General features: G+C 36.1%; 1 protein-coding gene across 1 annotated transcript; it reads left to right on the top strand.

The window, feature by feature from the left end:
* The first annotated feature begins 2,153 nt into the window (after positions 1 to 2,153).
* On the top strand, positions 2,154 to 47,197 carry LOC125229850 (transcription factor collier). The gene is made up of 11 exons (XM_048134789.1): positions 2,154 to 2,180; positions 2,696 to 2,769; positions 4,993 to 5,061; positions 32,481 to 32,562; positions 37,025 to 37,169; positions 42,022 to 42,179; positions 42,557 to 42,683; positions 43,160 to 43,251; positions 43,592 to 43,766; positions 44,313 to 44,444; positions 46,070 to 47,197. Exons 1-11 carry the CDS (start codon positions 2,154 to 2,156, stop codon positions 46,171 to 46,173), a joined length of 1,185 nt encoding a protein of 394 aa, XP_047990746.1. The 3' UTR covers positions 46,174 to 47,197.
* Positions 47,198 to 51,342: the final 4,145 nt, after the last annotated feature.

The following is a 51,342-nucleotide window of genomic DNA, read 5'->3' as shown; positions in this document are numbered from 1 at the left end:
TACAGGGCTGTGGTCAACGGGTGACTGAGGAAAACCACCACGGTGACCACAAACGCTGTAAAGTGTTCGAAACGTCGAGATGAATTGCAAATTCATTATACGCGATTTAATCCGTTTCCATAGTTTTACTTTCATGTCTTTAAAGTAGCGACCTGATTTCGCAACAACGTCTCCAGGTTGCACCTTAAATGTAATAACAGTTCTATTTAAATTCCAACGCATTATGGTTCCAATCGTACCTCATCTGCCGCGCACCTGATGCCCCCTTAACTCCGGACCCCTAATGTTCTATGCTTCAACACTTTCTTGACCCTTGAACACCTATTATAAGACCTACTAGAGTACAAAATCTTACGAAATCCGTGCAATGAAAAAGACTAATACCCCGTCATTTCATATTCAATTAAATATTTTGTTGGAGGAAAAAATGATGTTTTGTATTTGGGGTGTTATATCATGGTAATGGTGGTGGTATTAGGGACGGATTACTAAACTGTAACTAGTCGACTTAGAGGCAGTCTTCTTTAGGGTACCCAAGTTGTAATTATTTTTATGCACGCACATTCGCGAATTGCTGTTTTGCCTTTATGGTGAACTGGTATAGAATTACTTTAGCATTAAGTCCGCCATTTGCACCTTTTTTATTGTGCAATAAAGCTCAAATAAATATAATATTTTGATGTGTCATTCCTTTATTTGTCTTGCTAAAAAATGAATGTGTCGTTTCATATCAAACTGACCTTCAGATTTAAGCTAAGAACATATTACGCGGACGTCCGCGGTCGCGGATAAGTGTGCCCAGTCTTAAAACATCCAGCGTGCCAGACGTCCGGACGTCCGTGCGCTCAAGGCCACGTCCACGGACCTACGTCCGGACGTGGCAGTTTGCACGGTTCAGTGTATATTCACGGTTAGACTCGCCGACTAATATGTTCCTAGCTTTAGTGATACTGTTTACGTCTACCCACATGTGAATCCATCGTCCCAAAAGCCTAATTTCAATGACACAAACAAAAGTTACGATAAAGAATAAAATAGCGCACACTAGCCCTGCAGGGCAGCTCAAATCCCTAAAAATAACATTGCACATTTGGTCCATATCGTGTAGGTCAGATTAGCCCCCTAACGCACTGATTATAGATATTAATGTGCCAGCGCAGTAGGAGTGCCTTCGACTACTGGTATGCTCGACTCAATTATGGGTGAAATTTCAAGTGCGACTGGTTGAAGAATTCTTGGATATTCAATAATTAGCCATATTTGACGTTTGTATGATAATCGAATTATTAAATGCATGGACACAAATATGGCAGTTTTGTTAATAATATGTGATTAATATAACTTTAAATTTGATCATACAGGAAAACTCTACATACCTGTTCAGTAAATGTTGATTAATCATATTAAAGCCAAAGAACCAGACTTTTCTTCGTCATTACTTTCTAGTCAGGAAAAAGACAATCATTATGTTTTTAGTAGGTGCATAATTATTTTTTCTACTCGTCGACTTCAATCTGTCAATTAGGATACCACAGACTAAACTATAAGTGCTAACTTTTCAGTGTTTGATACTCTAATATGGCAGTTCCGACTCAACTATAATATCTCATTATAGTTAACAACTGTAATAATTAAAAAAATAGAACTTCATACAATTAGGCAAATTTTTCTGCATCTGAAACACATTTTTTTTAATCTGTATCGCGTTATCGACCAATCAGAGACGGTTGGTTGCTAGGTAATTCGATGTTGATACAAGTGAACGACGCTATTAACATTAATTTTAACTTGAATGATGATATTTTTCGTCCATTGATGATGAAAATGATGACTCATAGAAAAAGTATTGTAGACAATAGTGATATAATTAAGCTTTTCACTCTCGTACCGTACTATTAGGCCACTCAGCAAGCTTCAAGGCCTAAACATGGTACTCGACTGAAAAGCTTTGTATTATATCACGATTGTATAAAATACTATCATAGGTATACATATAATGACAAGATTTGATCAAATATTGTTTATTTTGTACACATACTTATGAATAGTCAAATTTCAATAATGTTTTTTAGATAACATTTAGTAATTAGTAAAATAAATAGGTATTGTATTAAACTCGGGCATAAAGTAGCGGTGCATGTTAATCCGACTAGATGGCGCCCGCGATTATGCGGAAGGGGGTACATAAATTAGCAAAATAATAACTTGATGAAGATGAACAATCTTATCTTGCTGCTGATTTTTAATTAGATAACTCGGTCGAGCGTGAAGATAGACTATTTTATATGGATCGTATTTTAAAATAAAAAATTACACTATTGTTTAAGTTTTTGAAATATGTATTTTCCTATGACTGATCAAACCGGGCCCGCCCTTCACAAAATCTCCAAAAAGTTTTCTCGTCTAAAATATACCGAAGCTGTTATTAAACTGAGCAACACTATTTCATTTTAAACCTCGTGCCGGTGTCTAATTTGGTAATTTGTACTACCACAACTATATAATGATGCTTGTATGTTGTACAAAAGTCCTAAACAAATTTATTTAAAAAACAATTACAATATTGATTTACTAGAATATCAAGTTAACTTATTTTTAATATTGACAGAGTTGTAAGGCATTTTTACTTACCAATTTGATATGAATGTTTTCTACTTATCCAAATAAAAAAATATATATATTTTCTTTGTTACAGCCAATAGTTTACGAAGGCCAGGACAAAAACCCCGAGATGTGCAGAGTCCTTCTAACACACGAAGTTATGTGCAGGTAAGAACCTCCCCAAACCATTATTTCCGATTATCTATGTGTTCAAACATTTAGAAAAAAACTTATTCCTAGAACTGTCATAACGTTCATTTGTCATAAACTTTGTATTTTATGCGTGTCATCGTTCTTACTAACTGGCTATTGATACCACACAGCAAGCTTTTTACTATATCAATATCAACAATATATGAGACACTTATTTGGAATTTAAATCCAGACTTAATGGATTGTTTTGTTTGTTTGCATTTACTTACAATAAAAAGATCAGTGTAGTGACATAACAACAATAAAACTAAACAAATTTTAAAACCACTGTAAGAGATCTAACTTGTAAGTTCTAAATCCTAAACTTCACTAAAACAATGAAGTGAGAGTCCTTATTAACTTAACCGTTTTCCTTGCGGTTGTTTTTCCAGTCACAGGTTTTCATTTCAATTGCTTACATTACGTAAGCGAGTCGAACCATCGCGTACAGCTAGCGTACATATTTGAAATAGATATTAGCCGAAGTGACAATCGCTGACGCTTACGTGGCAATCGAAACGCAGTCTGGTCTTGCCACTATAGAAGAGTGATGAGAGAGGTAGCTACGATACGCTCACGAAACGTTAGCGATTGTGACATTGACTAAGTACCCAGTTACACTAGTTCTTCTGAGTATTACTCTAGTTAAGCATTAGGAACCGACCGGCATTGCGTCTCGCCGCCGAAACGACGTGTGCGTGGAATAGTACCGTAACGACACAAAGCTGCATCTGTGTGAGCAATTAAAATTTTATTCCACCTTAGACGCAATATCGCGCACTCTTTCTGCGAGATATGTGCGTCCCGTCCGCACGTCTTCAGGGGAGAGTCTCGAGGGGAGTCTGTCCTTTCAATGTCTTTGCCCTTCGCGTCAAGGAGGCCCGGTAGGGCGCAATGTACACAGTGCAAACATTGTGTGGAGTAGACTTCTGGATATTGGGTTTTTTGTATCCGCGTTATGTTTTGACTTGAAGTTTATTGATGCACATGTTTCAATAAATATTGACATGGTTTAACTGAATACTGAAAGTAATACGTCATGTTGAATATATAATTAGGTATAATAACTTTACAAAAAAGCACATCCGGTTAACTACTTTAGAAACCAACGAAAATTGCGTAAAGACTCCTTCTTTCTCTTTTCTTACTAAGTTAATTTTTCCTCTGGTATATAATCATTTACATACCTAAAAATTACATTTTATACACAAACCTTTAATATTCCAATGTACATTTTGGTTTAGGAATACATTTTACTATTTGTTCATTCTTAAAATAAGAAAAACTGAAGTTGGTAAAATAGTTTTAATCTCTTCAGAGAAGTTATACATATTATACCTATTTAACTTATAACTGCACGTTGTCGGGTTTGTCTTTAATAGTATTTTATGCAACTGGCGCCGGGCGGGGGCTGGCATCTTTTATGTAGGGTTTTAAAGATCTATGCACGACACTGATAACACTACGGCAGTAGAAAAAATAGTTTTCTACTATATTTTACTCTTCTTATCCAGCTACGATCACGAGAGCTTTCGGATCCCTAAAATCTCTATCAAACAGCATTTGCGAGATTTTTATTTAATTTAAAGGCCACGTAACCTTTTCACTCGCGACGCATTATACCGGGAGCACTATAAATGATACGGAACCCTTCGGCACAAATATTATTGATTTTCTTCCCTTCTCAGCAGAATTGCAAAGACGTGGAAAAGTCGACGGACATTAAAGTTCGCTATATCTTTGTAGGAAAAATGTTAGAGGTAGCTGATGATGTATGCGCTAGAAAAAAAAAACAAATGTCAATGAATTTTACTTTTCACAAGTTAATGACACATGTCAATATACCGGGTATAATCATTAAACTGACTAACATTTGTTCAGCGATTTTTAAAAATAACTTGTATTTTGATTTTTATCACCCCGAAAGTTTTACTTGCGAATTTTGCTAAGTCTAAAGCGTAACAGACAACGTCAATGAAAACAATATTTATTTTGTATAAAAACATATTTATTATGACTTCATAATTTTTACAAGTCGCTGAACAAATGTTAGTTAATTAGTATAAGTACGAGTAGCATAGCCTACACTTTAATTTTTTGCTTTTGTTACATGGGCCGGTATGAGTAGTGTTCAATCGAATTATCTAACATAAGTTGACTTTTGTTTCTGGTCATGTTCTAAAACCTATTTTGTTTCAGTCGGTGTTGTGACAAGAAGAGTTGTGGCAACAGGAACGAGACTCCTTCAGATCCAGTTATTATAGATAGGTAAGTGTTTAACAACTTTATACCGGAAATTGTTACAAACATTTCGTATCAAAAAGGAAAAATATAAAGAATAGACAATGTAGGGTGACTTCAGGTCGATGTAAAAATGACTTGCCGGTTGGCACTAGCCATTGCAAAGTCGATGCAAAATCTAACACTTTTTTAAAATTATTTTTTAAATACAGTAGACAATACATGCATAATGTCATGAGTTAACATCTCTAACCTCCTCAGTACCAGTGTACAATTTTTTTGTACATATTCAAAAATTTATTTAGAACTTTTATTGAGTAACAAAAGGATCCATATTCAAAAACAAAACAAATGCTTCCACGACTCAGGATTAGGAAGCTATAGGTTTAACAATATATATTAAATTTGGAGATGTTATGTATGAAAAATGGCACAAAAATAAGATTTCCGACACAGACCGCTAAATTCGAAATAAAACTGTTTACACGTAAGTAGGTATATAATTTTCCATCCTCTTTAAATTAAGGCAGGAAAGGTGTGAAATTAGAAATGTTAATCAATCTCAAAACTCAGGTAAATGCATTTCCCCGATTCTGTAACTTTGTGTTCAGTTCACTTCGGCTATTTTTGTTGCCTCGAAGTCTGCGGCAAAAGTTTGCCTTCATTACACCACTCAATCATGATTTGAGAACAATGAAATGTGGGTACGTAACTCATTTGCCACTTATTTGCGAATCTCTGGAAATTTGCGAGTGATGGGAAAAGTTGAGAAAAACTGTGAATACTTAGTTATTTGTAGGAACGAATAAACATTTGTTTTACAAGAGGGCAAACTTGTTATTTAAACGCACGTGCCAAAATTTATACCAGAGCAAACGAAAGATTTCAATATTGAACCGCGATTGTAGCGAGTATGCGACTTTATTGAACGTTTTGCAGGAATTCTTGGGTAAAAAAGACCTCTAAAATAGGTAACATACCTACAAGCTTTGCATAAAAAATCTTACTTTGAGATACATTATTGGACACCTCATAAAATTAGCTGTAATGTCAGATAAGTAGTAAACATAACGACGAAAACTGTGTATCAGATAAAATAAAAATGAGAAAAGCAAAAATTTTACAAGCAACAATACGTTCGCAAGCAGGCCATACTGCGGCTGGCTCCATATCAAAATAAAATTCAGAAAATACCACTAAAAATGCCCTTTAATTAGCTGCCAAAAATAAAAACAAAAGCCGACTAAACCACCCCACGCGCTCACGCTGTGTCATTCATAAATTTGAATTTCCAATGTTTAGATTAATGCCCACAAGCTACTCAGAGTACTCAGACTGACAAATATCGAAATTTCAATGGGATTGAACTATTGGTGGGTGCTGTCGACGTGCCTTTATTTTTGGTCCTTTTTCGGGAATTCAATAGAGATAGGCGTCTCCCGATCGTACGTCGCGTCGTTCGATACTCAAAATGTAGGGTTGCGAAAATGAATAGGTAAGTGTAGGAAAGTGATCGTAGAAAATGTTCTCAAAATACCTATGCAGATTTGTACCGTGCGCATTTATTATGTTTAGTTGATTTCTACTAAATATTATCAGATTTCAAAATTTTCAAAACACATAGTAGTTTAAAATATTATCTTATAAAATTGTTGTGACAGATATCTTTAAACACTGAAATATTACAGTGTAAACATAAATCAACATAATTAGTTAATGACTCGTATCAGTCAGCCTATAGCCCTATAGCCATTAGCCATTATATTTTTCATGTACTTAAATATTTTATTGGTATAAATGCTATATACATCGGTACAGCCCTACCGATCCGTTCGTCGGTTTTTGTAATTCGCTCCATTCAAATTTTCCTACCTTGGAAACAAAAAAATGAACGGCAGCCTTTGTGAGCGAACTTTCCTTTGCTTTTCGGCGAGGCATGAAGTTGATCGTGGAAATTTCCTAACAGCTAATAAACTTGATTCAACGTTTGATGTAAATTAAACTGCGGTTCAAACGTGTGAGATTACAATCGATTTTTTTCGTTGAATATGTATTGGCTGACGTTAGCACGGTTTTCACATTGTTTACGTGTGGGAGTTCTTCACTTCAATACCTACGCTAGTTTGCATTAATTGAATGACAATTGCGAGGTACTATCACGGTCAGAAGCCACTAATGTACCCCTGTATAATCCATCAGGCCGCGCCCTGTACACTCGTGTACTAATGTGATAATTGAAATTGTGCAATTGCGTGCGAAGCGCCGCGCCGAATTCATTACAGTCGTGTTTTTCGCAATTTGCTGCTATCATCCTCCTTTTTTATACGCCGCCCCGACGACATGATACTTTTTTGATGGTTTAATTATTTTATGCATGCGTCATAACCTTAATGGTTTTAGTAAATTAAATAGTAGCATACCGCTGCTATTACATGATAAAAACATGGTAATTTAACATAAGTTATAGCCCTTTAATTTAACATAGTATTATTTTATAACCCTTAGTTTGTACTTAGTACTGTTGATAAAATAATCACGTGTAAAACATCAATCAAAATTCAAAGACATCCCGGCATACACAACGGGTGTCCATCATGAATTCAAAATTTGGTTCACGCCGGACGCTCGAAACAGTTTAACAGAAGCGTTCGGGTATCGATAACACGGCATAATTGACGTAACGGTAAAAGCGGCCAACAATCCAGAACCCTTCGAATCAGCAGCAATTTGTTAAGTGGATTTTTGGCCGAGACACGCGCGCCTCGTTGCGCCTCTGTACACAATTTCATTATCTCTGCTCGCGCCCGCGGCCGACTACTATTAACTTATGCGATGCTGTATTTCAGCTGTGTAATTTTTTTCCAATTTGTATTTTTGCTAGGTGAAAATGTTACCGCTCCGAGTTTTTACCGGCAAGCTTTTTTTTATTGGTTTTGTGTTTTTGATAGTTTTCTTTTTCTGAATGTTAATCTAAAAAAACTACAAGTGCATTAATTAATTTGGGAAGTTCCTTGAGCTGACATTTAAACACACTGTGTATAATACAGATTTATTTTGTACTAGCTTTTGACCGCGGCTTCGCTCGCGTTAGAAAGAGACAAAAAGTAGCCTATGTCATTCCCCATCCCTTCAACTATCTCCACTTAAAAAATCATGACAATTTGTCGCTCCGTTTTGGCGTGAAGGACGGACAAACAAACAGACACACATACTTTCCCATTTATAATATGGATTATTATGGATGGTCCTGCAGTTTTCTCTTGATCTCCATCTATCTAAATAACTTTTACATCAATGTTCTACCAAATCGACTAGTTCATTTCGGTAATTTTAATGACAATTGCGTGTTCAAGGGGTTTGGATCACATTAAAAGATGGACTTTGAAAATCAATTCACAGCCACGCAACCGTCCCCCAGGCAATCACTTAAGAATTTTATGAAGCGTAATGATTAAGATGTTTCTGTTTGACTGTAAAACGAGGGGACTACCGGCCTAGCCGATGTGACAATCGTTGACGTTACATAGCTATCGAAACGCAGTCTGGCTCTGTCACGCCACTAAAGAAGAGCGATAGGGAGAGCTAGCTACCATTAGTAAGCGATCGTAACGTTGGCTAGTTACCCTGGTACTAAACCGAATTGTTGTGTTAAACATATTGTGACCGGAATAGCTATTAAAGGATTAAAAGTATTCCGTGTTTTATAGTCAGCCAATCACACCTAGATTGATGGGGTTGATGGGAACTTAGTCTATAAATCCTTTTTGTTTGTTTAATTTCATTACCAACATTTTTTTACCACTCTATGTTAAGAAATTATAACCATCTTAACCAATTAACGAAAACACTTCGTAGTGATCATAGTATAAAAAGAATATGCGTTTATATTTTTTAATTACATATGCATATCTACTTTTATTAAGTAAGTAAATACATTACTTATGTATCGAATAAATCCTGAAAAACTCGGACATAAAAATAAAAGTATTGACAAATTCTGAGGCCTTTGTTATTTTTGATGTGAAAATCAAATTGGTAACATTTCTAGAGGTCGCTAAAGGGGCAAACTTGGCACGACATATGGCTGACATCTATATTACAATGGGATCTTTACACCCTATTTCGGGAGCAACAAAATCAATTTCCAATTCGATATGACCCTCCTGTGCTTGGTATTTGATATACTTGAAATCGATCATTTTAGTTTCGTAGCTAAAAATGTTACTTTGAGTTGTTAATCCCTGTGATACCAAAAAGCTATGTTTCTTTTTGCATGTTTAGGTAAGGTTGCACCTATTATGCTGAAATTAGAGATTAACCTTCTTAGCTAAGGAATGGACTAACATTAGTCTTAGGATTGTTTAAAGATTGGCTCCAGTTTCAGACCTTCTTAGATAAAAACGATGAACCGTCTTTTCCTTAGCAATAACACCACTAAAGTTTACTCCAATCCTGTTTCCCGTTAACTACCAATTTGCATTGATTTAAAAATGAGATGTAGATACTGAAACTCTTTTAAATAAAACGCTTGCTATTTTGCTTCAGCTCGTTTCTTTGCCTGCAGTTTTCCGGTAATTTTCGGTCCCGCGAACGGCGCAGCCGAGAATCACGGCTATTATATTATCTCATTAGATACGCCCGCCGCCGCTGCGCCTTTTCGCCAAATAAATTCTTTTCTAAGGGGCCGATTTCTCCATTAGGTTATTTTTACATAGATACCGGGCGCGTTAAAATGTTTCCGATTTTATGATAGGGATGAAATCTCTCTCTCTTGATCTTGAAAATGTTGACTTTTGCAAATTTGTTGACACTTTACCCGTGTACCGTACATTTGCATTCTTTACTATTAGTTCTATTTGTTCGTCCGTCTTTCAAGATAAAACGGAGCGACGAATTGACGTGATTTTTTTGAGTGGAGATAGTTCAAGACATGGAGAGTGACATAAGCTACTTTTTGTCTCTTTCTAACGCGAGCGAAGCCGCGGACAAAAGCTAGTAATTTTATAAGCATAAGTTAGACACTTAAAACCTACGCTGAATGCTGAATCTCACAGCACAGAGGACATTTTAATTAACTTAATGGAATATTAAATTAATGGAATGTTTCAAAAACTATTTACTCACCTACAAAATCGCCACAATCATATTTTTACCATTAATTAAATTAACTAACTCTTACAATCAAAGAAACTAAATTCGATTTTCATATTGTAATAAATTTTCAGTGTTAACGCATAACAAGAACAATAAATTCGTATTACAAATAGTTTGCAGCAAGTTTGTTGGTGCGCGACCCGGTGCAGTTACACGGGAAAGTTTCGATAAGTTCATAGTCGCTTTATTAATAGCTTTCGGGTTTCTATTCGTAGAAAAGACTTTTATAATTTGCCTATTTCTCCTAAATTAAATAGTTTGTGGAATTTTCTTTACTGTATTATAATTTAAAAACAAATATTTGAATACGTTTTTTACGTAAGTATACATATTTTTAAAGTAAAGTAACTTAGGTGTAATGCAAAGACACTATCTCTAAATCGTAAAGACAAATCACAAATTTCCGTATAAAAAGCGGGACGCAAAGTAATTCGGCACACTTACAACGTAATGTAAACCAAAAAAAGAATACTGGTCCCAAAAGCTTACCCTGGGGAACGCCCGCGCGCTCGCCGGCCCGATACAGACGCGACGGCGGTGATTAGGCTTCTTATCCACGAGATAGCGACAGAAACTGTGTAAGACTTAACAACTATGACCGTTTTCTTATTCCCTCCAACCAAGCATTTTCTTGCCGCCGACTCGACTTATCTAATGCTCGACTTAAAATTCTTACATCTGTAACTTTTAGTATTTATAAATTTTGTTTTAAGAGCTGCATATTTTAGGGCACCAGAAAGCTGACCTTAGATCAATAAATCAAAGCGGCAGTAATGAGACGTCTCATTTCTGATTTATATCGGCGGAGGTACTCAGCCCTCTGATTTTTCTACTCGATAAGTTCGGGTGACGATCGTAAATTGAAATATGATAAAGTCGCAGTAATAAGCCTCGGTAATCGTATCGACCCTCGCTGCAAGAGACGCTCCATTGACGAAGCAAAATGTCATGCTAATATTTCTAATATATTTGATTGAAACCAGTAGATTTCTCTACAGTCCTCTAAAATAATGAAATTAGATATTTTCACAAAATGAATCATTTTTCACATATAGGTATTTAAAATTGGAAGAAGAAAACTTGAACCTATTTCTCCAAAAACAAAACTGAACGTAGGGGAGGCATTTGAATATTTCCACTTATAATATGGATACATGTTGTTTATTATAAAATTCGAATATTGGGATATTTTTGATATTTGAGGATTTTATTTGTAATCATTTTAGGGGTACTACTTTATGCAATTGGTACAATACGAGTACCTATTGTTTATTGATCATAACTACCGGGAAAACCAAATATTAAAATTAATCACATTTTTAGGACGGTTTGATTACAAAATCTTATATTCTTGTAAATTGAGGCTTTTGTATTTTTAAACAAATGTTATATTATATGGTACAGAGATTAGATAAGTATTTAGTGCGTGTAATATTTTAGTATGTATGTATGACTAAACTTAAATAGGTAGGTATATTCTTTCCCTGAGTGACCTTCTCCCCAAGTTCCTTTTATAGCATCACCATGTTCAGCTCTTCTATCTCAATTCCGACTTCATTCCCGATTCCAATACGTGATTCGTCGGTTCGCAAATTATTCGGTGAAAATTCACCATCTCGTTAGAATGTGCGATCGAGGCGGCGAGCCGAGCCAACCGCTTGATAAATTGTCTGGAATAATAATGATGAATTGCAACTAGCCCGATCCTGGTGTTGATTCGAATCTATGGAGCAATTCTACTGCCCCTTATAACGGACTTGAAAGAATGCGATCGCGCTCCGTGAAAGATTTCTGGATTTTTTGACTTCTTCAAGGAATGATGTATCTTTTTTTTTTTTTATACCACGTCGGTGGCAAACAGGTATACGGCCCGCCTGATGGAAAGCGGTCACCGTAACCTATCTACTTATAATTTTATTATTCTTGTAAGTAGTTCAGGGTAGAGTAAAATCATGATATTCTTATTGTTGTACTGCAACGAAACTAATATTTCACCACATTTTGATAAAGAATAAGTTTGTAATTATACGACGGTAAGTTGTCTTCACATTAGAACAAGTTCAAATGCCGTGTAGTACCATAACCAACGCAAGTGGTATATAAATAAACGGAAACACAAGCGGACCACGCTAATGCAATTTACAAAGCAGGCAATCACGAGAGCTAGCCACATTGTTGTACAGTCGCCGTCAAAGAGCAAAGGAAGGAGCTCTGTCCCTTAATAATTAATTGGCGTTTAAACGCGCTGACGTCTTGAGCTCCGCAGGGGCTGCATATGCTCTTGTAGGTGTGTTCCGGAACATCTGCTAAATTCCTATTACGCTGCTGTTTGGTCGGGGATCGCTTTGGCTTTGGTAATGGGTGCGCGCATTATGGAGCACTGCATATTATTTAGCGCTGCAATATTCAAAATAATTTTCGAGAATCTCCAAAAACAAACTTGAACTTAATCTTTGGCATTTTAGAAATATTTCTGAGGACCCTAGTAAAAGTGAGTCTTACTTAATGGACGAAATAGTAATTTAAATGCAAGTGCATTTATAAACCACAATTAGAGGGTCGTAAATTGAAGAAGATTGTAGACCATCAATCAAGCAAAAAGGCATGATTACATCCAAATCTAGATAACTAATTGAATGGGCCACTCGTATAAATTGAATTTAAGTGATGTTTTGCTTTTTGCGGTTGGATAATGATGATACCTTTGTCATTAAGTTAATGAATATGAGAATGAACTTCCATGTTTTTCAAATGGAAAAGTTTTTCTATATGAAATACACATAAAAGTGAGCCTGTTAAGTAAACGCTGCTACTCTTAACTAGTCGATATACACGATTTTAACAAAATATTTAAATTAAATATCAAAGCGGACCCCAGGCTCCCATGAGCCGTGGCAAAATGCCGGGATAACGCAAGGAGGACGATGATGATGATTTAAATTAAATATTTTTAAAGTATTTAGTTACATACATTAGACATCATACCTCTCGTTCCAGACTTCCTTGTCCTGAATTTGGAAATACGGTATTTGATGATGTAGAGCTAGACTCCAATTCTAGGCAGAAAAAGCTCAAAATGTAAAATATTTTAGTGAAGATCGAAGCACTATGAAACCTAAAATATGAAAACCCTATCAACGCGAACAAACTACCATATCCTATGAATTAGTACTTCTAAGTATTTTTGGAGTCACAGTAACAATTTGTTTGCCATCCGACCCGCTCACGCGAAGCTATCATAAAAGCAACAATTAACGTTAGTTTGTTTTACTAGGTGTGTTTGTCTTCAAAGATGGCACGCATGAATTCGGTTCTACTTTCACAAGTAACTACAAGAAATACTTTTTTTGTCAATTTCTTTTTTTTTTTTGAAATTTTATTACTTTTTAGGGTTTCGTATCTCAAAAACGAAAAACGGAACCCTTATACGATCACTCGTGCGTCTGTCTGTCCGTTGTCATAGCCAATTTTCTCCGAAACTACTGAACCGATTAACTTGAAATTTGGCACGCATATGTAAACCTGTGACCCAAAGACGGATATGTAATTTAAATTAAGAAAATTTTATTATAGGGGCCACTTTTGGGGGGTAAAAGTGAAAATTAAAAATCAAAGTTTCAAGAAATATATTGTGTTACAATCAAATGAAATAAGTTTTTATAAGTATTTCAAAAATATTTTTTTAATAATTTTTAGTAAGGTAATTTTCAAGTTATGTAAGAAAATAGGCAAAAAAAGACCTTCCCCCCCTTATCTCCGAAACTACTATGCGTAAAATTTTCAAAAGAATACACGAGATAGTTTTCTATCTATAGATTACAGGAAAACCTATAAGAAATCTACAGTAAAGCGTAAGTCGGATTTAAAAGAGAAAAACTCAAATTACGAATTTCACTCACTGCCACTGCAAGGAGTTACGAGTACCAAATCTCTTGAAATTTTATGAGCGCTTTAGAATATAACATATAAACTCATTTCTGTTTAGTTTTGTTCAAAATATTGATTATTCGCAAAAATGACTTAAGTTCCTACTAAAAATGAGGCGCTTAAGCCCTTCTTGTAGTGTACGGAACCCTTACAACGCGAGTAGAACTCGCACTTGGCCGGTTTTTATGGTTTCGATTCTAATAAGAGAAAAAATATTCCCAATTATTTTGACTGAGTTATGGTCAAACTTTATTATTTAATTATTTAATTTAATAATTATGAGAAATCTTAACTGAATAGAAAAAAAATGTTTTTTTTTTCTCCTACATATTAGGATGATTCTGAGTGTCAAATATGAATATCTCCAAAAATAAAAAGTGAAATCGACAACAAAATAAAAATCGACCGAAAAATTGTATCATTTACGATGACGCGCAGAAAATACAAACCAAACGTATTTTCGTGAGTGAAAGGATATATCAAGAACAATTTTCCGGAAACAATTTTTTATTATAAACTGGAGAGAATAGAAATTTCGTCATTACATCCAATTTAAGCTTTGCCAATATGGCGGTATTAGAGTTGAAATTTTCCACGAACAGAAGCAAAGAGGGCGGATGATAAAACCTCGTCACTAATTAAATGGGCTCGAGACGTCCTATCCTTAATAGATAGGTATGTCGCTAATTTGGAGTCATTTCGCCGAGGTCTACGCAATATCAGAATCCGCAATTGGAATTTAATTATTTTAGGGAATATTATTTTTAAGCCGAGAATTAGGTTAAATTAAAATGAAGTAATGAAATTGACGTTGAATATGAAATATTTAATTGACTTTTTGAATCCATACTAATATTATAAATGGGAAAGTGTGTTTGTCTGTTTGTTTGTCCGTCGTTCACGTTAATAGGGAGCGACCAATTGACGTGATTTATTAAGTGAAGATAGTTGAAGGGATGGAGAGTGACATAGGCTACTTTTTGTCTCTTTCTAACCCCTCACTTCCCTAAAATAGGAGATGGAAGTTTGTATGGAGCATTCCTTAATTTTCGAATTTAACGAGAGCGAAGCCGCGGGCAAAAGCTAGTATGACATATTTCTTCAGTAATAAAATTATCAAAATTAAGAATGAGACTGACACCAAAAATACTATGTTGACGTGTGTTTGCAACATTGTACAATAATTCATAATACCTATGATACTCTTCATCGAAAACGTGACGACAAATTACTTTGTATGGAGAAAAGGAACAGCGCCCCTAAACGATTACTTACATATTAGAACCAATAATAAGTACTATTTTTCTTGACGTTCTCGCAATCGTATATCGTATTAAACTCATGGTAGCGACACATGAGTTTAATGGAAAGTATACTTCTCAACTTTCTTTAGCAGAAACCCGTTTTGGCATACATGGAGGGGTTGCCTTTGATGGCAGTCTTCGATTGTCGCTTGCAAATTCAATTTTCACTTTAAAATGCCACCTCGCGTCACGTGGGGTGTACCGTATATCGTAGAGCAGTTACGTACAGACGGGAGGAGAAGTAGTAAATATAAGTTATATTTCATTCGAACTAGGGATGGATATGTCAAAATTACTGACATTAAAATTTTAATGTTCATTTGTGTTATGCATCACAAACACCAAATTTTAATTAATAATTTTTTTTCACAAATTGTTTAGTTTTAAGTATTTATTTTTGTTTTTTCATTTCTTAAACTTGAGTAGTTTCATGTGCTCTGCCTACCCCTTTATGTGATACAGGCTTGATTGTTTGTTTGTACGTATTTTCTGCTCATTCCTACTTTGTATCATCATCGTCAACATTAGTATCATTATTTTCTGCCCCAATTATGTTTAGAGTTTCAAGATTTTTGTTTTAAAAACCGTCGCCAAACCCAGACACAATAAACGAAAGTGTTTGATTACAAAATGTACCTACCACTTTCCCCTTCTAAGTTACGTGACACTCGTACAGTTCAACAATAAAATGTATCGATTTATTTCGATACCAATACGGGACTGCAAAAGAAATTCGGTTAATACCAACGGGGGTATCTTAAATTGCATTGAGCTCCTATTAACGCCTTGTCAGATCGGATTTCGATTTATATTATTGATAAATGGAATGTATTGGTTGTGCAGTGGAAAATGTAAAAGTATCTACCTACGTTATTGCATTTAGATAACGGCTAAGTGAGGGTGGGTTTTGTTTGAGATCTTTTGCTTATTTTTAAAAATGTACTGTTGACTCGTTTTGATGCGTGTTTCAAAAGATCTTGAAATTAATAACGGTTCTGATACTGTTGCCGATTTTTTTTCCGCAGTTTAAATCAAGGCATATTGTCATTATGTTTCAAATATGAAAATGACTTAAGACTACATTGCCTTTAAACTACATAATAGTGTTTTCTAAGTAAGAGTGGTACTTTATGATGCCTATGTCGAAAAAAAGGCCATATTTACTTTCTGCAAAATTTCGTACGTTAGACATGAAAAGAGGAAACTCTCCGGCCGTGTTTTAGTTTATCGGCTGTAATGTCGTATTTTTACTTTTCCGCACTTGTATATATTTAATATGGTACTATGAAGGCCTTTTAGAATATAAAAGTGTTCGAAGTAATTTTCCATCGTAGGTATCTACAGTTTTCCTGTACCGTAAAAACCTATAACGCACATACACCCGTCGACGTTTGTTCTCGTTTGGCTCACAATTCTCCCGTTGTCACGCCGGCTAATGAAAGAATTAGCTTTCATTACAACTGATTCGTTCCTTAAAGGGATTCCCGAATGAAGACGAAGTGCCTTAACCTTCCGATGGAGGATCAATGAGGGACGAGATCGCTTATCTGTGATTAGTTTTTTAGGGATTTGTAAAACGCTCTTTAATGTAAGTATGTTACACCTTTGCTATTGAAAGGTATTAAAAATGTCGCATGCATATGACAATAAAAAAGCAAGCACGTGAGGAGAATTTTCCTTATGAAGACTGACTGGCTACCGTCTGTCTGTACGTCTTATTATGTGGATTTTTCAACTAAGCCCTTTTGTCAAACCTTTCCGGGTACCGGCAATAAGAATCTAAAACCGTAGACGGACTTTCAACTTACTTAAATGCATGATTCATTAAATCGTCTCGAATCCCCCTAAAATCGTCGAGGTCCTCGCTTTGCTTAAATTAGTGCGGAATTCATTTTCTTTTTTTAATTCTTCTTCCAAATTCAAATAACCTTTTTTATTACACCGCATAAAAGGGTGGACCAGGACTCGGCCGCTCAAACGCTAATTCCTTCTCGTTCCACGGATACTGATTGGACGATATATTTAACAATGCCACGGACACGCTTCTCTTCGAGAAAATACATCTTACGTATTTTTTTCTCGCACTGGGATTCCTTTATTTTCTTATTTTCCATTTGTATCCGGTAACAAAGGTCGAAAAAACAAGCGAGCTCAATGCGTTAATGATACTAATAGCAATTAGTGGAAGGTCGTGTTTGGCTTGTAGGGGCCCGGTGTTTAGTTATTCGTCGTTTGGGGTACACAAGCATATTACAGGGCACCCAGCCCATGGAGGGTCTTAACGGGAGGTCGTTTGCTGCGCTGCCAGCCTTCCAAGATTAATGGCGTTACGACAAGACCGTTTGTAAAAGACAAACGTGACAAAAAACTGACTTGTAATTAAGCTGATCAATTTTTATAGAAAGTGCACACCTTTTCTAAGCGAATTTCTAATACTTAAAATGACTTTTGCATTGTTAATAAAACAAAAGAAACCATGTAAATGTTTGGTGCGGAAATCTTATCATTAGTAACTGTTGATTTGAGCTTATTAAATTGCTGATTTGATCTGTATAAAGTTGGCGTCAAGTTTTTTGGTAGTATGTACATAGAACATGTGAGTTTTATTTAATATAAAAGGGTGGGTGAGCGATGGAGCCTAGTCAAGAACAAGCCTTACATCGACACTTTGGACATCATAAAATATTTAGCACTCATATCTCGCGGCGCGGTCCGAATATTATCGACTCTCCCATAAAACAGGAAACACTAGCGCGAGAAAGATAGAAATACGAATTTTATAATGGTAAGAAGAGGATGCATTTATTGTACGATCTTTGGAAATTCGATGGAAACGTTTGCTTTCTTTTCCATCGGGTTTATCGCGGTCGTTATATTTTGATAGAGCAGTTTGGCTGGATCGCCGATATAACGTTTATGTTCTGGTTTTGGCGTGTTGCTCACGTTGGTTTTTGTTTCAACATTTCGTTACCGGTTATTGTGCCTATTTATTCCGGAAACAGGCTCCGTGTAGATTGTTTCGGTCGTAAAGCTTACGCATGTTCCTGTAAGGATATACGAACAGTACGATTCAAGTTTTTTCGCATTTCTCAACGAAAATATTTCTAAATTTATTTTCTACATATTAAAACTACAGAACAATTTGTGAAATAGTATATTTTAAACTGTAAAAATCAACTTGCATCGATTTCAGACAGGCAAACTACTTAACTAACTAAACTACGATTACGCTAACTAAATATGTACATTACTTTTATACTTAAGGATAAATTGATTCGATGCACAGTTGAAGATAAAAAAATCGTATATTTAATTATTAAATCACAAAGTCTATATAGTTTTATTAAACAGTGGCTTAGTTATGATACTTTCTACCAACTTTAAATGTCTTTATTGACTTAATCCGTACTGAAAATTGGGGTCAAATACAAGTTCTCTTTAAAAATAATATCTGGATCGCAAGGAGCTCAGTCACCTTGAAAGTTTTGTGATAAATATACCGCGGGGTTTCCAAACATGAAAGGACGTACAATCGCGTCCGCAACATTTACAATTTTTATAATTTGTCAATAGCAGACAGTATTTGAAAAATTGAAAAAAAAATATTTTAGTTGAACAATATTCTCACCCGATATCAATTTGTACTGAAATTACTCTACGTTAAATCAGTTGATTTGACATTGACATCGTACATTGTTTTAATGTACCTAACTATTGGTATAATAACGCAAAAATCTGACAATCAATATTAATGAATTCAAAAACCGATAATTAATCTAAGAGAATATCTCTTCATTAGGTATCAACACAAATATTTCAAGACTTAAAAAATCCATACAATAAATATCATAAACTAGGCAATTAAAAAGAAAACTAAAAATCTAGGTCTAAAGGCATGCCCTGAGGCTGAGGCGAGGGTTCCGTAGTCAACTAGGAACCCTTATAGTTTCGCCATGTCTGTCTGTCCGTCTGTCCGTCCGTCCGTCCGTCCATCCGTCCGTCCGTCCGCGGATAATCTCAGTAACCGTTAGCACTAGAAAACTGAAATTTGGTACCAATATGTATATCAATCACGCCGACAAAGTGCAAAAATAAAAAATGGAAAAAAAATGTTTTATTAGGGTACCCCCCCTACATGTAAAGTGGGGGCTGATATTTTTTTTCATTCCAACCCGAACGTGTGATATATTGTTAGATAGGTATTTAAAAATGAATAAGGGTTTAAAAAGTGCGTCCCCCCCTCTCTAACTTTTGAACCGTATGTTTAAAAACCGGCCAAGAGCGTGTCGGGCCACGCTCAGTGTAGGGTTCCGTAGTTTTCCGTATTTTTCTCAATAACTACTGAACCTATCAAGTTCAAAACAATTTTCCTAGAAAGTGTTTATAAAGTTCTACTTTTGTGATTTTTTTCATATTTTTTAAACATATGGTTCAAAAGTTAGAGGGGGGGGACGCACTTTTTTTTTCCTTTAGGAGCGATTATTTCCGAAAATATTAATATTATCAAAAAACAATCTGAGTAAACTCTTATTCATTTTTAAATACCTATCCAACAATATATCACACGTTGGGGTTGGAATGAAAAAAATATCAGCCCCCACTTTACATGTAGGGGGGTACCCTAATAAAACATTTTTTTTCATTTTTTATTTTTGCACTTTGTTGGCCTGATTGATATACATATTGGTACCAAATTTCAGCTTTCTAGTGCTAACGGTTACTGAGATTATCCGCGGACGGACGGACGGACGGACGGACGGACGGACGGACGGACGGACAGACAGACATGGCGAAACTAGTTGACAACGGAACCCTAAAAAAACATGAAAAAAATTACAAAAGTAGAACTTCATAAAGACTTTCTAGGAAAATTATTTTGAACTTGATAGGTTCAGTAGTTTTTGAGAAAAATACGGAAAACTACGGAACCCTACACTGAGCGTGGCCCGACACGCTCTTGGCCGGTTTTTTTATATGTTTGAAAGGATATTATCGTTTGTATATGTTAGCAGACTGTACGCCCGGTATAATAACTCCCAGCCGAGGGCCGGCGAGGTGATACAGTGCTGCGGCCGACATATTTCTTACTCCACACGCCAATATGTAATGACAAATGTCTTACTTTATGTAACGTTGCTAATACTGCAGGACAGTTAATATGTACCTACCTAATAGATGATTAGTAAGTATATATATTATTCAATTGATCATTGACTATTTTTTTATAAAAGCTATACGTGTGTGGCTATACGTCTACGATCCGACCCTTTATACACCGTGTTTCACTTAACACTAAAAACCTGAAAACTGTTTGTTCAGAATCGAGAGTAGAATCGATTGAGCTATATCTTGATGGGGGTAATATTTTTTGTTTTAATTTGTATTATTAGTTATTGTTTACGTGCCCATTCTAAAAATTTGTAATACAACATTGTGCATATCATATTGTTAGAGGTTGTATACCTTTTTCAGTATTTAAGGGTATTAATACTGGCTGGTTACTTGGACGATTATTTTTCCGCTACGAGATAAACGTTGTGCGTCAGTTTAATTTTAAATTGTAACTAATCCATGTTTCCATTATTACACTATGATGTTGAGTTCAACATGTATCCACTGAACACGCCTACCATATATAACCGGTGGACACTCTATTTAATAATGCGAACATTGTAAAACATGGATAAAATGGACCAGTTATATTTGCCCTCCAGTCGAGATTTGCCTCGCTGTACCTTACAAAATCTGATTTTTTTTCATCTTGTCTTGAAATTTACAACATACAACAACATACAATCACGCCTGCATCCCAAAAAGGGGTAGGTAGAGCACATGAAACCACTAAGCTTCAGGGCCACTCTTGGCAAATAAGGGGTTAAAAGAAAACGAAACTGTGGCATTGCAGTGACAGGTTGCCAGCCTCTCGCCTACACCACAATTTAACCCTGAAAAATTTGAAATTTAAGGAGTGAAAAATACCTACCTATGAATAATAATATAAGCCCTTTTCAAAATATCCTATAACACGACAACAACAACCTTCCATTGTACAAATAATCGATACACTTATATAATATAATCTCCATAGTGTACATCCCTGCGTATTTTCATACCCGCGAATTTCCCAATAATAAATTATACTCCTTGTCCGCTTACCTCGGGTTAACCGGCTTTTATAAACTACCCGGGTAATTTATAACTATTACCCGGGAAACGATCACGTGATATCACTTTATAGCATATTCGGCGCGTAAATATGAGGGTAGTCTGCAATATGTTGTGGGTACTTAGGTTGTGCAGGTTAGCCGTGGCTACTTTACGCGTGGACAGCTTTGAGTTATGTTAGATTCGAGGTAATAACTGCTGCTGGTCAATGTTATGTAGGCACATTACATAGGACAGTTTTACAATATGAAACATGATTGGTCTATCACATAGCCAGAAATTGACAACTTTTCACATGAAGAACAGATGTTTATAGCAAACAGTCTGAAGGAATGGCTCTAAGAAATGCCTAAATGTAGACCGTGAAGTACCTATGGGCATTTTCAGAATTTGGGTCCCCCCAATTAGCATAAGTTGTTACCAAAAATTAACTCGCTGTCAATTTTGTGACGACAATTAAGCATAAAATCTGTTTAAAAATTTACTTTTTTAACATTCTGAATGTAAATTATCGCTTAAAGTTTATGTAATGAACACAAACAATATTTTTATTGAAAGTTCATGCTTAATTATTGTTAAAACATTGACAGTGAGTTCATTTTTGTTAACGACTTACGCTAATTGGGGGGTCCCAAATTCTGAAAATGCCCCTATTCATGTTTAAGTCCCATCTTTATGTTACATGGGTAAACTCAGTCTCAAGTCAGGCCAGAAACATATCTATTCGATTAGAAGCACACGTCGATAGAAGTAAATGAAACCACTCTATCGGAACACAAACGCTTGAAAGCAAACTTCACCTACCTACAACTACGTACTTAATGTAATCGCGCAATATCCTTTGTTCACTTTCAGACTCATTAAAAAGGCGATGCAATTTAATGAGTTGATAGTGTGTGTTAACCCCTCGCTACGTTTGCAAATACTGAGGTGAATTCATTTGAAATTGAGCTCTGGTGGTATAGGGGTAGGGTGTAAGTTTTTCGGTTGGGTATTGGTATGTAGGGGTCGAAGATTAGTGGCACACGCCTACCCGGCGGAGCGCTGAGCGGCTGATGGTGCCCAAGAGTGTAGTTACAATTAGAACGGTGCCCACAATGAAGTGATGCCCGCGTTATGTGGCTTATGTAGCCCCTTGTCTTTGTATGTTGATTGCGCTGGAAAGAGGTCGGCTTGATAGTGATAGTGTGTCTTAAATGCAAATGTTGAGTTTTTATTTAACAGGTTCTACTGCGTTGTTGGGTAGCTGGTACAGGGGTAAATTGAAGGACGCGTTTTGTCTTAGAATGGCATACATATTTGTAGGTACTTAATGTAGTCTAACATACAGAATTACAGAAAGCGATTATTAAAATAAAGGCAGGTCGTATAAGAAGGTCGGTCAACTCATATTATTTAGGGGCAAACGTTTTTAGTTTCAACATTTTTTTCCTAATCTAAACACGATAAAAATATGCCTGTGCATAAATTTGTTGGAATATAAATTTTGGTACAGTCGACTACAAAGAGATATATCCACTTTTTCACCTTACTGCATTGTAATAAGGTGAAAAAATGGATGCATCTCTTTGTAGTCGACTGTATATACCTACGTAACTAAGTTATGGTTAAAAATTAGAAAATGGTTTTATACGTTTCTGGATTCCAGCTCGATAGCGCGTACGTAAGTTCCTTCAGTATAAGGAGCGTAAGCAAAAAAAAACTTAAATCTTCAGCCATAATCAGACAAGCTTACACAATTCCTAAGTACCAAGGACATTATTTTATCAGAATTGTGCGGCGGGGAAAGGCTTACGGCCCGCGAGCGATTGCTTGATGTTGGCTGTAGGTATATTGTCAATTGGAAACTACTCCGAACCGAGCAAGCGCTTTTAGATTTGAAAGAGTATCTGAAGTATACGGGGTACATTTCAGATCAATTTTTCCCTCAAATGTGGAGTATTTCTGGTGGTTTTGTGACAAGTTTTTTACGGTGCTCCCATACTGGCTGATAACGTCATGTGACAGGCCCAACGTAATGTTCGAACACCATTAATACTATCATGGGTTATAGATGTTATATAACATTTTATGACGAGCGTTTGCAGCGCGCGCTGAATGAAAATGTTATTAAATTTAATTGTGTAAATTTATACGACTATTCTAAGCTTCATAATAACACTGTATGTTCTTTCGTTAATTTCCAGGTATTTTTTATAATAACATTACCTTAAAACACTCAATCTACATAACAAAGTTTTCTAATCTTTAAGAATAGATCACTTTCGCCTATCACGGTCGATTTGAGCAATACTCAGGGTTCCCTAAAAATAACATAAAGCCTTTGATATCCTCGAGTGTACTGGCTATGAAAGGCGAGGTTTTATCGCGTTGCCATGGCGACGGCCTGCGTCGCGATACGACCTCCGAACGCGTCCAAAAACTACCATTGTGATTGTGAGTCATGTTTACTATGTATGTGTGCGTCGGCAGGGCCTTTATATTCATTCTATTGAACTGTTTTGCCGAATCTCTCAATAAAAAAATACGTATGTACATATTTTGTTAGAATTTCTAGTTTTAAAGTTACGGTGTTAATAACTACGTCGTTGAAATTACAAGTTTTACTAATTAATAGATGAAAATTGCGAATATGATTTGTTCAGTTATTCATATCCTTGCGCGATTTAAACCCGCTGAAATTTTACTATGAAATTTTACTAAATTTAAATTACTTCATGTATCTCTAAAAGTAACTATGGAAACTGTGATGTAAAATGCTTAAAAAATATGATTTATTATACTTTGATAAGTAATTTATTGCAACATGAAACTGACCAAAATATCCCCTTATATCAATAATACAAATTATAGAATTCGTTTTCTGTAAAATGCACCATAGAAAATATAAAGTATACTTGTCTATTTGCAGTGTCGATGAGACGGGGCAGTTAACCCTTGAATTTGGTACACACTGAAATATTAACGTTTGGCTATGGACGCACGCGGAAAAACAAAGTCGAAAACTGGGCCTGTTATAGGCCCGTCGCATGCGTTCAAAGACTAACACTGGACAGACTAGTGGAGTCTGTCCCAATTCGGATAGCGAAACGATTTTCAAACGAAATTAATAGGAAACCTAACAGTTCTTAAAATAAAATATTTTATACCATGCACGAAATAAAGCAACAGATAATTATAAGAAAAACATGGGCAGAAGTTATTATTAAATCCAATTTCTATTTAGGTAGTTTAGTCAGGTAGAAATATATCAAGTAACTGAATGGACCGTGACGTCACTCAATTCGATTTCATATTAATTCCATATTAGCAAGACGTTTAAATTCGTTTTGACAGTTCTTAAAAAGAAGCTGATTTTATTAGGAAGCAAGTAGCCCATTGAACATGAGTAATAAATAATTTACAAGACAAATGAAGGATTCTATACGTCGTTCTCCACAGACTTTCGAACGGCGAATTCGTACGTTCGAAGTTCAAAAATCGATCCCCTGTTTACAAATAAATCAGAGTCCAATCCGAAACAAAAACAATCGAACGTTGAAGTCCATTCTAGTATTCCACCTGTCTAGTCTTTGCGCGAGCTTGCCGTGTCGGTATTGAGTGGTGGCGCGGGAGGGCGTCCCCCGGGACCGCCTCCCCGGGGAGCTAGGGGAAAGGTTAAAAGGGAAAAGTTATAAGACCGTTGTCAGTGCGCGAATGTTCCATGCGGTTCCGAAATTTCAGGTGAAATTGATATTTTGCGGTGACTTTTTAGTCGCACACGTGCGTTTAACCGTTTAAAATTTTATTGTGAGATTAAAGAAATTTTCTTGTGGGATAAGATAGAAAGCGGCCTAGTGATTCCTTATATAAAACATATTTAGTTTTACCCTTCAAGAAAATACCATCAATATTTTCCCATGTTACCTTACTTATCTAGTTTTTTTAAGTACATAATTTTACTGAACATTTATTGATAATATTCGCTAGTTACTCAATTGACATTACTCTTAGTAATTGGAATTGGTAAATAAAATAGTGTTGTTATAGTAATTGTCAATAAAACGAGAACATGAGAATAAACCGAGTGCTAAGCAAAAATTTTATTGATCATAACGCTCGAAAGACACAAATCATAATAAAACGATAAAGGCCACACCAAAATACCGTAAGTCAAGTTTTTGCTCGCTCAAGGAATGTCCGATGCAAATCATGCAAATAAACATAGAATGTCGCTACGGAGGTGGCGCCCCTCCCCCCGGTGTCGAAAGAGGGCAACCTCCTCGCCACTATACCGCCTTAGTGGATTTTTTCCAACGAGTAGTGCGACGTGGTAAGATGTTGATGCGGAGAGGAACATTATCTTGAATGTCGGGCGTTTTAAGATTTGACCACGGATATCTGCGAGAGATGTTTGGGCAGTTGTTCTTTTTGTTTATTATTTTATTAAATTGTAGCCTTTTAAACGAATGCCCTAAAAAAGGATGTATTTGTAGAAATATGTTCGTTGGTTCAAATACAGTTAATGAGTATCATAGGTATGTACTTTATAGTTCTTACCGAGGAAATGAGGACCTAAGAAGTGAGTAAAAAGGTTCGTACAAGTGCATAAGTATAATTTTAATTTATAAAGAGTGAGCCATACAATAGTACATACGATACAAGTGCGTAAAAAGGAAGTTCGAAACGAGTGGCGATAAATTAAAACACGACCGAAGGGAGTGTTTTAAATCGACACGAGTTACGAATTTCCTTTTCGCACGTGTATCGTACGACGTTTTTCAGTACAGATGAGCCTCCGAAGTTTCGACCTGGCATATAATGAACCACTTCTCGCACTAGTGCGTAAAAAAACACCATCTGTACTGAAAAATAATTATTAACAAAAATAATATATTATAAGCATTATACACACGCATTGTACACATATCATTTCAAAATTTCCTTTGACCAATATTCAAATAAAAAAATGCTGTAAGTAAAGTACATATCTGGTTTATGTTATTGAATAAATGCGTCATACTTGCTCGCTCTGTTTTGTATTTCATAGCATTCACACAACAGGCACTTGATAACGCAGAGGGATGAAAAGTGGGGGTAGGTTTTACGAGGAGAATGGAGTTCCCTGTTCTTGATGCGATAGGTAAATATTCGCGTACTTTTATTGGGGATGGTTTGATTCGCTCGTCGCTCTGGGGTAGGCTTTAGTTTATACCGAAACCAAAGACATACATAACTCCGTATAGACAGATAAAGTCTATGAAAAAAACGTACCTCAGTACCATACAGAAAAGGTATGGTGGCCTAGATGGCATTACACCTTTAGGGTACGCTCAGCTAGATGGCGCTAATATTTGACATTTTAACACATATTAAGCTAAGAATATGGGCCAAATTGTCAAAACTGAGGTTCAAAAGTTCTAAGCCTGTGTCAAGAGATGGCAGTCTATGCACTGTGATTACACATTTTACTTCGACAGTAACTCTCTATAATACTCGATCCTCTTTGACGGAAACTGAAAGTGAACAAGTTAGGTGTGAATATTTTTTGAACTATGTACAACAGTTTACTGGAATAGGAAGCTTTTATGGATTCATTATAGACTTGTGAGTAAAAAAGAGTAAAAAAGTTTCAGCGGCGAAAAAACACTTGACTTCTTTACATAAATATTATAGCGTATTTTCACTTTCATAGCATAGAATTAAAACTAGCTTACAATTCAAAGTGTAGTTATGTTGTATTTTTAGATAAGCAGAAAAAAAACAACTAAAAAATAGCAATTAGTTCAATTTGACTACGTATGTATCGCTCTTTAGCGATAAGACCGCCTGTTGTCTACCATAGTTAATTAAAGTTATGTGATGTAATCTTGTTATATTGGTGAACAATAAAGAATATTTGTATTGTATTGTATTGTATGTACATCCTTTTCTCAACTACGATATTTCCTTCGTACATAAAACCGGAAATGAATCCTAAAATAGTATCGCTAATTTTAAATCACAACATTATGACGTCACCGGCGCTCGTAGACATTAGAGGGTGTACAGACAATCGTAAATTGCGAGCGGAGTCGAATAAATTAACGCCTGTCACGTTGCTCGTGTGAATGCGCCTCTAGATAAAGAAGAACATATGAATTGGTTTATTACTTTACGTAAACAGATGTTGTGTCCTAATTAGGCGTCATCCATATATTACGTCACAGTGTAAGGGGGGGGGGGGTCATACTAAATGTGACAATCCCAGTTAAAGGGATACAAAAAAGCGTGACATAGGAGGGGGGAGGGGTCCAAAAACCTGAAATTTGGTGTGACGTAATATGTGGATGATCCCTTAGGTTTATGTGACAGGGAGTTTATGTCAGATACTTAGACTTTATAAGAAGCTTTTCATATTGTGTGGTTGCTTGATAAACATGATAAAAAAAGTTTGTCATCGATTTCTTCTAGTAAGTGAAGTTATCTTATTACAGACAAAGACATATGTAACTCCGTATAGACGGATAAAGTCTAAGGAAAAACGTACCTCAAAGCCCTAGAGAAAAAGGTACGGTGGCCTAGATGGTGTTACACCTTTGGGGAACGCTCGGCTAGAATACTTGACAAACACATATCAAGCTTACAATATGGGCCAAATTGTCAAAACTGATGTTCAAAAGTTTTAAGCTTGTGTCGAGAGATAGCAGTCTATGCACTGTGATTACACATTTTACTTTGACAGTAACTCTCTATAATACTCGATCCTCTCTGGTACAGATTAGTGTCTATGTTTTGGTCCACAGTGGAAATATATTTTAAAAATAATTTAATACTAACTGTAGGTATGCTTCCTTTATGGATGAAATTTGAAAATGTAAAAAAAAATCTCAACGCAAACTACTTACTCTGTGGGTACGTGCTCGATTTTCCATGAGGTCTCGCAATAAATATTTAGACATGTCCTTTGCCCAATATTTCAGTATCCCCTTACCATGCTTAGAGCCTTCTTATTAAAATCAAGGCTGCCATAGATATCACTTAGATCCCTCGCCTTTTCTCTTAAACTATTATTACTATCGCGTCTCAAACATTCTCCTAAAGAAATCCAGTATAAACTGGTCTCTGTTTATATTATACTTGTTGTTTGTCTCGAGGTCACAGTATACTAGGTAATTCAAGCCCAAAGTTTGGTAGCTTTCGGTATAACGGGGTTTGGACTTAGTGGTCACCACGTACTGAGGGATGTGCTGTCGATGACCCTCTACGATATTAATGGTGGACTTAACTGGATTTTACCGGTCCCATTTCTATGGCACGGCTCTTTGTGAGTGCAAGGTGCATTGAGATTTTTCGTTGATTGATTGAATGTTTATGAAAGTAAGATAGACAGATAGATAGAATACTTTTTATTGTCACACCTCAGTAAAAGATACAGCGGAGACAAAACAATTGGGATGTTTTTTTCCAAAAGCTACGTGTTTCTTTAGTAGTTGTCTCTAAGTAGGTATTAGTTATTAATGCGATCTTTAGCATTTTTCTAACAATTTCATTCGTCGTTGGTAGGAGAGTGAGCGTGTATTTAATCAAAAATGTGTACTTACTACACGTGTAATAAATTATTATTTAGGTAAGTACATACTTTTGCATTTATGAATTAACATCATTACACAATTAACACAATTTAAAGATTCTTATAAATTACTCGAATTAACAGTCTCTTACTACGGCTATACCTACATTAAATTTTGTATGTATTATCTAATTTCTTACTGTCGTTGAACAACAAAACTACATAGCTTGTACATAAAATGTTTTAAACAAAACCTACATTGAGATATAAATTATGTACTTTGTTCTTCAATTCAAGATTGAATAAGTCTCCTAATAGTATTAAAAACGGGCCCACAAAGGCGGTGTTTAGTGAAAAACCGATATTTATACACACATTAAGTATACATATGCTTCCAATCTCATACATTTCACATAAAGATAAACGTAGCCAGTTCAAAAGCGCGTCTCAACTCCTTCATTCACTCCGCACATTCTAAATAAAATCTCCATTCATTCCGCCGGTGTCGGTTGACAGTACTGGAGACAAGTCAGAAATAAGAACTGTATATCTGTGAATTATATGTCTTAGATTACTGAGATGTCTTACAAAATGTTTTAATACCACCTGTAGCTAATTAGGTACGAGTATTAAATACGGTATATTTACAAATCAGAATAAACGATATGATTTATGTATATATGATAATCGTAGATAATCATGTTTTCTGTAATCAATACTTGGCTTATTCTTAAATGTTTAATTAAATTCCTGCTAGTTTAGATTGTATTAAAATACAAAATTGAATATCATAGGTACATAATGAATAATGACATTCTGTACATGAAGTGTCAAAACGAGTTCATATCACTATGTATCTATTAAAATATGAACAGTGTGTTTGTAACAAAATATTGGAACGTGATGTGATCTACGATTATCGTCTACGATCTACGATTATATAATAATTTGAGCAACGCTGCCTTTTGACTTCTCGTTCGATTAATATTTGTCAGGATATCTGCATATCCATACTAATATTATAAATGGGAAAGTGTGTGTGTCTGTTTGTTTGTCCGTCTTTCACGGTAAAACGGAGAGACGAATTGACGTGATTTCTTAGGTGGAGATAGTTGAAGGGATGTAGAGCTGCATAAGCTACTTTTGTATTTTTCTAACCCGAGCGAAGCCGCGGGCAAAAGCTAGCAAGGTACAGCGGGGCAAATCCCGACGGGGGGCAAATGTAACTGGTCCATTTTTTCCATGTTTTTCAATGTTTACATTATTAAATACAGTGTCCACCGGTTATATATGGTAGGCGTGTTCAGGGGATACATGTAGAACTCAACATAATAGTGTAATAGTGGAAAAAATGGATTAGTTACAATTGCCCCCCAGTCGAGATTTGCCCCGATGTATCTTACCTAATAAAGGTTACCTAACAAAGACCTGCTGGCGGCGTATTATGATTCCAATTTTATCACTTATCCACGTGGACAAAGCATCCGTGACGCTTTGGCAAGTATGTCAGCGTGAGAGTGACAGTTGTCTTATCGACGTCGACAAGTGATAAAATTGGTAGCATGATACGCCGGCAGCAGTCTTTAGTTTCGCCTTGTCATTGCAGTAGGTAAACTCTAACTCGCGATATTGTGACATAAGGTGTTTAACATAAATAATGCGAACAGATGTGCCGCCGCGGGCGGAGCAAATACTATACGGTTCATATCTGGTTGGTTTTTTGAGGAATACACAGAGCTGTTATAACCACCCTTTGTTTAAACAGAAATATGTAGAAAACATGTGACTTAAATTTAATGATCTGCTACAAGAAAACTAGTCAATCACATAACACAATTCTGACACGGCAGAATCTACGTCAGACTGAAGAAGCGGCACATAGCAGCGTATTACATGGTTATTTTAACATCTAGATCTGAATGCACGCAATAGCTTTAAGACTGGCCTTTGGTACGGGCAAATAAGTATGTGACTAAATAACTAAAATGTCCGATTTTTATGTTTGATTGAGAATGGAAGTTCACATAATAATGTTAAACTCGAAGGCGTTGCATCATCTCTATATGCATCCATATGTTGGCACAACAATATTCGGCAGCGGCGTTGCCCGCGGCCATGTAAAATATTTCCGCTGAAGCATTCATCGCGATCGCCTGCCTGATCGTACGCACGCACCAAACTTAACAACACTGCACCCCCTCCACCTTTACTCACTTACAAATAAAGAGTACTATCCAGCAAATCCAATGTAAAAATAATGTGGTAAAGTCCCGCTATTGTGTGTAATCCGATACGCCGATAGTTCCAATCGACTTTCGTATCGAAATTGTTTGATTTCGTTTCGAAGTTTTCACTGGCGGGAGTAAAACGGGTTGTTCTTTGATTGCATAATCTACCTCGTATAAAGTAAAAATGATTTAAAAAATCTTGTACCTATCCGATACTAAAATATCATATCGATGACAACAGCATAAAGCAATTTTCACTGTCGAAATCCTGAAACGATGTGTAAAAATAACCTAACCACAAAATTACAATTTTGAAAAAACCCCCGAACCCGACATAGTGGACCGATTTTCATGAAACATGGCTATTAAGAACACTACCGACTACTTTAGCTTTCAGACAAAAAAAACTAAATCTAAATCGGTTCATTCGTTCGGGAGCTACGATGCCACAGACAGACACACACACAGACAGACAGACAAACAGACAGACAGACAGACAGACAGACAGACAGACACGTCAAACTTATAACACCCCGTCGTTTTTGCATCGGGGGTTAAAAATATTTCTTGTCACAAACCGCAAATGTTCCACGGCTAACGAATGGACATGATTTTAAAATCATCTCAAAGCAACAAAGCATTTGAAGTGGCTATTAAGTTGACACCATTGGCGTTAATGGAGCAAAAACTGAACGGAAGGCGGTAAACAAATTTGTGAACAGCAGAAGCAAATTAATGCCTAATACGGCGCGGGGTAAAGTGGAAACATCTGCGCTATTAGGTGACATAGTTTTATCGTTTTCAACCTCCGGTGTTCGGAGAAACTGTTTCATAAAGTGCTCTGAAGAAAAAAAAATCCATGTTCATTTTTGCGAAAACTGTAGACAGTTCAATTTCTCATGATTTCTTTATAGATAAATGTCGTTGATTTTTTATTGCCAATTTACTTCGCAAATAACTTCAGACAATTCAGTTCAATTTTCAGTAAAACAGCATGCCAACTCGAAGCATTATTTTTACAAATCGTTAGTTACCACCAATGTGTCCTAATAACAATAAAAAGACGATTAGGCCATTAGAGTTAACTCCATTGAGTTTTTTATTTTGCAATTATTAATTGAACATTCTTTGTTTCAGATTTTTCCTGAAGTTCTTTTTAAAGTGCAATCAAAATTGTTTGAAGAATGCCGGCAACCCTAGAGATATGAGAAGATTTCAAGTAAGTTATCACTCAACACTACATTTTTTAATAAGTAATTCTGAAAGCAAAAGGTGTCACTTTAACGCTTGAAATAAGGACTCTTCACAAGTTATTTTTGTTATTTTTGTTATTTTTTTATTTTTTTTTCTTTCATAGTTCAAGTTATTTTTTTTCTTTCATAATATATTTTTGCACTGCCCATTCATAAGTTCTGAGGCAGGTAGCACAATACACGCAGATCGATTACAGTTTATGTCCAGAGGCTAAGGTCACGTTCTAAGTTTAGTGAAAGTTGTGAACTAGAATAGTAAATGCCTCGGAAGCCAACGTGGCAAGGCGACACGCATGTTTCAAGGTCTGGAGCAATAATTATTCACAGTAGACGGGTAAACGGTCGCTTGTTTACCAGCCGTCAGGAAAAATTGCCGCGTTCCTACACGACTGTCTGCGATGGTTCGTCGCAGTGTTGCCAGATCTACTGATTTAGCAGTAGATCTACCTGATTTTGAAAAAATCTACTGATCTACTGCTTTTTTTGTAATTTTTCAAGAAATCTACCTGCTTTTTCCCAAATCGATATTTTTCAGTATAACTATAAACAATTGGATTGGCTTCAAATTTTTACTATAGACAGTCCAACAATTTAGTCAAGACGCGAAATTAAAATTTTCTATGGGCCAACTTTCATCCCTTCATTTCTTAAAGTTGCTGCTTTTTTCTAGTGACAGAAATCGCTTGACAGACTTTATATCTGCGATGTTTCGTAATGTAGTGGTAGCTTGGTATTAGCAATAGCGATTTAGGCGGGTGCAAGAAGTTTGATGTTTGTATTATAACTGGTTTAATATGTGTTCATATCAAATAATAGTACATTACGTCAGATGTCGGGAAAGAAGGGCTTACATGCTGTGTAGGTATATCCAGCTGAGTAGGATAGTGATACGAAGCCTGTAAGCCCTTTTCACGGCGAGGCATGTAATTATAGTACTTTTCTCAAACTTGCATTGATATGAAAAAAAAAAATCTCGTGATAGTTTTGATAAAACTAGGCAAAAAGAAAACTCTTCTAATTCCGCGCCAAAGTTTTTTTTAACTCTGAGGTAACTTATTAAATGGTGACATTCAGGTACATTAGTACTATTAATGTTTTTTTTTCTGATTACTAAATGTCATGGTGTAGTGTCAGCATTTGACGTTTAGAAACAAATGGAGGGTGCTATGAAATATTATCTTCACTCAGCTCACCGGACACGTAGTAGTCCCGACAACATTTCATTGCAAGTTTGAGAAAAAGTTCTTATTTGTGCAACTGCCCCATCGATACTGAATAGGAATGGAATCAATTTAATGCATCCTACACCTTATAAAACAAAGTCCCCCTTCGCGTCTGTCTATGTGTGTTCGCGATAAACTCAAAAACTACTGAACGGATTTTATGTGGTTTTCACCTATGAATAAGTGATTCTTGGGGAAGATTTAAGCATATAATTTGTTGAGACTTTGTTTGAAATATAACGATATTTGCTAAACAAGTCGGACAAAATCCCACTGGCTGAGAGAGAGCCTTAATCGTAAACGCTGCCCAAACCGTTTGAGCTATATCATGAGCTGTATGGCGAAATAGTGTATCTCTCATAGGTTTACATAAAAGTACGCGAAAGCATATGTCTATCTTTTACGGATAACTTACTATGTATAACCATTTTTAATCCCCATGCGTATCTGGGGCGGGCCGCTAGTGTGGAATAAATTTATCTTCGTAAAAATTGTATGGGATAAGTTTTTTCTTGATGTGTGGCCGGATTCTGATTTTTTTTTCATACAAACATTTAATCATGGATAAGAAAGAAAAAAAAATTATCAAAAATGACCTTCGTATGTTTTATCCAAAACCTATCAACGCCAATCTGCATGAATTTGAAATCGCGAGAAGTCTAAAAGAGTTCCAGGACCGTGTTCGATCGTGTCACAGCATAATTTTTCTTTCATTCTTCTTCACTTAGTATCAATATTTGTAGTCTACTGCTTTTTTTCCTGATCTACTGGTTTTTTATTCATTTTTCTACTGTATACTTCAGATTCCGTCTGGCAACACTGGTTCGTCGTAAGTCATGAGCTTTCGCGAGTGTTGGTATGTTCGAAACTATTATCATTAGTTGTAGGTACCAATGTGCTATACAAATTAAATTTAGTTTTAAAGATGATGGCATAAATATTATGCTATTGGGGGATAGTATAATTGATTTAGAAGATTAGAGTATGCGTGCCTTGGTTCGTATTACAGGGTGCGTAGCCGAATGGTACAAAAGCTCACGAAACGCTCACGAAACGAAACATTCGTAGATATCTATCTCTATCGCTCGTGCATATTGGCGCGACAGAGCCAGACTACCTTTCGCGGCGTTTCGTTTTCGTTTCGCGTCTGAGATGTCGCGTCTGAAATGTCATTCGGCTACGGCACCTGGTTTGTCAAATTTGCGACGTAAGTACGAGTATCATCGTGAAGGTTCATTCCGTAAGTTAGGTTTTGCCGTTGTTTATTGGGTTTTTCTATGTTAAGTACTTATTATTTAATTTCGTTCCAAAGGTCGCCGTTAGCATAAATCTAGTTTACGTATATTTTTGATCCTTTTGATGATTATATGATCGCCATTCCTTCGCACTCTACGCACGTTGTCAATGTCTGTCCAATGCGTGTTCTATGTCACAGACAGACCCTGTCATGGTAGCCGTCCTGTCGCTACTGTCTCTGCCGCTCTTCACTTGTCACACGCAACAGCATCGCCCTTAACTGTACGAGTAGGAAGGGTTGCGTTCACGACTCTTGAATATTTGAAGCGGCTCCAATTTAGGGGAGGGATGAAATTAAATTTATTTATACGAGTTTATTTATTTACTTACAACCCGACCGTGCTCGCTTATTTTTTATAATTGGTTATTTGTTTTTTGCACGAGTGCTTGTTTATTACCCTTTCTAGAATCCTTTGTTACTAACTTTTAATTGAGTGCAGAGAGCGTAAAAGCAAATATATCGTAATATTTCATAGTTACCAACTTAAAGTTGCAGAAACTAATTAGTGACACCCCTAACGGGACATGTTGAAGGTGCATTTAGTTACTTATGAGTACAAATTTGCTTCAGTTCACTAAGACATATTTGTCTTACATGCCCTCTTTGGGAACTTTGTACAAATATAGAACTTCGTGATATACACACATAGTTGGTGGTTGTGTGATGGTTATGTGTATGTATGGGCTTTCTGTGTGTCATTGAATAATTCAGTGGTCGTACCCCAACATTTCAAGGGTAAGATTGTCTAACATGTATGTAGTGTGTGGAGAGGTATATTGGGTAAGAATAGAAATGCACTGCAGTCAAACGAAAACCTAATGTGTAAACGTTACAAATACGAGTAGGCATGGTGTAGGGCATGCGCTTGCTCTATCAAACAAATTTTTGTAACTTTTGTAAAATTCAAATGACGAAATTTAACGAGTTGGTAACACGACTAACTATTATCATTATTATTGTGTATATTGTCAACGGTTTCCAGTTATAATAATAAGGTAATTAGATATATGCACAAAACCTATGTATTTAAATTGTCATCAAAATTTTCATCGTGTATTTGGCTCATTCCGAAATTTCTAAATGTCAAAATTGTTCGGATTCTGAAAAGAGAATATTACGTTTTTAATAGTAATTTTGGGCCTCCTCTATCAGCTTAAATCTGGTTTAATGTGATTTTTTACATCTTCATCGGAAATCACCCAAGCACACCCTACATTATGTAAACCTACTCTACCATTACACAAACTTAAAAACCTAAAAGCCTCCCCACACAAACATATCGATTGGCCGTCCATCAAACCTCACGCACACCACCGCACGATGCAAGGAAGTGCATATCTATTGGAAGAGTCCATTTGGGCCCCGAGACACTGGCTCCTCCTCCCCAGGGACTCTCCCTTTCGGGCCCGCGTGTGTGTGTGTGTGTGTGTGATAAATAGACGACGGTCGCACTCAATCGAGGGTTTTATTTTTGGTTGACTGTAGTTTTTGTGATCTTGAACTTCGGTTGGAAATAAATAGTGGAATATAAGAAAGGAGATGCAAATGTTTTGAAACTTAATAATATGTAGTATCTATGCTGTGTTAATTATAGTGTCCATGCGAAAATTCTATTTGTTATCATACTGGGAGTTCAGATACATTTTGTGTGACTTGTATAGGTTTCGACGCGCAAGCTTAAAATATAATTATTAAAAACTTGATTTATAATAGGCGATGTCACGAGATTATACGTAATTATTATGATCTTGTAAAGAGACAAAATGATATTGAATTTGATTTTTAGTGAAACTCTAAATACGAAAATCCAAATAAGTCTGGTCTTAACTAAATACTACTTTTTTTCTTTTGAAGTCAACTAATTGGACATGTTTTGTATTTGTATATTAATCTAACATTTCGTTCCAGGTGGTAATATCAACGCAAGTGATGGTCGACGGTCCGCTGCTGGCGATATCGGACAACATGTTTGTGCACAACAACAGCAAGCACGGCCGGCGCGCCAAGCGGCTCGACCCGACTGAAGGTATTGACGCCGCCTCCGACACCACTTGTACGTTTTTGTTTTTTTATTTTTATTTTTTTTATTTGTGGCCAGTGATCAAATTACTAAATTGTAACTGGCCAGCTATATTTTATATTGTGATATTCCAAATTTGAATATTTAAAGCTAGCAGAATGGTTCGTAAATATTTTGAAGATTAACGTCGTACCGCCCAGTGTTCATTATAGGATTTACATACACTCTTTCTCAATGGAATGTGAACCTTCATTAAAAAGCTTTCAAGTAGCGTTTCAGTTGTCTCGCAAAACTTTAGAACAAATGAGATTCTACCTAACTAAAAATATTACTAGACTTTTAAACTTCCTTTGTTAAAACATATAATGGTGCAGTGATCTAAATAAATAATAAAAAAAAAACGTTAAAAGTTTTTGAAATGAAGATCGGACAAAAACATTTTTTTGTTCTACAAAATGCATGAAAAATCGTCAATGTAATTTAAATAACCTCACAATCGATCAAGAATACAAAATTCATAATACAAAGCCAGCCATTTGTATGCAAGGAATCAAAGTAGACATTTCGCAAAGAAGTTGGTGGGTGGTGGGGTGTTGAAGCGAGCATGAAGCGAATAGGGATAATTTAGTGAGGAATTATGCTCTGAAAAAATTTCAGATCATTGTTAGGGATGTTTTACGACGTTTCGGAGTAATGAAGGGTCGGGGTTTGCGGGAACTGAAGAATGTTGTTATTTTTCGTTTAGTTAATAGAATTTAAATTTCTATGTGGTGGCTATTTCGTACAGATAATCAAGTTTTGTTTCGTGATGGGTTCAAGGTTTGGGAAAACTGAATATAATATGCTTTTTCTTTAGTGTATGGTATCTATTTCAGTTTATGAAAATAAATAATTATGAAAGGTGGGCTAACTCAGGATACGAATACAGTCATTGATGTACTTTATTTTTACAAGATTTCATTGAACTTGTTACTAAAGGCAAGTACAATAAAGAGTACTATGGTACAGTATGGCCACTCCGGCTCCCCGCTGAAAGTGCCGCCCACCCCATCTCGGTTACCTCACAGTTACCGCCTGTCAAAAACGCGAACAGTCGACCTGTCATATCTCACTCATACAAGCATAGTACGCGTTCACCTACACGAGCTTAGACTGTGTGCTAGGGACGCGCCGCGCCTCTCTCATATATTTGATCGCCAGTGTCCGAGGCAGTAAAGGGTTCAGCAGTAGATACGATAAGAATCTTTTTACAGTACCATTTGTAATGAGCAAATGCATAAGAGTAGGAGTTTTAATACTTTTAGTGTGCCTTCAGTAAGAACACGTGTGATTCATTTGATATCTTTTTTACAATTTTATTGAAGAGTATAAGACGTATAAAAAAAAACAATTCATTGAATAAAAGCAATATAAAGAATCCTCTCCACGTTGTGTTTGCGTGTAAAGTTTCCAAGAGGCCAGACGCCGTGAAACCAACTCGAAGGGATTACGCGGTGCGAACGAGAAAATTTGCACAAGTACTTTCTGTTAGCTTTGCTACGGAACCTTCGGAATTTCACGCTTTGTTCCCCCTTTAATGTATTCAGTAAAGACTTGCCAGTTTTCTGTCTAATTTGATCTTCCGAGTTTGGTTTAAAATATCGGGCTAACGCCTACCTAGGCTAAAATAAAGTCGGTTCATGAATTTTGACTTTACAAAGTAAATAAAAAAATTTGATCATCATAACAAATTCATCATCCTCCTTGCGTTATCCCGGCATTTGCCACGGCTCATGGGAGCCTGGGGTCCGCTTTGACAACTAATCCCAAGATGGCGTAGGCACTAGTTTTTACGAAAGCGACTGCCATCTGGTCTTCCAACCCGAAGGGTAACTAGACCTTATTGGAATTTGTCCGGTTTCCTCACGATGTTTTCCTTCACCGAAAAGCGACTGGCAAATATCAAATGACATTTCGCACATAAGTTCCGAAAAACTTATTGGTGCGAGCAGGGGTTCGAACCCGCGACCTACAGAACGAAAGTCGCACGTACTTACCGCTAGGCTACCACAAATTAAAGCATATAAATGGTTTCTGAATATAGATATTGTGCTAATCGAAGCAACATATATTTGTATTACGAGTAAATCTTGAGAAAATGTGTTTTTTTTTTTGTAATTTCTTTTATAGCTTCAGTTACTTTTAGGTATAAACACGTCAAAAACTTGTGAGTGTGTTTAGTAAAACGTCACACTTTGTCGATTGATATAAATATGAAATTTGCTTGTATCTTTATATGAATAAACTGACAAAGCCACTTTATAGCAGTCACAAAGTGGGACCTTTTACTACTCTTAAACACACTCACATATACACGCTATACACGCTAGCCTAGCGTGGAAAAATATCGGCATGGCATTAATTTAATATTATGTAGTACAAAATAAATTTAATGAACGAGATTTTATTATTAGTCAAATTAAAAAAAGAATCTCGAGCGTAATCTTCTTTCGTACCCTTAAATTCACTTTCTCTTCTCGTCTTTATTACAGAGCCGTTTTGTTCGCGAGATTTCCCCCCTTGTCTCACGGCGCGTGTCCCCCTCGCTACAACCTTCTTGCATTCCAACTACAACGACAACAACGTCATAACAACCATTAACTAACATGCTATATTTAACTTTAACACGACGCGTTACATCTCCTTTTCAATTATCACTGCACCGTGAGTTTAGACTTTGTCAACAGTGCGAACCAACTTTTACGGTCTGCAATTGTCCTTTTTCTGAAACAGTCAAAGATAAACGTTCAAATAGGACGGAATGAGTTTTAGTGGTCTGGCGTTTATTCAACTTTTAAGTTGTAAGACGCATTCAGCCTATGTTCCTGTTTAGTTAGGAATGGAGTTTATGGAAGACGCTTAAATGTTTGTAAAGTTAGAGAAGGGTTATTTTTAGTTTGATCATAGATATTTACAAAGAATTTATGTTTTTGTTTTTATCTCTGAAATACACAGAATAAAATAATATTGTAAAAAGTAGAGAGGGCCGAATATTCGGTAAATTGCCGAATATTTACCGAATAAACAAAGCAAATAACTAATGAAGATCTTACGTATTCTATTGGATAATAAGCTCTTATTTTAGTATAGTTTTCTATGGAACTACTAAAAAGAGATAATTATGCGTCAAAAATTCAAAATAAATAAAATTGTTTTTTTTTTTAAGTTAAAAAACCGTAGGTACTTTAAGAGTTGAGAAGAGTTCAGAATTATTTTAACTGAGTTTTAGTTATCCACGAAATCATAATTCATAAGAACATAGTTGTAGTAACATATGTAACCATTACCAATCATTTACTAGTTTTAATCTTAACATCCACTTTAGAAATATGGCGTAACCGAATATTCGGCCGAATGTTCGGTTCGGTAAGAGCTGAACCGAATGTTCGGCCGAATATTCGTATTCGGCAAAATCCATATTCGGCCCATCACTAGTAAAAAGGTTAATATGTATTTCCTTTCTTTTACGTAGGTATATGTACGTCTGTTAAAGCTGATTTTTTTAATAACTGGTACCCACTCGTATACCTACTATCCGTTCCGATATTAGATGAATTAACTACTTGAATTAATAAATTAATAGTTTAAAAAACACTATAAAACACGCTTTTATAAATGCACGTAAAAGCCAAAAATAAATTATGGATCGTTCAAGTTGTCTCTATTTGTGAGCTGAAGTTTAAAAACTATGTGCTTTTAATTATAATATTTGATTGTAAAAGCGTGGGGCGCTCCGCTTTGTTTGCTCTGAAAGGTCACAAGAAAACGCTAACCCAACTTTTTTAAATACTACGTTGATCTTTCTTTCATGCTTCCCCCTCGAGCCCCCCCCCCCCCCCTTTTTTCTGTTCTTATCTTCCGGCACCATCATCAGGCCTTGAAACCTAATCGTAGTCATAGTTCATTACAAGACTTTTCTAAGAAGCCCAAAAATAGCTATGATACGATGTTCCATCATGTAGTTCCAGTTCATATCTTCCGGCTCCATCATCAGACCTTGAAACCTAATCGTAGTCAAAGTTCATTACAAGACTTTTCTAAGAAGCCCAAAAACAGCTATGACACGATGTTCCATCATGTAGTTCCAGCTCATATCTTCCGGCTCCATCATCAGACCTTGAAACCTAATTGTAGTCAAAGTTCATTACAAGACTTTCCTAAGAAGCCCAAAAACAGCTATGATACGATGTTCCATCATGTAGTTCCAGTTCATATCTTCCGGCTCCATCATCAGACCTTGAAACCTAATCGTAGTCAAAGTTCATTACAAGACTTTTCTAAGAAACCCAAAAACAGCTATGATACGATGTTCCATCATGTAGTTCCAGTTCATATCTTTCGGCTTCATCATCAGACCTTGAAACCTAATTGTAGTCAAAGTTCATTAAAAGACTTTTCTAAGAAACCCAAAAACGGCTATGATACGATGTTCCATCATGTAGTTCCAGTTCATATCTTCCGACTCCATCATCAGATCAGCTCAACAGTACCATATTATTGTATTGTCATCGGAACTACATATAGCTGCCAATTTTCATTACGCTACGATCCTTGGAAGATGGTTAAATTAGCCTCCGCAGATTCCATTACATAGTTAGTTACATACACGACGACCTAATAAAAGCGTGTTAAAAATACTTATACACAAACAATTACTTTCTTACTTTTGTTTATTTTACTTACCTTTTTAACCAAAATTGAAAAATTCATTAACAACAGTTCCGATACTTGCCTATGACTCTTATGACGTCTTTATTGTCCCACTATTACATTGACTAGCCAAACTTTACTATATCCCACAGCAACATTTTTTGCATAATTATTTATCAGCACAATTGTCCTGCAGCAGGTCTATATCCTCCCCTCCCTGTGGCAACGCCGTGCATAAAAGCCATCTCTCCCAGCGAGGGTTGGACGTCAGGCGGCTCAACAGTCATCATCGTGGGGGACAACTTCTTCGACGGACTGCAGGTCGTGTTCGGGACTATGCTGGTATGGAGTGAGGTGAGCTCTTTAAACTAGTCTTTTGAAATATAAGTGGACTGGTATCTAGTGGTGGTGGCTCTATTGTAGCGCTCTGCCATCTAAGCCACCAAGACTTAGACGAGGATCCACAGACAGCGAATCTTTCCACCATATAGGCTTTAGGGCTATAGGGACACCCTACCTTAAGAGTGCCATGTGGTACCAGCTTCAAAAAAGAATAGCACTGCATATACTTACTCGTACCATCTCATCCCGTAGGTGTCGTATAAGGCGACTTAGAGAAACTTATGGCAGCAGATATGCACAAAAGCAAATCTCGCCCGTATCATTCGATTCCTTGCTCTTTTGTTTTGTTACTTTTATATCTATTATATGCTTAATATTATCTTTACCAGTTGATAACGTCGCACGCGATCCGAGTGCAGACGCCGCCGAGACATATACCAGGAGTTGTGGAAGTCACCCTGTCGTATAAGAGCAAGCAGTTCTGCAAGGGGGCGCCCGGCAGATTCGTCTATGTTTGTGAGTAATTGACACTCTATATTCATCTCTGATCTTCTGATTATTCTTACACAGTGACACACACATAACAATATCTCTGATTTTGTCCAGTAATTTTTAATTTGTTGAACTCCATCTGTCAAAGAGTCAAACCCAAAAATGTCTTGAACTCACCATTATCTCTATAACCTTAAATCTGTGGTATATAAAACTGCCTTAAAATAAGTACCGGTTTAAAATACTACCTACACATTCGTTCGAGAACATATTCTTGTACTGTACTGACCTAAAATACAACTATATACTTTGATCTAAAATGTGGCTCCATCAATCAAACGCATAAAAATAAATACTTACCCAATCTCAACAAAACAAAAATCTTCACCAAAAAACAGTAATTCGGCAACTCGAACGCAATCTTGCACGATCCATCAATTAGGCTTTCATTTGGTAGTGGGCTAACTAATGATTGATTCTGTTTTTCTTGTTCCGCATAGCAGCGCTGAACGAGCCGACGATAGATTACGGGTTTCAGAGGCTTCAGAAACTCATACCGAGACATCCGGGCGACCCTGAGAAATTACCAAAGGTATGGTTTTTTGAAATATTTAAATTTCTTCTTCTTCCTTGAGTTATTCCAGCATTTCTGTTACGGCTCATGAGATCTTGGTGTTTATTTTGTCAACTAATACCATGATTTGGCATAGACTAAGACACTAGTTTTATTACGAAAGCAACTGCCATCTGATCTGACCTTCCAACCCAGATAGCAACCTTCCTGACCAACCCAGATAGCAACCTAGGCCCTATTGCCATTAGTCCGATCTTTTCATGATGTTATCCTGGACCCAAAATTTTTTTCAAGAACGTCCTCTATAACAAAATCGAATTGATCCATCGGTACTTAATATATATTAATTCTTCCCCAGGAGATAATCCTAAAACGAGCAGCAGACTTGGCAGAAGCGTTGTACTCCATGCCGAGGAACAACCAGCTCGGTCTGGGCGCTCCTCGATCACCGCCAGCGAGTATGCCTTTCAACTCCTACACGGGCCAGCTGGCTGTCAGCGTCCAGGATACGGCAGCGTCGCAGTGGACTGAAGGTGAGAAATCTTTCTTTATACATGTTTTTTATTGTGTCGCTATTGCCGTCATGTTTCGAATCTTTTGGAGATCCTTAGTAACTTTGTCAGGCATGATTGTTCATGACGAACACTCTGTGAATGGAAAACGTCGCGAATAGCGATACAATAAACGTGAGGTAACCGTGTATTTCAGCGACTTTCACCGTTAATAGGATCCTACAAAATATCCAAAGGATCCCATTTTCTTAATTATCTGTCCATGTTTTGTTCTGGGAATTGTTTGCTAAAGTTATATTTAATGTCAAGTGAATTAACTCTTGTTAGTGTAGCTACCTCCAATTAAGTTCCTTAGTTGACTTTCTTGGGGTACTTTAGAGCGCTTACAGTACGAGTATGTCACTCGATCTCAAAATCTACCTTCTTACGGGTTATGGTGGATTCTGATAGTCCTTTCCAATTTAAGCATTTTATTGTATCCATACTAAATATTTTGTTAAACCTCGTTGGCGAGTACAACAGAAGCCTAACGATAATTTCGTGTTGACCCCAGGCTTTTTCTTTTAGAGGAGTACGCGAGGAGCGGCGGGTCTGTGTCTCCCCGGTACTGCTCGGCTGCGTCTACCCCCCACGCCGCGTCCTACCCACACCCTCAGCACTACCCCGCGCCGCCGACGTCACTCTTCAATACTACCTCGAGTGAGTATAATGTGATGCAATGACTCTCTAGTCGTAATAGCAGCCTCTCGTTGCTGTACACCATCATCATTGCTAAACCAACTTCAAACTAATCGATATATCAACAGTGAGAAGCTTTGCCAGCAGTGAGAAGGTAGGATACTTTTATGCTGTTATCTACCCCCCACGCCACGTCCTACCCGTGTGAGGCGCAGCCCTCAGCACTACCCCGTGCCTCCAACGGCGCTCTTCAATACTACCTCGAGTGAGTATCATGACTCTCTCGCCGATTGAACTCGTTATAAGTATGTGCTACCTCACTCCTATCGCACCGCGTTTATTACATCAAGAATAAGCGTATTTATAACAAGATCCTGTATCGACTTTCGTTACCTGCAGTGAGAAGGTAGTATAATTACGTAAGTTCTACTGATCTTATCTCTCTATGAAGGACTCAATGGCTTGGTCGTGTTGTTTTCTTCAAGCAGCACTGGAGTGAGTATTACAAGTATTTTCGTAATCGGTGACTAACTTCTATTTGATGCTTAAGTAATTTCGGTTTCCATTATATATTTTTTGTTATTCCATAATAATTAAATATTCATAATTAAGTAAACCTTTTACGTAACTACTTACCTATATTCTTGTGTTAGATAATCTTAACTACTTCTTATCACAATTGTTGCCTATAACAACTTTGAAATTTTGTATCTCGTAAATCTATCTAAGGTGTCATTCAGAGCTCACTGAGTCAACACAGTCTTTAAGTTCACATTCGCCACGCTTGCACGCTTGTTTGTCTACAACGCTTTGTGTTAACCCCTGTTTTTATCCCGACCAGTGTCCCTGGGCCCGTATCATCCGGCGAACCTGAATGGACATTTATCATCTGACCATCACCACTATAACGCGTATAACACGAAAGATAGCGGGCATTACAGTGAAAGAAACGAGAATTCAAAAAGCTCGGCTGACTGTCCGGCAAACACTCATACAAAATGCACCGCGAGCGATATGAAAGGGGAGGAGAGTAAAGAGACTAAGCTAAGGAGCGCCTTTGCGGTCGTCAGGCAGAGCCCGCCGCGCGCCGCCAATTTTCAACATCATCAGAACTGGCAACATCTCGCCGTTCAGTGTTAGTAGTTTTTTATTTTATTTTATTCGCCTTTTGTCTTGCTTCATTTGTTTGCTTCGTTTCTGTTTTGCGCCTTTTATCTCAGTTTTTCCTTATAATGCTTTTCTGGTTGTACTCTAAGTGACCTGTGTGACTTTAATCGCAATAATCAGTATAGGTATCGTTACATTACAAGATTAGTAAAAGTGTGTTTATTTGATATTTTTAAATTAAAGAAAAAATAGAAAAATTCACTCCGGTAGGACTCGAACCTGCCGGAGGTGTGAATTTTTCTATTTTCCTTTAATTTAAAAATATGACATATCGCTCGCAGACGTTTCTGCATGATAAAAAAACAAATTTAGTGTGTTTATTTGCTTAAAGATGAGTCATTTGTGTGCCTTAATACGGAGATATACACAAAGAATATTGTTTATTAAAAGGAAGAATAGGTTTTAAAAGTGTTTGTGTATGAATATGTGTTGTTAAATACATGCAACAAAACATTTATATATTACTTTATTGTCCACAGGAATGGGAGGTCTAGTGTCATCGCCTTTTAGTGTAAACCCCTTCTCACTGCCAACGTGTAGCGCGCAACAGTACGCGCAACAGGCGCAACTGGCCTCCAAGTAACACAGTCTGTAACATTAAAACACACAGCTTGTAACGTGAGTTAGGGCCCACTTGGACGGTACGAGAACTCGCATACGAGTTTTATTACATTGCCGTATTTGATGGCTGTGCAAAATTTTATTGTATGTAACCTCAACAGACCGCAATGAACTAAAATCGCATGCGAGTTCGCACGCCGTCTAAATCAGGCCTAAAGGTCCATACTTGTAACGTCATCTGTTACACTGCGTAAAGTAAGACCATGTAACTATCTGTAAATTAAATCCAGGAGTTTGTAAATAAAATTGTATTTTATATGTAAATAGTAGAATAATTATAAGAACTCACACTTATTAGTTTATTTGCTAGATCAAAAAGAAAATGTAGATTTTATATAAATAAAAAAAACAGATGCCCTAAGTAAATAATCTATAAATCTGCTCAAGTCTCGGGCACCGCATCTAAAATCCACCAGAAAAATTGTAATTGTATGTTTTTTTGTAACATCTGTGATATATTTATTGTAAGAAACGTTGTAAATTTTGCTGTAATCATGTGTAAATTTTCTTATTATTAGAACTAATTTCAATTCATGGCTTTAGGTTTTGTGAATGTGACTTCGTGTGTAAATCTTAAAATTTTACGAGTATTCTGTAGGATTATTTTGTAACATTTTCCTATCCGTATACTTACGCAAAAAAAAAAATTGTCTTAAACTTTAAGCACGTATCTTAAAGAAATGGTACAGAATTTGTCTACAGAGTAAACCTACATGAATGTTGATCATATCTATGAATCGAAACAAAACATATCCTGTTTGCTAATGTACCCACATAATGGAACTACGGAGCGATAAAAAACAACGAAAAATTCTATATTCAGAATAATGTATACGAAAAACATAAATTTCCTTTAGAGCTCCAACAGTGGGAGATTTTCATGGATTTCCTTCCCGAATAAGAAATAAGTAGTCGCGTATATTGTTTATCTGTATCGAATAAGATTTGTACATTGTAATCGTTCGGAGACAAATCACGAAATACAAAATTAAAGTTATCTATACTTACACAATGGTTTTATTTCAAAGCACATATGACATAACGGATCAAGGTACTTATCCGAATGGCACAAACGCTCAAGAAACGAAACGCTCGTAGATATCTATCTCTATCGCTCTTGCATACTGGCGCGAGTAGAGATGGGTAGTGAGTAAATACTCAAGAGTAAATATCGAGTAAATACTCAGTATTTACTCAAAATACCCGTATTTACTCGTTTTTACTCAAATTGGTGGGTATAAACTATTTAGCGTGCTGAAATGGAAATACCATTACCAGTGTGTTATACATCATCTGATAGGTCTTTAACAATTAATTGAATGTTTCTAAAAAAGTTTTTTAATAATATGAACAGTTTTGGAATAAAACGATAATTAAGGCCGAAATAATGTTTTATACCTTTATAACTTTCGAATTCGTTGTTGGAAAAATATCCAGAAACCGTTAAATTATTGCCCATATAATACAAAACACAAAACTAGTACTTTAAACGTCATCAGCTGAGCCATTTTTGAGTTTTCTTTAGAAAACCCTTAATAAAAGGTCGTAAGTGCCACATTAACAATCACTTCCGAACGTCATGCCGTTATCTGGAACATCAATTTAATTTAAGTCTCATACTTTTACTGTCAATACCTGCTTTTTTAAAACAAAACTGCTAACTAAACATTATCACAATTTTTTTCTCACAATGATTACCTCTTTTTCGACAAACTAAGACTCCCATAAGCTTCTAATAATATAAATCTCATTTAAACATGTCCACACAGTTATAATAAATACGACTAAGTACTTAAAGTTTATTTTTTAAATTATTTTTAGGTAACAGTTTCTACTCACCCAAATGAGTAAATACGAGTATTTACTCGGTACTTTGAGTAAATTACGGGTAAATACTCAGTATTTACTCACCCCTACCCATCTCTAGGCGCGAGACTACCTTTCTGCGGTGTTTCGTTTTCGTTTCGCGTCGCAGAAATGCCACTCGGCTACGGCACCTGATGTTATAAATTAAGCGTCTTGTAGCGTTACATTATTCCAACAATTTTCAACAAACTGGTTCAGTAGTTATAAAATAATTTGACCGAGAGATTAAATCAGCAAACTAAAATTTCAAATTAATAGTTATTTCAAGTGTGAGTGGCGCTGATTGACAAAAATAGACGTTATCGTATGGAATATCAAACATTGCTGGCGGCAACCGTTGGAACTAATTTGAATCCATGAGATTTAAGAGGATACGGTAGCGAAAATGCTAAAATGGAAAGGAGCCCCCCTTTCAACTTGGGAATTTTAGTTAAATATACAAGTGTTATTAACTAGATTTATCGAAAAAAAATTGTCCATTAAAAACAACTCAGTCAAAAGATATTTCAAAAAAATCTTTAAAATCGAGGTTCCGCTCTCGACTCTTTCCTCCTTCAAAATTTAATCAATCTGAACGAAATTTAAGAATCTGAATAACAATGAAATAATCTATGTCGGACCGTTTAGCTTGTTTAGTTAATTGTTACCAATCTTGAGTATCACACCTTTTTTTGCGCCACAATGAAAAAGGCCGTTTTTGGAAATTTTTGATTGGCTCTAGAGTCTTTAAAAAGCAGAATATCAAAAAAATCAAAACGGTCCGACACAGATAAAAATAATAACAATCTGTGTTGAAAAAATCATTGCTCTATCTTCAAAAACCAGGGAGGAAATAGTCGAGAGCGTTTGTATGGAGAATTGACCCCTACCGTATCGTCTTAACATAGAAAAGCCTATAACCTAACGAACGATATTATATTAAGTGTGAACAGATATTAAAAGACAATCAGACCGTGTTTTTATTATCTATTGTTTTACACTGGTTTAAAAAAGACGATCTGTATTTCTTGGCCACAATACAAGAAGAAACAAATTTGTTTAAATACTTTGATTTTGTAAAATTAAAACTATTCCTATTATTTTATCGATGCTAACTGGATGGACAGTATTATGATTTATCATGTTATAATAACAATCCATATAAACAAAACAACATTTTAATGGCCCTTATAATTCAAAACACCGAGCCATCCATCAAAGTCGCGTCATTTTAAACCATATCTCCCATATGGTACATTCAGCCCCCTTGAAATATTATACTAACAATTTTTGTGCACGAGGGCCCATTGTGTCTCTAACTAGATAATGCACAGGTTTATCTCTACTCCTAATTGTACTAAAGAATGGGGATCGTATTACTAGTGTATTTGCATTAAAATGGCTGCCTTTTTGTTCATAAATAGAAATTATGATAATTTAACGTTGAATTAGGGGTGTGATAAATGAATGGATGTTCAATTAAGTTTTTTTTTGTGTAATCGATACTACAAAAATATTTCAAAAAGGAAAATATTGAATGTTTTCAAATTGTCAACTCCATGAGTACACTCAGGTACAAAAGCGCTTATCTGCATGAATACATTTTACTAACAAAGTGGGTATGAACTTTTGGATCTCGCTGTACCTAACTTTATAAAATATTGTAATAACAACTACGATACAAATAAAATCATAGGAAGGAATATTATGAACAAAATTTAAGCAATTAATAAATCAAGTAACAAAATTGCCTAAGGCCATAAAAATCAATGGCCAATAGCAATAGAAGCCCATTTTTCCGTCATAATCAAAACTTAATCATAGATTAACGTTTCAAGTTAATTGAAATTAGATAAGGGCACGCGCACACCGGCGGTAACTAGATTACGGAACAATATTGTTAATGAGTGGTTTGTCGCCGTGTGTGGCGCACGCGCCGGATGTCGTGGCTTATTTGGTTGGAGTCATCCTATTGTTATTGTTAGCTTATTCGTAGGTCAGTTAGAGGTTTTCTTCTTCTTCAACTTATGGTGCTGTTATGGATAATTTAAAACACTGGAGTTGGTGCTAGGATAGACTTTATTTATTATATCCGTAAATATCAAAATTTATATTTACTAATGTTTCTTATACGGAATAAAAGCTTATTTAATTGAATTAGTAATATGTCGGCTACCATTTTTTTAAACTAGGACTACGACGGAATTGATAATTTAACCGACAATCTAACAATTAAAATGAAGATTTTTTTGTCGTTTTACTAAGTTAAGTTTACTTATCACACTAATAATAAGTTCAAAAAACTACTAACCCTAAATATATCATATTACAGAAGGGCGGGATTGTCATTCCGTTCATATTTGTCTGTCCTTTTGAGATAAACAAGTTAAGTGAACAAATCGGCCGGTCTAGCCGCGTGCTCGCGACACGTGTCGACGCGTGGCGATGTCGCGCATTACCAAATTAGCGTCCGGTGTGCAACTAGCTTTACAATTTAGGTGGGTTGGATAAAAATCTTATCATGGGAATGTTGAGCACTTTAATATAAAATTAGAGCTTTATTTGATGGTCGATGGGTTTTTATTTTCGATTATGAAGGTTTGAAGAAGTTTGTTGTTTAACAATTTTTGTACAATTGAAATAACTTTTTATGAAGAAGTATTTGCTTGCTGTTAAGAACTTGATAGATAAACTTTAGAGAATAATTTTAAAGCACTGATATCAAATTTATAACATTCGAATCATGGAATAAATGAACCGTGCGAATGTATGAGCGAAATGGATAATTGAATGACAACAGTTTGATATCATTTTGATACAAATCAGTGGTAATTTCGAAGCGGTCAGATAGTTAATATTCGCTTTAATTTAACGCTTCCCTCTAACACGCTATAATCCGAATGATATCTTGTGGACGTTCATTCATTTCTGAATATGAATTAACTTATACTAGGTATATACATTCGGGTAAGTTTTTCTTTATAGAAAGAAATCTTTTATCCGTAAAATTTTATTTTATCACTTAATTCATAAATTCAAACCAAATTCGAAAATAAAACAATACTGAGTTCAACAAGTGCTCGCAATACAGGACACCTCTAATTTAAGCCCGTGAAGACACACAACGTAAAACGCGTAAGATAGGGGTCGAAGGAGGCAGGGTGGCCGACAATAGGTGTACAGATAGATAACCTTCCTTCTATAGTAGAGTCAATACCGACCCTTGGGAGCTTTACCCTCGGGGCCCGGTCGCTTGGGAAAACTAGACCCAACAATATGGAAAAGG

This window comes from Leguminivora glycinivorella, chromosome 9 (genome assembly GCF_023078275.1).
Source record: "Leguminivora glycinivorella isolate SPB_JAAS2020 chromosome 9, LegGlyc_1.1, whole genome shotgun sequence".
Taxonomy (NCBI): domain Eukaryota; kingdom Metazoa; phylum Arthropoda; class Insecta; order Lepidoptera; family Tortricidae; genus Leguminivora; species Leguminivora glycinivorella.
The sequence above is the reverse complement of the archived record's forward strand: the minus strand, read 5'-3'. Positions and strand labels throughout refer to the sequence as shown.

Bases quoted from the DNA above. Each gene is read 5' to 3' on its own strand.
- LOC125229850 (XM_048134789.1), top strand. From the start codon at position 2,154: ATGGCGCCCGCGATTATGCGGAAGGGG. The intron at 32,563-37,024 runs GTAAGTTATCAC...ATTTCGTTCCAG, and splicing joins GAGATATGAGAAGATTTCAA to GTGGTAATATCAACGCAAGT. The intron at 43,252-43,591 runs GTATGGTTTTTT...ATTCTTCCCCAG, and splicing joins ACCCTGAGAAATTACCAAAG to GAGATAATCCTAAAACGAGC.